Source organism: Delphinus delphis, chromosome 2 (assembly GCF_949987515.2).
Source record: "Delphinus delphis chromosome 2, mDelDel1.2, whole genome shotgun sequence".
Lineage (NCBI taxonomy): Eukaryota > Metazoa > Chordata > Mammalia > Artiodactyla > Delphinidae > Delphinus > Delphinus delphis.
Window position 1 is genome coordinate 29,330,404 of NC_082684.1, and position 71,267 is coordinate 29,401,670.

At 43.8% G+C, this 71,267-nt stretch overlaps 3 protein-coding genes across 5 annotated transcripts; 1 reads left to right on the forward strand and 2 right to left on the reverse strand.

Moving 5' to 3' along the window:
* Nucleotides 1-283: 283 nt before the first annotated feature.
* Nucleotides 284-9,505, reverse strand: LOC132420145 (acyl-coenzyme A thioesterase 1-like). Its single transcript, XM_060004268.1, has 3 exons — nt 8,512-9,505; nt 3,674-3,876; nt 284-1,197 (listed from the first exon to the last, which is right to left on the reverse strand). Exons 1-3 carry the CDS (start codon nt 9,095-9,097, stop codon nt 592-594), a joined length of 1,395 nt encoding a protein of 464 aa, XP_059860251.1. The 5' UTR covers nt 9,098-9,505; the 3' UTR covers nt 284-591.
* A 9,555-nt stretch (nt 9,506-19,060) lies between these two features.
* HEATR4 (HEAT repeat containing 4) lies at nt 19,061-54,204 on the forward strand. The gene is made up of 16 exons (XM_060004271.1): nt 19,061-20,013; nt 20,957-21,147; nt 22,172-22,312; nt 23,830-24,033; nt 25,382-25,525; nt 29,366-29,545; nt 30,421-30,581; nt 31,212-31,316; nt 33,384-33,502; nt 34,217-34,397; nt 34,963-35,032; nt 35,899-36,088; nt 36,770-36,848; nt 38,180-38,339; nt 39,754-39,812; nt 53,925-54,204. Exons 1-16 carry the CDS (start codon nt 19,133-19,135, stop codon nt 54,081-54,083), a joined length of 3,024 nt encoding a protein of 1,007 aa, XP_059860254.1. The 5' UTR covers nt 19,061-19,132; the 3' UTR covers nt 54,084-54,204.
* RIOX1 (ribosomal oxygenase 1) lies at nt 19,823-41,917 on the reverse strand. Of its 3 annotated transcripts, none has more exons than XM_060004250.1 (3): nt 39,529-41,917; nt 38,879-39,055; nt 19,823-19,915 (listed from the first exon to the last, which is right to left on the reverse strand). In XM_060004250.1, the coding sequence occupies exon 1, from the start codon at nt 41,902-41,904 to the stop codon at nt 39,931-39,933; it is 1,974 nt and encodes a 657-aa protein (XP_059860233.1). In that variant the 5' UTR covers nt 41,905-41,917; the 3' UTR covers nt 19,823-19,915; nt 38,879-39,055; nt 39,529-39,930. The 3 variants fall into 3 exon arrangements, with proteins under 3 accessions (XP_059860233.1, XP_059860234.1, XP_059860232.1); XM_060004251.1 differs by lacking the exon at nt 19,823-19,915 and adding an exon at nt 21,068-21,124; XM_060004249.1 differs by lacking the exon at nt 19,823-19,915 and adding an exon at nt 34,273-34,376.
* Nucleotides 54,205-71,267: the final 17,063 nt, after the last annotated feature.

The window sequence follows — 71,267 nt, forward strand, 5'->3', positions numbered from 1 at the left end:
TTCAAGGAGAAGATATCAAAGAACTAAAACCATACTTGCTTTGAAAATTTTTAGTAATTTTTTTCATCTAAGTAGTTCTATAACTAGTATAGTAACTTACAGCTAAGATGTTCACTTCCATTCTTAAATTAGAAACTCAGATCTGATAATATTTTTGATATTTTGTATGCTTTTCTTCCACAGTAGGTAATCATTTATTTATAAATTAATTATTAAACAAAATCAATAGTAAATTATTCAAATAATAACTAAGCACCAATTGTGTACCAGGTATTACTCTTTTCCTTTCAGAGCTAAAGTCTTGTCAGTTATGTGTTGTTAGACACTAAAGGGCATGCTTTCTCCACCTGTTGTGTTCTCTGTAGAATCACTCTCCTCCCAAACAACTGAAAAAGTATGTAATTTATAAATATCTTGAAAATTTCTTGGTACATTCACTTTAACACTGAAGTAATTATTAAAAAGAAAAAAACTACAAAAAAAAACTACAAAAAAACTACAAAAAAAACCTACAAAAAAACTACAAAAAAAACCTACAAAAAAAAAACCTACAAAAAACCTAATTGTGGCAGCTGTCCCCGGGATAAACGATTACAGCATTCCTGGGATTGGCCCCTTTTCCCCACCCAAGTGTTTGTGGAAGAAAGTCTGGAGCTGCTGCCAAGCATCCACCTGGGCCCTGGCATGAGCCCTGGGCTCCCCTCCCCAGAGGACAGGACTGCCCACCAAGGTGTGCAGGGAAGCCCGGCACATGGGGAAGTAAGGAGGCTCAATGTAGTGTCCCGCCCCTGGGTAACAGATGATCTGGGGCTTCGCCTTACTATGGGCCTGCAAGCGTTTAGAGGCCTCATTAGCATAGAATTCACTCTTCCAGTTGTGGTCATCCTGACCCACAAGGAACAGGAAGGCACACTCAGCCCTTTCCACAGGAATGAAGCTCTTCTGATCAGGTCCTTCCAAAGGGCTGTTCAGGACATCCAAAATGTCTGTTAGGCCATCTTTGGTCACCTTGAATCGACTTCGGCTGACCCCCACAGGCGGCAGTGTCTCACCCTTGTAGTGTAAGGTTCCGCCGACACTGGCCACAGAGCCATTGATGATGACAGCCGCGGTGATGCCCTTCAGGAACGAGGCCATGGAGAGGCAGAGTTCGCCTCCTTTGGAAATCCCAAGCAGCCCTACCCCTGGGCCCTTTACCTGAGAAAAGGCCAAAGGGAAAAGGAGAATGAGTGAGTCCGTGAACAGTGCAGTGTGGCGAGTAGCGCCTGGACTTGAGAGTCGGTTAGAACTGAGCGTGGATCTGGGCTCTCCCACTTATCAGGGTTTGCAGCCTTGGGATACTGACTTAGCCTTCCTCTCTACCTTGCTTTCCACAATTTCTCCATCACCATTCCTGGTGTCTTCAACCATGTGGACGACAACTAAATACTTTGGCCTCTCAGACGACAACTAAATACTTTGGCCTCTCAGTTCCTTGACCTCCAAACCTCCCATTATCTTTTTCTCTCCCCGACCTCAGACACACACTCCCATTGTCATAACCTAAGTCAAGTCATCAATAAGTACATCATCTCCAAAACATCAGCTTCAAGCATTCTACTGTCTAATCACCAATTTATTTACCTCCAGTTTAGCAATTCTAGTACTGCCCACTCCCACCTCTTTGAGACCTTGACTACCATTTTTTCCCTATCAGTACCTCTCATTTTCTCACTTCTCACCTCATCCGGCTTAGATTTCAAGCTTAGATTTCAAGCTTCATCATTATTATCGCTCCCCTGCAAACACTCCTAACTCCCTTAATACCGCTCTCCCTTTGGTCCTACTCGCCTAGAAAAGTGCTCACCTCGGTTAGCACCTGTTATTCACTTCCTCCTGGCCTGCATTTGTGCAAATGAACACTGCTGGAGGAAAAAATGCATGCTTGTTGGGCTTCCCTGGTGGTGTAGTGGTTAAGAATTCACCTGCCAATGCAGGGGGCACGGGTTCGAGCCCTGGTCCAGGAAGATCCCACATGCCGTAGAGCAGCTAAGCCCGTGCGCCACAACTACTGAACCTGTTCTCTAGAGCCCGCGAGCCACAACTACTGAGCCTGTGTGCCTAGAGCCCATGCACCTCAACAAGAGAAGCCACCGCAATGAGAAGCCTGCGCACCGCAACGGAGTAGCCCCACTTGCCACAACTAGAGAAAGCCTGCACGCAGCAACAAAGACCCAACGCAGCCAAAAATAAATTAATTAATTTAAAATATATATATATGCTCGTGCGGACAGATCTTACTTTCATGTCATGACCACAAATTTCAAATAAGCGTCCATATTGCCCCTCAATCCTGCTTCCCTGATGTTTGCTTTCCACTTCTCCAAAAGGCCATTCCACCTTGTCTCCTACCTCTGTAAGCCCCTTTAACCCCTATTCCCCTTCACTAAAAATAGAAGCTATCAGGTAGGAACTTGTCCTTAATTTTCCCTTCCAAGTCTACGTAGTTCTACATGAATCAAGCTCTCCTCCTTCCTTCCTGTTTCCAAGGTATCTCTAATTCAAGGCCGCCCTCTGCTTGTGCTTGGGATCCCATCTATTGTCATCCTCAGGGACTTTGCTCCTGCAATTACTTCCTCCTTCTCTCCTTCATAACTTTCCTCTCTACTGGCTCATCCCTGTCAGTGTACCCCAAGCTCTAGTACCTCTTACATTTTAATAACAATCCTTTGAGATTAAATCCACTCTGCCCCAGTTTTCTACTCCCTTTCACAGCAAAACTTGTGGGAAATTTTGTAGTTATTTTCTTTCTTCATTTTCTACTCAATCCCCTCCAGGGTAATTTGGGTTTGCCCTATTCCATAAGGACTCTTCTTGTCAATTACCAAACTCTTCTGTTACAAATGCCTTTTTATTGACCTCTCAACAGCACTTTTTGTTGTTGTTGTTGTTGTTATGGTTTCTACAAGAGCACTCTTAACTGTTTTCAGCCACTTATTTCTCATAAAGATACTCGGAATGGGATATTACTGTCATCCCAACTTTTGAGAGGAAGAAACAGAGGCCCCAAGGTCATGAAGCTAGTTAAGTGGCAAAATCAAACCTCAAATTTAACTTTTCTCTATCAAACATATTGTGCCGGTTCCACTACACCCCATCACATTTTCTAAGAGCTCCAGCACTTCCATCCCCCTTGAGCTCTGACTGAATTATAAAATAAGCAAGGTCTATCTTCTAATCCTCTGATATCCTGAGCCCTCCAAACGCTCCGTACTACCTAGGTTCTTTGTCACCAGGTTCTTTAAAACTGAATCCTCTGCTCTCAGAGGGGCACATGGAGGAGAGGTTTATTAAACACAAACATTTAAACTAGAGACACTGATCTCGTTCCCCTTTTCCTCTACTTCCTGTGTCAAACCCAGGGTTCTCAATGTGTTTGGGCTTGTAATGAAATAGTATAAAATACTGGAATTTAAAATTCCATAATTCCAACTAGGACATCTTTACTAGCAGGAAATCTATTACGGCTACATCTAATTGCATGGAAACTGTCTGGGAAAAGCGACTATGAAAGGTAGTGTGTGTTGGGGGCAGGAAAGGGCTGTCATGAATTTGTCAAGTTCTGTGAAAACCAAGAGCATTTAAGAGAAGGAGAACTGATAGGCAGAACATAAAAATTAGAGGAAGTTCCAACCTGAGGGTGATTAAGCAGGTAGTTCATAGCTTCTTCAAAGTACTCCAGGTGGAGGTTCTCTATGCTCTTGGGGAGGTCTTCATAGTTATAATAAGCCAGAGCCATCACAGCAAAACCCTTCCCAGCCAGCAGACTAGCTCGATATTCCGGAAGGCCACGTCCAGTTCCAGAAATGTCCACAATCCCAGGAAAGGGTGCAGGTCCTTGGGAAGAGACAAAACACAAGACTAAACTATACTTGAAACTCTTTGCAGTGGCGTCAAAAGCCATTTTTACCTATTTGGTGATGTCAGAGTTTTCTGTTGACAATCAGAAATGCTGAGTGGCTCTGGTCTTCAAAGATCCAGACTGTGGCATAGGCTAAACCCACATTCCCTGCTATACCTGGGGCCTCAAAGCCCCACAGATTTTTACAAAGAACATGTACTATTTTTGTGGTTAAAAATAATTTAAAGGGACTTCCCTGGTGGCGCAGTGGTTAAGAATCTACCTGCCAATGCAGGGGACATGGGTTCAAGCCCTGGTCCAGGAAGATCCCACGTGCCGCAGAGCAACTAAGCCCGTGCACCACAACTACTGAGCCTGTGCTCTAGAGCCTGCAATGAACACCCAGTGCAGCCAAAACAACAACAACAACAACAAAGACTCAATTGGCAGGACTTCCCTGGTGGCCCAGTGGGTAAGACTCTGTGTTCCCAATGCAGGGGGCCGGGATTCAATCCCTGGTCAGGGAACTAGATCCTGAATGCATGCCGCAGCTAACAGTCCACATGCTGCAACTAAGAAGTCTGCATGCCGCAACAAAGATCCCAAGTGCTGCAACTAAGATCCAACGCAGCCAATAAATAAATAATTTTTTTTAAAAAAAAGACTAAATTGGCAAAATTCATACAAACCCTCCAAATACCTTGGCCAAAAGCATTGCCGTTGGTCCTTCTAAATCTCAGATCCACCCCCTCTGGAACTCATAAGCTCTCACCCTTTGCGATAGTCACAGGACATCTAATGCACCTGGCCCCTGCCTCTTTTGATTCACAGCTGATAAAAGGAGGTATATTTCATACTGTAAAGACCTAGTTGCTTCCATTAAAAATAATCATGCTTTGGCAGAGCAATCTTGTCACAGAGCAATCCCAGGAGATGAAGACCTTAAGCATCATACCTTGTATCCTGGAGATTTCCTCTTGAAAAAGACACCTCCAGAAAGACTTTTTTTGACCCCACTGGGAAGGCCCCTTTCAATTACTTTCAATTACTGCTAAACAACCCTTGTGCTGCCAAACTCCAGGGAACAGACTCTTCACTTACATGACACATCTGAAAAAAAGCACCAGACCCTCACTGGACCTCACATCATAGGATGACCTGAAAGTAAAGATTTCCTAGAATTGAAGCGCACGACATCTGACCAGACAGCTTTGCTAAGACGTCAGGGCCAGTACTGTTAGAAAGTTCAGGATTCACATTCGTCTTTTCATCTGGACTGTTAACTGACTCTGGATTCTTATCCAGATTCAGGGTAACTGAACTTGCAACCTCACATGCTATGCCAGTAATTACACAATTGGTTACAAACAGTTCTTTTAAGGTAAGAATACTGTTTTAAAATGTCTTCGAAGTTTTGCTATCTTCATGAAGAGTTCATTAGCTGTTGCCTCATGTTTATTTATGCCTGCACTGTACCTTCCTGAATGCACTTGGTTAACTGTTTTAGATTGACGATGCCCTTGTTGTATTTGCTAGTCTATTTTGCTCTCCTGGCTGCTTTAAACGGGGACTTCCAGGAGGCATCCATGGCTCTGGATTCACCTCAGTAGGGAGAACTTTTCTCCCCGAAATCAGAGTAAGTGCCAATAAATATTTGTTCAGTTGGCTATCTTCAGGCCTAGGATCCTGGTTTAGAATCATCATACAATTTGGAATTGTCATGTTACTTTTGATTCTATACTTGTTTCCTGTCAAACCTCTGTAAAAATGATATATACCAAAAGAGATGATCTCTACTTCTTAGGGTCTTGAGAAATATGGACTATAGATGGAAAGTTCCTGAAAGTTCTCCCTCCTACCCCTCCTTGTTACTCAAATGTGACCTCACTAGGTTTCCACTCTGTGCAGTTTCCCTCTAACAAGGGACATGACACCCAGGAAAGGTTCTTCCTGACACAGAAGGACAAAAAGCCACTCCACTGACTCCTGATCATCGATGGTTTTGGAGAAAGATCGTGATTAAAAGGGAGAAATGTGAAAACTAATAAAGGGAAACCTCACTACAACGGAGTAAGGAGGACAGAATTGGGGAGCTTTGCTGCAGTACCACTCCATGTCAATTATAGGAAGAATTGTCAATTACATCAACAGGAAAGAATCATCAACTACAGGCCCCAACAGCAAAAGATGTAAATGGCCTCCCCTCCAAGAAACTGACTACCCCAACAACTCAACAGTAAAAAATCACCATTATCCCAAACTCTCTTTTTTCTGATGGACTTTTGTTCAAAACAACTCCTCCCAGCTTCCTCCTTTTTCTCTATAAAATAGCGTTCTTCTCCTTGCTTTGTTGCACTTACCTATGGTTTTAGCCGTAGCTTGCTTGTTCCAATTTGCAATTCTCTGCTATTCCCAAATTAACCCATTTTTGTTAGTCAAGTAACTAACTTTTATATTTAAGGGCAACAGTGGGGGTGCAAAATGATACAATCACTTTGGAAAACAGCTTACAATTTCTTATAAAGTTAAACATACACTTAGGTTATGACCCAGCAATCTCACTCCCTGGTATTTACCCAAGAAAAATGAAAACTTGTGTTCACACAAAAACTTGGATGCAAGTGTTTCCAGTGACTTTATTCTTAATCTCCAAAGACTTGAAACCCAAATGTCCTCCAACTGGAGAAAGAATAAACAAACTGTGCAGCATCCATCTAATGGGAAACTTCTAAGACACAAGAAGAAGGAACTACCAATATATGGAGCAACAGGAATGAATCTCAAATACATTATGCTAGACTCAGACAGCTACCTATGGGCTTCCCTAGTGGCGCAGTGGTTGAGAGTCCGCCTGCCGATGCAGGGGACATGGGTTCGTGCCCCGGTCCGGGAGGATCCCACATGCCGCGGAGCGGCTTGGCCTGTGAGCCATGGCCGCTGAGCCTGTGCGTCCGGAGCCTGTGCTCCGCAACAGGAGAGGCCACAACAGTGAGAGGCCCGTGTACCGCAAAAAAAAAAAAAAAAAAAAGCTACCTACTGTGTATAAGTTTAGTTATGTCACATTTTCACTATTTACATTAGAAGTTTGTATTTAATGTGCAAATTTTAAGGACAATTTATAAGGCAAGTACTTTATACTCAGAACTTTAATAATTCAGTACTAACCATCAAAGCCCTGTCAGTACCTGTTCCCCTTCCCTCATTTTTCCACTATTCTGAATTTTATCAATCTCTTGATTTTCTTTACAGTCTTACTACTTGTAAGTATTCCTTAAATGGCATTTTGTTTATTTCGCCTAATTTTTGAATTTTATCTGAATGTAATGATACTGAATGTGTTCTTTGGGGACTTGATGTTTCCATCAACACTGTTTTTGAGGTTCATCCATTTTGATTCTTGGTTTTTAAAAAATATTTATTTTGGGCTGTGTGGGGTCTTAGTTGCTGTGGCACGCAGGCTTAGTTGCCCTGCGGCATGTGGGATCTTAGTTCCCTCACCAGGGATCGAACCCGTGTCCCCTGCATTGGAAGGTGGATTCTTGACCACTGGACCATCAGGGAAGTCCCTTGATTCTTGTGACTATATTTCAATCACTTTTGTGCTATAAATATACCTCAATTTATTCATCAGTTTTATTGCTGATGGACATTTAGGCTGTTTCCAGTTGTTTTTGCTCTTACAAACATAAATACCTATTGGTGCACCAGGAGTAGAATGACAGTCAACTTTCTAAGTAAAAGCAATTTTTTCCAGAGTAGATGAATAATTGTGTTCCTTTTTTAAAAACAATTATTTATTTTATTTTTGGCTGCGTTGGGTCTTTGTTGCTGCTGGCAGGCTTTCTCTAGTTGCGGTGAGCAGGGGCTACTCTTCACAGTGGGCTTCTCAATGTGGTGGCTTCTCTTGTTGTGGAGCGCGGGCTTCAGTAGTTGTGGCTCACGGGCTCTAGAGCGCAGGCTCAGTAGTTGTGGTGCACTGGGTTAGTTGCTCTGCGGCATGTGGGATCTTCCCGGACCAGGGCTTGAACCCGTGTCCCCTGAATTGGCAGGAAGATTCTGTGTTCCTTTTAGCAGTGTATGGGAGTTCCTTTTCCTCCACATACTGGTCAAAAACTGGTAATGTTAGACTTCTAAATTTTGAGGGTGTTGAGTGTAGTGTTTAGTTTTACTTTGCATTTCCCTGATCCTAATCAGGACAAGCATCTTTTAACTTTTTCATTGGCCTGTTGCTTTTTATGTAATGGTAAAATTAACCAATAATTCAGAAGATTTCCAGTGGATAGCAAGAGGCCTTCTTCCTTCATGGTAATTTTCTTAAATCTTAATATACTCTGGGAGTTAGAAGCAAAGTTGTAAAACTGAGAAACTTTAGAAAGAAAACTTTAAAAACTGCAAACTCCTTATACTTTTTTTTTTTTTTAATTACAACTGTCTTTACCCTTTCCTTGCGATGTCTTCGTTCTGACCTCTGTCTTGGAGCAGCAGAGCCACCTCCCCAGCCAGCCTTACGTTCCATTCTTGTCTACTCGAAATTTTCAGGCCCCACAGACCTTCGGAATGTTGGGAGCTACCTACTTACTACCTTTCTCTCTCACAGACAAGATAAACAGTTAGGGAAGCAGGGGGCTTACCCGGCGGCAAGAAGAGCGTGGCGCGCACCCGGCCCACGCGCACGGGCTCGCGCCGCACCCCCGGCGCCAGGAAGTCGCGCTCGTGCACCGCCCGGCCCAGGAGCCCTCCGGCCTCCGGGTCGTGGCCATCGAGCACCTCCAGCTCCACGGCGAAGGGCGTCTGTACGTCCCGCTTCACCAGCCGCAGCAAGGGCTTCTCGGGCTCCAGAGCCCAGAGGAGCCCCATGGGCTCGAGGCCCGTGAAGCTGCCGCCCAGCGCGGGCGCGCGCTCGAGGTCCAGCTGGCCGTGGGCGTCGGCGCAGTAGCGCGCGTGGGCTCGGAAGAGCTCGTCCTTCTCGTCGCGCAGGGACGCGCGCAGCGTGACCGGCTGTCCCGGGGCCAGGCCGCGCACGGCGATGCGCACGGGCTCGTCCCAGCGGCAGCGGCCCGCGGGCTCCAGCGTCACTGTCACCGCCATCCTGGCAGGGGCCCAAGAGTTTGGGTCACCGGTCCTGAGCTTTGTAGGCCCTGCCAACCGCGCCCAGGGTGTCGGGTCCCATCGACAGAGTCGGAAGGGTCGCAGGAGAGCCGGAAATGAGACCACCATTTTGCGCCTTTTTCAGATCTCAGGTCAACTTCAGAGGGCTGTGAAGAAGGTTAGAAACGAGAGTCCCTCTAGCGACAGGCTGCCTACCTGCAGCCTAAGGCCTCATGGGGCCGAGCAGCCTGCTCTAACTCTTTGGAGGGCCGCGAAGTCCTGCCGATCAGTGGCCGACCTTTAAAAGCAAGAGCGAAAGCAGACACACAGGAACTTTATGTTGGGAAGAATTTTCCTAGTTTTGCCTCTCAGAAGTTCTTTGGTTCGTGCAGCGTGGGCTGGACCGGGCTGCCCCTGAAGGAACCTGGCACTTAACAAAGTGTCCGGTCTCCAAAATTAATGTAATAGGGTAGGGCGCGCCGGCCGGACCCCGGGCCTCTATGATGTAGGAGCGTGCGGCCGCCGCTGCCTCCTGCAGCCATCCGCCCGATTGGCTCCGACGCGGGCCTCGGGCCGACCGGGGCGACCCCGGTCTCTGGCCCCGCCCCCAGCCCAGCTGATAAGGCCGACGGCAGCTGAGGCAGCGCCGGCCCCTCGGCGGGACCGAGCCCCTGAGCCTGCCCGAGATCCTGTGGTGGAGCGGGGCAGCGAGCAGCCCTTGGCGCGCAGCATTTGCTGCACGCAGTTACTCTGGGCGACCGGTTACCGTGAGAACCCGAAAGCGGGAAGGTTAGAGAGGCGATTAGCGGTCCTTCTCCGCCAACTGTCCGACCGGCGGTGGTCCTCCAGCGGAGAGTGAGGTAAGAGGTGGATCAGACCACGGCCTTCTCCCTGGGGCCCTCCAGGCCCTCCGCAGCCTCCTGCCAGCAGGTGCGCTGGGGAGCCCCAGGACATGCTGGGGGCTGTGTCCTGTAGGGCTTCAGAGCCCTTGCCAAGGCTGCCCACTGGCGGGGCCCAGGCCTTGAGAAAGTGGTGAACCTCTCCCCCATGCCCGTCTCTGCGACCTAATGGCAGCGGTAGTCTGCCTGGGTCGCAGTCTGTGGGACCTGACCTCCGCCTTTTGGGCGGCCTGAAGAGCCTGAGGGCCAGTTGGGTTCTGGACGCCTTGCTCTCTCAGTGATGACGGCTGGGCAGGGTGTGGGGACCCGGCCCTGAGGGTGAAAGTTGTGCCTTGGGACCTTGCCCTTTCAGGCCGGAACAGAGAATAACATTTGTTTGGTGGAGATTTATGAGAATATCGTTACCTGACCTTGACCTGACCTGACCTCAAGAACAAAGGATCTGGGACATCCCTGGTGGTCCAGTGGGTAAGACTCCCCGCTCCCAATGCAGGGGGTCGGGGAACTAGATCCTGCAAGCATGCTGCAACTAGGACCTGGTGCCGACTAAATAAATACATAATTTTTTTTTTTAAAAAAGGATCTAACATCAAGAAGTTTGCAACAACTAACTACGCCCCCTCCACCTTTCCTATAAAAGGGCTTTGCTGAAAGCTTTAGGGGAGTTTGGGGTTTTTAAGGCATGAGCCACCAATCTCTTTGCATGGCCCTGCAATAAACCTTTCTCTGTTCCAAACTCCAACGTTTTGGTATTGTTTGGCCTCACTGTGCGTCAGGCACATGGACTTATGTTCGGTAACATTAATTGCCAGAGGAGTGGACTGGAATTGAGTTTTGTCACTTTGTTGAGTAATTCACACCAGCTAATAATCATGTCTTTTCTTTTAAAATGTGCACCATAAAAAAAAAAAAAAAAAAAGAAAGACCTCCCTGGCGGTCCAGTGGCTAAGACACTGCCCTTCCAATACAGGGAGCATGAGTTCGATCCCTGTTAGGGGAAGTTCTCCATGCTGTGCGGCACGGCCAAAAAAAAAAAGAAAATAAAAATAAAATGTGCACCATGGTGTTTTGCTTGTATGTTATTTGTCTATTATGATTATTTTTCCACACCATTCCACAACTAAGGGGCCTGGCGTCTTACTAGCTGTGTGACCTCACTTTCATTCCTTATGGGTGTAAAAACAGCCAAATGAGGTAAAAGTTGTTATTTTGTTATCTGGACTCTTATATTGCTCCATTTAGGCAAATGTTATCTCTCTCTCGCCCTGGACTGCTCACCTTTTCCCACTATTTCATAAGCTATGGGTTCCATCCAGTGGTGAATTTTTCATCAAACTTAACTGCAGGCCCCTTCCAAGGCCTTGTACTTGATTTTACATTCGTGAATTCATATCCTTTCTATTAGAGAAACCTGCAAATTGTATAAGCTTCAAACCCACAAAACCTGTGTTTGCCTCTGCTCCTAATAAGGCCACCCCCATGAGCTTCCCAGACAAGACTTTTTACCTAGTTTCAAATGTTCTCCTGTCCTGCTGGTCATTAATCATGCAACTCCCTTTAGCTCTAATTACTTTTGTACTGGTTCTGTGGGATACTTCACAGTGTATTTTGTGCATGAGACTCAAACTAAAGATGGTAAATAATAATAGCTAACTCTTAATCCTTACAAGAACCTTATGAGAAAATTAAGGCCCAGAGAGGTGAATTGATTTGCAGAAGATCACACAGCTAGAAAGTGGAAATGCTGGGATTTATACCTTTGCAATCCAATTCCAGAGCCTGTGCTCTGAACCATTATGCTTTGTTTCTCACATGATGATGTCCTAGTTGAGAAGATTTGGGAAACAGACATTCATATACTGTTGGTGGATATACACACTGGTATGACCTTTTCAGAGCAACCTGGTTAAAAATATTTAAAAGATGCATTCTCTTTGACTCACAATTCCACTCTAGAAACTTTGCCTAAATAAACATTCATAAATGTGTGTAAATATTTGGCTATAACAATGTTTACCATATCGTTGTTTTAACAGAGGAAAAAGAAACTAGCAAGATAAATTTGGTTTAGTCAATTTGATTGTAATGCAGTAATACAACAGAAGAGATGTAGCCATTAAAAATGATATAGCAGAATATGATGAGGAAATTTTCATGACATTGAAAGCAGGTAGAGAACAGTTTGTAGAACTTTATATATATATGTGTATATATATATATATATAAACATTAAAAAAAAAAAAAGACTAGTAGAAAGCTACCCTAAACTGTTGTCTCTTAGGCTTTGGGGTATCATGAGTAGTTTTAATTTTCTTCTTTGTGCAGAATTTCTATCACCAAAAAACACATGGCTTTTATAATTAAACAGGGTTGGTTTTTTTAAACTGTGGTAATATACAAAGATAAAATTTACCATTTTAAAATGCATAGTTACTTAAGTACATTCACATTGTTGTGCAACCTTTAACCCTATCTCCTTTTTCATCACCCAAACTGAAATTCTGTACCTATTAAACAACTCCTCATTCCTCCCTCTCCACCAGAGCCCCTTGGACATCATAATTCCACTTTCTGTAGCTATTATTTGACTATTCTAAGTACCTTAGATCAGTGGAATCATACAGTATATGTCCTTTTGCGTCTGGCTTATTTCACTTTGCATAATATCTTCCAGGTTCACCCATATATGTAGCATGTACCGGCATTTTATTCCTTTTTAAAGCTGAATAATATTCTATTGTATGTATATACCACATTCTGTTTATCCATTCATCCATCGATGGACATTTAGGTTGCTTCCACCTTTTGGCTGTTGTGAATATGCTATGAGCATGGGCGTACAAACATCTGTATGAGCCTCTGCTTTCAATTCTTTGGGTATATACCCAGAAATGGAATTGCTGGATCACATGTTAATTTTAATTTCTTGAGGAACCTTAACCAGTGTTTTTGTTTTTGTTTTTTTTGCGTTACGCGGGCCTCTCGCTGCTGTGGCCTCTCCCATTGCGGAGCACAGGCTCCGGACGCGCAGGCTCAGCGGCCATGGCTCACCGGCCCAGCCGCTCCGCGGCATGTGGGATCCTCCCGTACCGGGGCACGAACCCCTGTCCCCTACATCGGCAGGCGGACTCCCAACCACTGCGCCACCAGGGAAGCCCTTAACCAGTGTTTTAATATTTAATTTTTTAATTCTTTCATTCATTTCATCTCAGAGAACATGTCCTTTCACTCTTTTGTGAGGGACCCAGAGTCTGAGCACAAACTGAGCCCTGGTACTAAAGTTAGTGTTCAGGTTGGTCAGCAAGAGATGGTAACCACCTGAATAGCACAGCCCCAGATCAACGAGACAGACAGAACATTATGGCCAGAGATCTTCTTTACTGTCAGGACAAATTAGTTCTCTTCACAAGGGGAAGCCTGAAGACCAGTATTCTGTAGGCCTGGAATTTTATTATTAAAAATATAGGACTTGAAGAGTCCCCTTGTGAAAAAAATAGTGTTATTGGCTGACAACCTAGCCAGAATTTGGGAAGCAGGGGAGATGGAACTGAACTGTGTGAAGGAAGGAGATTAAGCAGGGGCAGAGATGAAAGGGGAATGGGAAAGGTCCCAAAGACACTCATTCTGCTTTACCGTTTGTTCTATCAACCTGGTGGTCTGAAGCATGCCAGAGCTGGGTGTTCATGTGTTCCCTTGCTCTGTCTCTTTCTCAGTAGGACTTATGAACAAATGGTGGGGCGGGGACATTGAGCTGCATAGACCTAGAGGTTTATTTTTCAAAGGATGACCAAGAAATCCATTTTGCCACCAATCAGTAAATACAATGCAACTTCCCAAAGTTCAATTTACAAAGAAGGAAATTTAATAAATAGCTGAAGATACCCCTGATTGAACCCATAGGGTTCTGTGAGTAGACTCATGGAATTCTAAAGAGGTGGTTGCCTAGTAACCAATATAAGCAACTTTGGAACCTAAAACTAAGGAAGGTTTAAGATGGAAGAAACTTGCTTCCCTTTGAAGACTGTGTGTGGGAAGCCACTTTGAAGGTAATTTCAAAACACTGCTGCTTCATCAGTATGTGAAAGGAGCTTATTAGCATCAGATGAATGATAAGAGACAGACAGAAGTAGTTGAAAATATTTTGGATTAAGTGTCAAAGTATCAGTGTGTTGCTTCAGGTACTAAGCAGTACTGTGATCTTAGTCACGTCTGCTCTCCAGACCTTGGTTTTGAAACCTAATATAAAAGAGTTTTAACAGATTATCTTTATGGCAGCATTTCCAGAGTAATCTCATGAGACAGCAGTGTACCTGTATGAGTGCATGGCAAATAATGGGAATTAGAAAGTAGAGGGGAGGGAATTCCCTGGCAGTCCAGTGGTTAGGACTTTCACTGCTCTGGCCCAGGTTCAGTCCCTGGTAGGGGAACTAAAATCCCCCAAGCCACTCGGCATGCCAAAAAAAAAAAAAAAAAAAAAGAAAGAAAGAAAAAAGAAAGTAGAGGGGGAAAAAATGAAGGGAACTTTCTGTTAAGAAAGAGGCAGCAGGGAATGGATAAAGAAGATGTGGCACATATATACAATGGAATATTACTCAGCCATAAAAAGAAATGCAATTGAGCTATTTGTAATGAGGTGGATAGACCTAGAGTCTGTCATACAGAGTGAAGTAAGTCAGAAAGACAAAGACAAATACCGTATGCTAACACATATATATGAAATTTAAGGAAAAAAAATGTCATGAAGAACCTAGGGGTAAGACAGGAATAAAGACGCAGACCTACTGGAGAACGGACTTGAGGATATGGGGAGGGGGAAGGGTGAGCTGTGACAGGGCGAGAGAGAGTCATGGACATATACACACTAACAAACGTAAGGTAGATAGCTAGTGGGAAGCAGCCTCATGGCACAGGGATATTGGCTCGGTGCTTTGTGACAGCCTGGAGGGGTGGGATAGGGAGGATGGGAGGGAGGGAGACGCAAGAGGGAAGACATACGGGAACATATGTATATGTATAACTGATTCACTTTGTTATAAAGCAGAAACTAACACACCATTGTAAAGCAATTATACCCCAATAAAGATGTTAAAAAAAAAAAAAAAAAGAAAGAGGAGCAGGGACCTCCCTGGTGGCACACTGGTTAAGAATCCACCTGCCAATGCAGGGCACATGGGTTCGAGCCCTGGTCTGGGAGGATCCCACATGCCGCAGAGCAACTAAGCCCACGCACCACAACTACTGAAGTAGCCTTTGAGCCTGCGCTCTAGAGCCCATGAGTCACAAATACTGAGCCTGCGCACTACAACTACTGAAGCCCACATGCCACAACTACTGAAGACTGCGCACCTAGAGCTCATGCTCCGCAACAAGAGAAGCCACCGCAACGAGAAGCCTGTACACCGCAACGAAGAGTGGCCCCTGCTTGCCGCAACTAGAGAAAGCCCATGGGCAGCAACGAAGACCCAACACAGCCAAAAAATAAATTAATTAATTTTAAAAATACTTAACTTAAAAAAAAAAAGGCAGCAGAGAGAGGGTATTTGAAATAAGCCAGGTTAAAAGGCTATGTTCCCTGATCCCACTCTCCCCACTAACCAAACTTCCTTCACAAATCTGACAGATACATTTTGGAGCTATGGTTTCTCTAAATTTAATGTGTATAAAAACCTCTGAGAGCTTGTTAAAATGCAGATCTCTAGGCTTCACTTGCAGCCCACTGAATCAATATTCTAGAGTGTGGGACACAAGAATCTGCATTTTAACAAACTGCTCAGGTGATCTTGATGCAGAAGGTCCTTTAACTGTATCTAACAAGCACTGTCACAGAAGCTGACTGTCCCCTCTTGGGCCCTTCCTCAGAACTTCAGAATCTGTGGGTGTAGATCAGAGTGTATTACTTGTCTAAAACTCTCAGAAGATGGGACTTCCCTGGTGGTCCAGTGGATAAGACTCCACACTCCCAATGCAGGGGGCCCGGGTTCCATCCCTGGTCAGGGAACTAGATCCCGCATGCCGCAACTAAGAAGTCCATGTGCCGCAACTAAAACCCCGAGTGCTGCAACTAAAAAGATCCCACATGCTGTGATGAAGACCCTGCGTGGCGCAACTAAGACCCGGCGCAGCCCAAATAAATTAAATAAATAAATAATTTTTTTTTTTTTTTTAAAAACCACCTCTCAAGATACTGTGCTAAGGTTTATAGCCTTTCCTTCTGTGGCAGTTTCCACTACTTTAGTAACAGAAGGAAAGAAACAAGATATTTCTCCTTTCAGCATGCATTATTTAGCCCACTTCAACTATTTCTGCAGAATAAAGGCAACAGACCAGGGGGTGAGGGTCGGGGACTGGGAAGTGAACAGAAGAGTGGAACTAAATTTGGAACCTCTGAGATAGCATCCATTTTGAGTCTGGATTTTTATATCAGGTGTTAACTGGACACATGTGGCATAAACCTTCAAGCCCCACTCCTGCCTGTCTAGCCAAGTTCCTAGAAATGCAAGAGATAATCTGGTGGTTGCTGCTTACCAGATTACAGGGCCTGATCTGCAGTTATGCCAGCTTTGAATAACTGTAGGATGCAATTTATTCAATTTCTTATGCTGTCAGTGCACAAAAGCACCCGGAGCCTGCCACTCTGCTTTTGGTTCTTAAGGGCTATTTGTTGGGAGGGAACCCTGCCTCGATGTTAGTCCAAGTAATACTTAAGTTTGGATAATATGGAGCTTCCAAACTCTGTTTGTAGGTCTTTTCTTCCCTCTCTTAATTGCCTAGGGCCCCAGTATTCCTAAACTTTTCCCTAAGTGCCCAGTGCATCTACCTGTGGGGCCCCAGAGACTTGCCTTCTAAGGACAATACTCCAGGCTCTAAATCAATAACAATTCCTCACAGTTATGTAATACTTTGCAGCTTGCAGAGAACTTTCATACATGTTCCCTAATTTTGAGCTTCATATCAACACTAAATTAGAACAGGTATCAGACTCTATTTTCAGATTGGCAAACTAAGGCAAACCAGGGATATTAAATCGTTTAAACATGGCTGGGAAGTGCAGAACCTGGCCTGACACTTGTCTTCTGACTCTAAGTCCGTCCAGGACAGACCTCTTTTGACCAAACCTTAGAACATTTTGTCCTGTCCCAATTCCTTTACAAAAACATATCTATCATGTGTTCATCCTTTTTCAACAAGCCATTATCTTAGATGATGATAACTATTCCTTGAGAATTTATAATAACTGATAATGATAACATGGTATTCTTTCTGTGATGACAGCATTGTAACCAAAGATTCTGTATGTCACAGGCCAAAGGGCATATATCTGGGGACATCCCAAATCATTCCATATAGGTAGTCATCTTAGGGTGAAACCAGTCCTCATTCTGTTTTTCAAGTGTTTAGGCTCAAAATGCCCCCTGACTTAGGAGCAAGATACTGACACACTGATATGTTAAGAATAAGATGTTCTATTAGGCAATGCACAAGGCAGGAGAACACTAATATTGTGTTCATCTCGCAGTTCATTTTCAACCAGTGAGAGTAGACACTGTTTAAAGAAAAACAGCACCTTGTGACCACCCTCTAGCCTTGCCCTAATTTTTTTAGGCTGACTTTTAAAATACTCAGTGCCCGGTGGCCATGTTGCCTTCGTGACTGTGAAGAGATGGAACGACTAAATTTAACCTTATGTGCAAAAATTCCTGGAGGGACATCACATTAATCATGTGTGACTTAATGTGAGTTAGGTCATTAATTCTGGCCTAGTGACATCTAGGTAAAAGCTGACCCTTAACAAAAAGACACACCAAGAGGACAGATTTAATACACAGAAGACAATGGAATAAATCAAGCCCTAAAAAGAGAAGGTACTGTGCTGGGTGTTGTGAAAGAGAGAGAGAAGAGTCAGATCCAGGCTAAGGGGTACCCTGTGCACAGGGCAGGAAAGGCAGGAGTTGGCACTAAGCATAACAGAATAATGGTCTCACCTTCATGCTTGGGGCAGAGGTTGGGGGGCAGTGTCACCTGCCCCTGGGAATGGCAAGGCCAACAAAATGAGTGGTATGGAGCCAAAGCCAGTGTGGCACAGAAGTTAAGTGCTCTGGGGTGGAATCTGGCAGCTGACTTTGAAGCCTGACTCTGCTACTTATGGCCTATGTGATCTGAAGTAATTTACCTACCTCTCTGAGCCTCAGCTTCTTCCCACAGGCAATAAAGACCATAATATCACCCCAGTGTAAAGCCCTTAGCAAAGTACCCATAATTGTCAATTATTATTATTAGGCCAAGGAAGTGCTTCAGAAGGAAAAATTTTTAAAAAGCACTAACTCTGGGCAATTGTTCTCTACAGTGTTTTCCATGCTAGCTAAAACCTGGAAACAACTTGCCTGATAATTAAGAGCTAAGGTGATTTACCTATTTGATAAAATATTCTGTAGCTGTAAAACATTTTAACAATGAAGACTATGTAACAATATGGAAAAGTACTGGGTGACTCTGAAGGACAACAGACTGGAGACGTGGTCCTTACGGTGCAGTTAAGGAGCCAAATATTTAACGATGTGAGGTGTCACAGGGTTAAAAGTTAAAATAACTGGAATGGACTAGGAGTGATTTGTAAATCTGTGTATGACAGGGAGGCCTGGATAGGTCAAGAAAGAGTTACGGAGTAGGCAGGAATTGAGCTGGGCCTGGAAGAATGGACAGAATTTGTGTCAAGTATGGAAGAAAGGCTTCACATGGCACAGAAGGAAGAGCTACTTGTGGAGGGAAGAACACTCGGAGAAGAGCTAGGAGAGTCGAGAGGAGAGGTTACATGTCAGGACAAGGTCATAAACTGGGGTCATACTCAGGGAGAACCCTGAATGCCAGGCTGAGTTGTCTGAACTTTACGCTGTAAGTTCTTTGAACAGGGAGGAAGCAACTTTTGGGGAAAAACTGGAAACCTGGGATACTGCTGAAAAGCAGTAATCCCTCATAAGGAGATGAGGGTCTGAGCTTTGGGACAAACGTGAGAACTGGAAGCAAAGGTCTGAACAAGGACCATTTCAAATGTTGCAGCATTTCTTTCTTTTGTCTTTCTAATTCCCATGGCTTCCCCCCTCCCCTACCTGTTCTCCAAGTTCTTTTCTTACTGACTGCTATGGGCTACCAATTTCTACTGACCTAGAGCTCTCACCAGTTCTTCCCATCCCCTTAACAGGTGCCTGGTCATGCCTCCAGGTCCTCCTCTGGACCAGGCAGTGTGGAAGGAAGCATTTGCTGGGAAACAATGACTAAGACCGAGAAGGGAAAGACCTTTCTCTCCCAGCATTTCCGTCAGTCACTCCCCCCACGGCTGGGATGGGGCATGATTTTCTCCTACTTAAAACCAAGAAACAAGAAGGAGTGCGCCTCCGTTTCCAGTGTGCCTCCAGTCTTCCACTCCAGCCCGCAGCACTGTGCAAACCTCAAGAACCAATATTTGAAACAGGCAGCTGCAAACCTCACCTTTTCTCGGGAGGTGGTGCAGCAGCGAGGGCTGGCCAGCATTCCTTACAGCCAAAACAGCTTTGACCATCTCTACGATGCAGACGGCATCATCCAGCCTCCCCAAGTCAGGAAGCCCCGAGCTGAGAAGCCCGTCAGCTTCAAGTTCCTGGATTTTTCAGGTCCCTCAGCAAGGGTCACCTCCCAGGCTATGAAGACGGAAAGCTCTGCCAATCTTAAGAAGCTGAAGAAATCAAAGCCAGCAAGCGCAGTCCAGGAAGCATCTGGTCCTCTCAATCTTCATCCAAGCAGGGAGCTAGACGTGCTGGATCTGTCACTTTCTCCAGATGTCTACCTGGAGGAGAGGGAAACCTGGCTTCCCCCTTCTGAGAAGGAGGCCAGAGCATGGCAGGCTGTCGTGCTGGAAAAGCTTAACAAGCGCACTGCCCGATGGATCCAGAACAAGAGTCCTCTGAGGCCTGGGGTGTCCCCCAGTAAGTGGCAGAGCTTCTTGCACCAGCAATACGACTGGAGCCACATCCGGGATGAGCTCACTTCCTCCAGCGACCTGGAGCTCTTGAAACAGCTGGAGGAAGAAGAGACAGCAGAATTTGAGGATCGAAGTGTCGTTCTGCCCACCCAGGAGGAAAAGAAGCCAGAGCTGCTGCTTCCTGTCTATTATAGGTAGACTGGCTGGGGCCTCGGGCGCGCCTTTGAGAATCCCTGGCTCCCCTTCAAGGACTCCTGGGTGGCCTCACACTCCTTATTTCAGAACACACTGTCACATTAACCTCTTGTGTTTTCCACCACCAACCTGCTAAGATTTCCACAAAGTAAGGTTTCGCAACCTCGGCACTCCTGAGGTTGGATAATTCTTTGTTGTGGGGCTGGTCCTGTGCACTGTAGGATGTTTAGCAGCAGCCTACTGCATGCCAGTAGCACTCTCCAGGTGTGACAACCAAAGATGTCTCCAGACACTGACGCATGTCCCTTTGAGGGACAAAGCTGCTCCCAGCTGAGAACCACTGCCTTTAAAGGAATGGGTTCTCAGCCTTTCCCAGCAGACTGAGCCATTCTGCTGTTCCAGGTACTATCCAGGTGCTCCTAGAAACAAATCCATGGTGGGAGTGAGGAAGGCAGAGACCTCATGAGGTTTGGTCCTGCCTCAGTCTGAATAAGGAGCCAGTGTGTCAACTGACTCGAAAACTGACTGGCGCAGGATGGAGAACTAAACAAGCTTAGAGAAGAGGATAACTGCACGTTTCTCACATTGCTTCCTTTTCATTTATAACTCTAAGGAAGACTGGAGCTATAACATCCCTGATTCCTAAAAGTGAACTAAAGATAAGTGGAAACATTTATTTATTCATCTATTGGACAAATATAAATTGCATTGCCACCACTTTCCAGGCACTCTGCAAAGTGCTGGGAATACAATGTAAATGAAACCGACACGGACCTATCCTTTAAAGAGCTTACAGTCTGTCCACTAAACAACCACACACATAATAGGTAAAGTGAGGTAATGTAGGAGGTGGGTTCCCTTCCCCAAGTCCATGCACCCTCTAAGGGCACCAGTTTTAAAGCTACCCGTCCCCCCTTTTCTCCCCATGTCACTCATTCCAAGATTGCCCAATTACTTGCCGCAAGTGCAGACAGTTGAAATCACACCTGGCATCAGTAAGACTGCTGAGGACATCGATGGAAAGGGGAGCATCTACCAGCCCCCAAGGCAGAGCCACTTCCGACAGGTGAATCCCCGAGCTGGAAAGTTTGCTTACTCCACAGACAACACCTTTGAACAGGAGATTTACTTTGGTAATGGAGCTTGGGCCCTGTAGTGGGGGCCTAGGGGGACATGGAGCAGGGAGGTGGAAGGTAGCTGGGGGATAACACAGTCATGGGTGTGGATGAGAGGCCCTGGATGAACCAAGTGTTCATGTTGACACTTCCTGGTTACTAGCACATGAGGTTTTTTTTGGGTTTGTGGGGTGGAGGCCGGGGACAGGGGGTAGGTATCTGATAGGAAGGAAACTCTTGTTCCTCTTTCCCCTCTCTCTATCGCTTTATGTTTACTAAAGAGGTAGTGGAGGTAGGATTGCAAAGTAAGCAAGGTTCAGCTTTGGGAACAACCTACCTCTTCTCTGTTCTCCCTTCTCTCACTGAGATAATTCCCCCAATGAGGTGCTATGTTGGAAAAAACAACCACAGGCTCTGGAGATCTGAGCTTAAATCCTGGCTTAGCCCCTTCCTACTAACCTTCAGCAAATTATATAAGCTGTCCAAGCCTTACATACCTTATTTGTAAAACAATATTAACAAAAATGCACTTTAAGTAGACAAGAAATATAGTGCTTCTTGCCCAATACCCATGAATGTCTACTACCTTCCCCTTCCATCCTGCTACCCTTTAGATGCCTGGGCTTCCAGGATACACAATCTAGGATTGCACGTTCCAAGCTGTTTATTCTTCCCTACCCTCATCTTGTTCCGAAACTGCTTTCAACTGAAAGTCTTCTTAAAATGTTTAACAAAATTATTCAGACAAAGGTATTTATGACTGATAAGAGATGAATTAGGTAACCCTTCATTAGTATCTAGCTTTTCATAGCGGACAATGCCTGTAAGTTAGGTTCTGACTTGGCTTCCAGGCTTTTATGAGGCCACCAGGTCATACTTCCAAGCAACAGTCACCTTCAAGGGATGCCCCCAGAGCATGGTAGTCATGAGTCCTAGAGGCTTAGAGTAGGGCAAAAGGAAACTCGGTTGATCCTGGTGACCAAAAACCCAGGAAGAGAGGAAGGAGGCGGGTTCTAGGGACTCATTATTTATCTGTTCACAGATAAAGTCCAGATCATCCACCAGATTGGTGCAAAGAGAGACCAAATTTTCCTGGAAAACCTCAATCGATACAGCAAGCAGCTATCTAAGGTCTTCCCTGAAACCCCAGAAAGGTGGACTTCCCAGCCAGTTCCTGAATCATGTAAGCACGAAGCTGATAATGGGGGTAAAGGTGGATGTAGGGTTAGTTCTTTAAGGTCCCTGTTTCATAGGCTGGGACACCACCAGCATCTAGGTGAGTCCCTTCCTACTAACTAAAAATCATCTCATAAAATTATAAAATACTAATTGTAACAGGAAAAGCCTTTGTGGCCCATACAGCTGAAATGAGATGGAACTTAGTTGTAACCAAGTGGTTTAGGGCCAGTAATTCCTAATAAGACAGATCTCACCTTAATGCTTCCAAATGAAGTACATCAAACCCCTGATCTAGCACTCTGCCCTTTTTCCTTGGGCTGGCTCTACCCTCCCACTCCATTCTCAGGCCCATACCTGCTTCAGGCCCTAGAATCAACCTGTGTTTCAAATTTCTGTTTCATGAGTACATCATCCTTCATTCTGTAAGTTAGGTAACGTAGAGGGAAAGGAGTTAACCAAGAAATAAACTTATGAAACAAAAAGTGCCCATCCTCGGGCTTCCCTGGTGGCACAGTGGTTGAGAGTCCGCCTGCCGATGCAGAGGACACGGGTTCGTGCCCCGGTCCGGGAAGATCCCACATGCTGCGGAGCGGCTGGGCCCGTGAGCCATGGCCGCTGAGCCTGCGCGTCCGGAGCCTGTGCTCTGCAACAGGAGAGGCCACAACAGTGAGAGGCCCGCGTACCGCAAAAAAAAAAAAGTGCCCATCCTCCAGAGACTACGTCTCCATTCCCCATGACTCTTTTTTTTGCAGTGTCACCGTTCAGATGGGCCCACTGGTGTGCAGAAACTAGCAGCAGTAGTGAACCATTCTTTTTCCTACCAGCCCCAAACCTGTCTCTAGTGCTGCCTGGCTCTAGAGGCAATAGCCACTAGAGCAGAGGAGGTGCTAATGATGGCAGATGTGGGCAGCTTCCACCAAACTCACACAGCCTCCTCCTTTGTTGAGGGCTACGATTATAAAGCAGTGAAGAAAGCATGTAGCAAAGCCTTGGGTTGGGTCTTAGCAAGTCACCTCCCAGGGCTTCAGCTGCCTCATTAAAACTGAGACACTAATCATTCCTATAGCAAGGCACTCGTAAACACTTAGCAGCTTATAGCACCATTCCTCCTCCCAAATTAAAAACATTAAAAAGAAAACAATAAATTAGGAATTAATGGCCAATTACATTCTACTTTAAATGGCAATATATCAAGTATTGAATTTTATGAGCAAACGTTGTTACATATAAACATATTTATATTCCTAAAGATTTATTAAACTTATAAAAAGGCTTATATGTATCTCAACTTTTCTTCCCCAAATTTCTCTGCTCCATCATCATGGCTTTATCATGTTTGTAGTCAGGACTTGTCATAACTCCCTATGGGACTTGTACTCAGTTTCCTACATAATCACAGGAAAGTTGGCTCTTGACAGTTTTGTTTTGCCTTAGTGCTAGCCAGGAATAGGAATGTGATGCTGGCTGGGAACACACGCTTAGGGCAGTGGGCAGAATACCTCATACTGCTGCCCCGCACAGCTTGCAGGCCTGTGAAAGGAGCCAGGCGCTGGACAGCTCTGCCCATACCGGCCAAGGATCTGCTGCTGCAGGTGGGTGAGGAGGACATGCCCACGAAGACCAGGAGACTGAAGAAGCAGGCAGAGTCACTGAAGGAGAATGTGACTTGGGAACTGGTGGTCCTGCGGAGGATGCTGCAGGAATGGAAGATGGCCTGGGCTCTAAGTGAGTGAAGGGGGTGGGGCGGGCGGGGGTCCTGACATATCAGCATGTTATTTGTGAAGGAGGAGGTTCTCACCTTGGACTAGTGTTTCTCAGTCTTTGAAAATCCATCCCTCTCTTGTGAGACATAAAAATCTGGTTGCCTCATCAAGGTTAGACTAGAAAAGAGCTTTTCACACAATGACAGCTGCATTTATCTAGATACTTTTTGCACGGGCAGGTTTTACATCAGTAATTTGTGGAAACTCACTATGCTGAGAACTCTTCACAGGCCGAGACCCTATCTTACTGACCTCTGAAACTTTACACTCAATAAGTGATGCGTGAAAGAAAGGGTGAAATGTGCTGCCCAAGCAATGGAAATGCAGTGATCAAAAGAAACTTCAGTTGGCCGTGGTATATACAACCCTTTTCCAAAATTCATTTGTAAATTTGGGATTATCATATATTTACTTTGCCTTCAGCGATATGGGAATAGAACGCTGAGTGCCTGGGACAGAGGAAGGGCCCAGCAAGGAGTGTTGAAAGCTGCAAGATTTGAGGACTCAAGGGCTGCTGGCTTTCAGAACATGAAAAACTAGTTTAGTTAGTGCAGGAAAAAGAGAGGTGATTCATCACATAAACTGGTTCAGGTAAACAAAAAGAGAGTTGAAAAAGAGATTCTGAGTAAAAGCTACCAGTGGGGAGCACCTACAGGTGGTGGGAGCACTGAAATAAAAGCTCCAAAGCTATAAAGAGAGCAGTTAGCAATAAAAGGAAGAAGCCCTTGAAAGCCAGATGGAAGAGCCCTAGAAGTCAAGGAAACCTAATGATAACCACAACCATTAACATGTGAGCCCTTATTATCTTGCAGGCATTTTGCTAAACACTTTGTCCAGTTAACTCATTTAACACTCAACGTAACTCAATACAATGGGTTCCAGCATTATTCTCATCTTACAAATGAGAAATCTCAAGCCCAGTGAGGTTAAGTAATTTGTCCAAGGTCACATAGCTAGTAATTGCGATTCCAAACCAGGTATGTCTGATGACTAAGTCTCCTTAACCGCTATGTTTTATTGTACCTAACTATTTACCAGGTGATAACAATAAAGAGTTATTTAAGCCAAAAAAAAAAAAAAAAGAATATAGGATGGGATTAGGAGTTTTGTTTGGGAACTACCTAAGAGGGTACATGGATCATCAGAGAAATAACTTCCCTCAGGACAGGACTCCATCTCTGGAGCCCTTTATTCTTCTGAACTGTTTTGCTTGAATTGTCCTAGGGGAAGGGGACTTCTTGTCACCTGCCTGCAGCACAATATCTAGCCCTAACCAGGTGGTTCTCTTCTAATTTTCCTCCTCATGGTAGTCATCGAGTGGCACCATAAGACAATAGAGGGCCTGCTGCAGAGCTTGGTGGACATCCATGATGACGTCCGCATCCAAGCCATCATCACTTGTGCCACAGCTGCTTTAGAACGGCCCCGTACTGCCATCAGCCAGGGGGACTCAGGTGAGAGCCAGAACTGGACTGCTTGAGAATATAAGCAATTCGCAGAGCCATAGAAATTTTGAACTGGCGGAGACCCTGAAGCTTATCTGAGATCATTTCACAAAATGGAAACCAAGACCCAGAGACTGGCCTGAAAAACCAAGACCCATCTCTTATCAGCAATAGAGATGAATTTAAAATTCCTGACTCCTAGTCTAGTGCTTTTTGCATGAATTTCATCACCCTTTGATGATCAGTAGCTTACAAGTAAGTTCACATTGTTCTACCTTGAGAGATCCCATTCATAATACCCAAAAAGTATGTGTATGTGTGTGTGAATGCACACACTTTTCTCCCGACTCCACTTTAGCGCTTCTTTTGACAGCACATCTCAAACTCAACATGTCCCATACTGAACTCATCACCCTCTCCACAGACCCCTCCCCACATTCCACATCGCAATCGGCATCCCCACAATCCATGCAGTTTCTGAGCTAGGACCCTGGGAGTCATCCTGGATAAAATCTTTCCTCTTCCCACAACCGATCGACGAATAAATTCTACAGATTCTGCTTCCTAAACATTTTTTTTATTATGAAAGCAATATAAAGTGTCATTATCAGTCAACACAGAGGAGTATAAAAAGAGGTGGGACTTCCCTGGTGGCTCAGTGGTTAAGAATCTGCCTGCCAATGCAGGAGACACGGGTTAGATCCGTGGTCCAGGAAGATCCCACATGCCACAGAGGAACTAAGCCCCTGCACCAAAAATACTGAGCCTGCGTGCTAGAGTCCACAAGCCACAATTACCGAGCCCACGCAACTACGGAAGCCCGTGTGCCTAGAGCCCCTGCTCCACAACAAGAGAAGCCACCGCAATGAGAAGCCCGCGCACTGCAACAAAGAGTAGCCCCCGCTCACCACAACTAGAGAAAGCCCGCACGCAGCAAAGACCCAGTGCAGACAAAAAAATTTTTAAAAAAAGAGGTGATTACCTTCCCCCAACTCACTTCCCAGTCCCAATCCCACCCCCATGCCATTCCGCAGGGTAACCAATGTTTAGTTTGGCATTCCACCATTTTCCCTATGCTTTTACAAACATATGCCAACATACATGTGAGCTTTTCTATTTATTACAAAAATGAGTGTTGAATTTTACCAGCCATTTTCTAGTTTCTTCTCCTTTAATTTGTGGATATAATGAATTCTGTTGTTAAACTCTTGGAAAAAATCCTAATGGATCTTTCTTTCACTCCACTGGGTTTGATTTGTTAATATTTTAGAATATTTTACTACATTTATAAGTGAAATCGGTAGTTTTGTGTTTATTTATACTATCTTTATCAAGTTTTAGTTTTTACTAGCCTTTTAAAATGAATTAAGGACTTGGCCATTTTCCCCAATGGTCTGTAATCTTTTGAAAAAGAAATGTCAATAGTTTTTTCTTTGCTAGCAATAAGCAGTTTAAAAGGAAAATTTCCCATCTACAAGAGCCAGAACTGTAATCTACCAAGGAGCTGGCTTAACAAGACACAGGACCCAGATGACAGAAACTATAAAATGCTGCTGAAAGGACATAAAACCAACTGACTTACTAACCCCCAAGTACCCTCTCAGATACCACCTTTTGTGAGAAGCCTGGGCTGATACTTCTTCCTTCTCTGCTGATGGTAGCATCTTTTTAAATTTTTTATTTATTTTTAATTTTTGGCTGCGCTGGGTCTTCGTTGCTGCGTGAGGTCTTTCTCTAGATGCAGCAAGCGGGGGCTACTCTTTGTTGCGGTGTGCAGGCTTCTCATTGCGGTGGCTCCTCTTGTGGAGCATGGGCTCTAGACACATGGGCTTCAGTAGTTGCAGCACACAGGCTTCAGTAGTTGCAGCACGTGGGCTCAGTAGTTGTGGCACAGGGGCTTAGTTGCTCCATGGCATGTGGGATCTTCCCGAACAAGGGATTGAACCTGTGTCTCCTGCACTGGCAGGCAGATTCTTAACCACTGCGCCACCAGGGAAGTCTGGTAGCATCCTGATATTATTCTGCCCTAACATTTATCATTCTGTCATAATTGTCTGTTTACTTTTCTGCCATCTCTACCAAACAAGGAACTTCTTAGAGGTGGGAACTAATTTTATCTCTACAAAGTTGTCAGGTTTTTAAAGTTTCATTTCACTTATTTCCTGTCTTCTGAGTTCCAGATATGGGCATTTTAACTCCAGGTTTTCAAATTTGCTGCTCCCTCTGCTGGGAAACTCTACCTCTCCCTCTTTACCTGATTAACTTCTATACATGCCCTTCAATTTTCAGCTAAGGTATCACTTCCTCTGAGGAGTCTTCCCTGCCCCACCACCCAGACTTGGTTTGATGTCCCTGCTAATATGCTTCCACATGTACACATCCTTTATTTTAAACGCTTATTTCCTTGGGTATTAAATGGGATGATGTATGTTAGTGCCTGGCACATAGAGAAAACCTTCAATAGGTGGCAAGAGATATTATCTTATCCCCAAATCTTCCACATACATTAGAGAATACCTTTGTCTTTCCCTTTCATGTGATCCCTTTCCTGGGTGTCTAGATTTTGATTTGTCTTGTTTCCTCCCCACAACTTCCCAAAGAAAATTATCTTACTCATTATTTCTTGAAATAATTGACTTCTGTCTGTTCCCCTGAAATGCACATATTTCCACCTAGCCCATTCTTAACAGATGGCACAGTGGCCCACAGTAGTAGCAAAAAGGACAGATCAGAAATTCTAAAACCTTAGCTATAGAACTAGCTCTGCCACATCTTGGGAGGTCAGTTAACCTCTCTGAACTTCAAATTCCTTATCTATAAAATGAAACTAGTTGTGGACAAAAGGTTAACAAAACACTTTCCCCTCTTACTTGAGAAATGAGCTTTAGTTAAATGCCTACCTGTTGTCCCGATAACCTGATAAGGATAGGAACTATCTTTGCAGGCAACATTGCTTATGATAAAAATGAACCGTGACTGATAAATTACATCTGGACTGGGAAGAACTGTAAGTGAAATATACACGCCTGAAGGAGGCACCATCCTTTGGGCTCCCATGAATGCTGTAACTTGTCAAAGCATGCCCTTTGAGGACCTTGGAATTATATCTATGGAGTTGTTCTATAAAAGAGATAATAACTCTGGTGGAACATAAGACACATACCCGGGGATCGATTCCATGCTCCTGAACTGTCCCCAGAAGGCTCCATGGAATGCTAGACAAACCACCTCAAGAACTCTTGCCAAAAGGAACGCCTGATGCTGTCCTGTTGGCAAACTATGCTTCCATCCTATTTCCTTCCAAAGATTAGTGCCATGCGTGGCCTATGATAGTCTTGTGAGACTGTGTAGTTAAACCTGAAAGGACTCCTGCAATACACATATTTCAGGTGAGCTCTGCAGTCATACCTGCCTTGCCTACTTCAATGAGGGTTAGAAGACTGAATGAGATAATGAATATGAAACACCATATAAGCAGCAAAGCACTACCTAAATATATTTGCTATTATTATTAAAAATACAAAAATATTTAAATAGGTTGATTTTCATCACTAAAACTAATGGTGATGGTCACCATAGCCTAGCTGGAAACATTCTCCTTTGGCTTGAATATAGCTCTTTAGAGGCCAGATGATAAAGGATTCGGAACAGGAATACCCAGCACAAAAGTCAGCCTTAAAATCCTGCCCATTGTAGGGGCTCAGCTAAACTCTAATTATATTAAGAAGCAGTAAGCATGTGCAACTGAGACTGAGGTTGGCCACCATGTGACTACAGGAAAAAGTTCTGTTTCAGAGGAAAGCAAAGGGGCTAGCTAGCACCCTCTTACTGGCTTTCTTTTGATTACAGACAAGGAAACCGTCAAAGCTCCACCTATCCAGGACTTGCCAGAGGTTCTACAGGCCCCCCTAAAGGCTGCTCTTTGTGACAAGAACGCCAGTGTGCGGATGGCAGCAGCAGTATGCCAATATGCCATGCAGTCAGATAATCTTCTTGCCCGGGAAATCATGCAGACTGCCCTTTTGAAGGGTGAGTAACTCCTTGTTACTTTTGACCTGGAAATATGGGGTAAAGAGAGGACACCTCACCATCAGCTTTTCCTAATCCTTTCCTCTCCACCATCATGCTCTATGATGTCTACTGTATTGGGTCTGGGCTTCCATTTAGATACTCAGAGATTTGTTCTTCCCAGGTACTTTACAAAATAGGTACACTGCCACCTAGTGGTACCTGGGCTAAACGTTTCATAAGTGCATTTGAACAGAAACCATGTCCCCTTTCATAAACCAGATTTTCAATTGAAAAGATAATGTAATATTAAAGAATACGTTCTAAAAATTTTTTAAATCACTACTTGAACACATCTTGCTTCCAGGCATCTTGAACTTACAGGCATTGTCCACAAGCATTGCTGGAGTAATACAAGCAGAAAGGTTCTGTCAGATGATAGGCCCAAGGTGCCCAAATGCTCTGTCTGAAAGATGTACCTGCTCCTTGCGTGGCGGCAGGGGTGGAGGACAACTGGCTGACCAGTTTGGCCTTCGGCACGGAGATACTCAACGATTTAATTCATCTGTCTTAAGAAAGCCTCCACTCCAGACTTCCCAATCTCTAGTGAGAGGGACAACTGTATCTCTCACCCAGGCCGGAAGTGCCTTCCTGCTGTTACCTAACAAAAACATATTAGGATTTGACTTTGCAGGTTAAGATTTTCAGTCTATATTTAGAACCTTGATACAATCCATTTAAATATGATTTAAATAAGGGATTGAATTTTGAGACAGGGGGCAGAGGGAAGTGAGATATCAGGCAGGTAGCAGCCTTGTGTACCAACCCAAAGGCTGCTCTCTCTATGGGGAGAAGAGATCGCCATTCTGGACTCCTTTTTCACCCCACTGTGGCAGGTAATAGCGTGGACAGCTGGGCTGCAGCTCAGTGCCTGGCTCTGGAAGGTGCTGCCACTTACCCCGTGATTACGAGGATCCTCCATCAGCTGTTTAACAAGAAGAATGAGGACACTGAGCAACAGTCTTGTATGCTCTTGAGCCATCTAAGTGCAAAGACAGTATGTGTCCATTACGGGGTCAGAGAAAGAAACCGAGTTTGGGGGGAACAATTGGGTCTTTGAGGTCGGTGCATGTAAGGAACTGAAAATGCAGGTGGTTGGATAGGGATCATCTCAAGCACAGGTAAAACCGGACTAAGTGTGGGTGAACCGGCGTGTATACAAGGAAGAGTGACAACAGCTAGCTGAGAAAGGTGAGAAAAGTAGGCTGCAGATGGCTTCTAACTGTGTAGGCAAGGAAAGTTGTGATATGCAGAATTTGCTTCTGCTAGAAGTTTACCACTGAAAACTACACAGACCTACAATTCTGTTTACTTCCAGTAGAAATGTGAAACTCACAGATTGAGGCATATACAAATCATTTTAGGGGGAAAGATAGTTAAATTAAGAAGAGAAGGTCCTAGGAATTTTCTGTTCAGATTACTAAATCTGTATATTGTTCCCCAGAAATCAGTTGGCTTGGATGGAAGAGTGCCCCATTGTAAACCCACTCTCCTTTGCTAGCAACGGGCATCTCATGTGTTTGTGACATTAACTATGCTGGATGCCAGGTTAGGATATAACTTCTTCAAGGCCCCATCATCTCTAAAAGTGATCTTGGATATCCATACACGTCTTCCATTTCCTCAGACCCTGATACATACCATGCTTGCCGTGGAGCTGAATAGCCATCAATGGAAAGACCGGATTGTAGCCTGCCGAGCTCTCTCCCAGATTGGTGGAAATGTCAATGTGGTAAGCCTTCTCTTCCTGTGTTTCCAGGACAGAAAGTCTAAGCAAAACTGAGCTAGGGAGCTCTTCCACTTTTTGCTGCTATCTAGTATCCCATTCTTGCCACACAGATCTCTGTTCCCATACTGCTACCTCTTACTCCTAACCCAGAATTCTCTTCAAATGCCAGCATATCGTTCTATTACTTAAGACACTGCTTCTCAGCCTTGTGGCAGTCCACAAACTGTTTGTAACCTACCTACAATGAAGTAAGCAAGAAAAAAAAAAGTGAAAAGTTTAGAAACTTTTATAGTAATTTGACATTGCCTCCACATCAAGGTACTTTTATAAGTATCAGTCAATACTGTCCCTACTTTCAAAAACCTGACATTAGAGTTAGAGTAACAAGACTAACATACACAAATGATTCAAGAACAAGTGATAAATGTAATGTACTCAAAACTTTTCAGAGAGAGATTAGTGTGGGCTGAACCTGTCAGTTAAAGTTCTGTGAAGGAAGGAGTGTGGGTCAGCTGAGCAAGACTTGGGACAGAACTGAAAAAAAGACTTCCAGGCACGGGAAACCCTGACCATCATTTAGGCTTTCACCTGACCTCCTTCTTGCCATTATTTTAAAATCAACGTCAGCTGTCCAAATGGGATTTTTCCCTTCTTCCTATGTGCCACTATCTTTTCCTTATAACACTAAGTAACTCCAAAATGGCCCAGAACACTGCCATTCCCACGAGAAGAGAGCACCCTCCATCTTGACCCTCACATTTTGATGTGGGAAGCACAAAACCTGGCCATTCAGTGTAATCAGTATAATTCTAGTCTGGGTTAATTCTGCCTCGACTGCCATAGTAGTACCCTGCTGCTAAAGTCTTGGACCAGCAGCATAGGTATCACCCGGGAGTTTGCTGGAAGTGAAAAATCTCACCTCTGGTCAATTCAATCAGAACCTGAATTTAACAACACCATTTTAACAACATCTGATTAATTTGCACATTCACCTCCTCAGCACTTGTTACTCAGGATGGCCAACTGAAAGTAAAAAGCCATGCAGAGCAAGCAGGGGACGGGGTAAAGATGAGAACTTCACATCAGACTGCTGGGGTTAAGCAATATGTCCATCAGTCCTTTCACTCATTCAGTAAGCAAGCAGTTTCTGACCACATCCTACATGCTGGGCAGCATGCTACCACTGGGGATGCAAAGATAACAGAAGTAGCTGTAAAGTATTATGGGGATTTCCTATTGCTTACAGAAGGCAGAGGAGAGTTCACTGAGGAGATGCTTTTTGAGTTCAATCCTAAAAGAACAGGAAAACATCAGGTATCAGATAGGGGTGGAAAAGCGAGATGTTTCAGGCAGGGAGAATAGCTTTGGGCACATTACATAATCACCAACTAGTAATCTTCGTCCCTTTCCCTTTGAGAGATGTACTAACACATAGGGTGGCCAACTGTCCTAGCTTGTCCAGTACATAGGACTTTCAGTACTAAACCCAGGAAAAGTCCCAGGCAAATTGGAATGAGTTGGTCACCCTACTAATGTATCACTTTCAAATTTTAAGAGTCTCAAATACAGATATAATACAGTAGTTTAAAGCGTGAGCTTCGGGCTTCCCTGGTGGCGCAGTGGGTAAGAATCCACCTGCCAATGCAGGGGACATGGGTTCGAGTTCCTGGTCTGGGAATATCGCACATGCTGCGGAGCAACTAAGCCTGTGCACCACAACTACTGAGCCTGCACTCTAGAGCCCATGAGCCACAACTACTGAAGCCCGCATGCAGCTACGAAGACCCAGCACAGCCATAAATAAACAAATAAATAAATAAAATAAATTTATGAATAAATAAAGCATAAGCTTCAAAAACAGGCCTGGGTCTGAGTCCTGGCTCCAGCACTCAGCAGGTTAACCTTGGGCAAGAAATCTAAGCCTCCATTCTGTCACCTATAAATGGTAATATCTGCCTTATGGGATTGTTTGGGAGGATTACGCGACAGGTAGAAATACTTATTAGCACAGTGCCAAGTACAAAATGGACTTGGTAATAAATGGTAGCTAATTATTACACCTCTGTGTAGGATGTGAAACATAAGTTGATCCAGCTGATGTTGGGTGACTGGAATAAGAAAGTGAGACAAGCAGCTGCCCAAGCTCTGGGGCAAATGAGCCTTGGGAAAGAGGTGCATGACACAATCAGGTAAGACCTTGTCAACATGGAGAAAGAAGCTTTTTTATTCTTAAAAGTGTCCAGGGAGCCTGGGCTCCAGCCAGCCAGCATTTGTTAAGCTGCTCTGTCTGCTCAGCACTGTATAGATCCCATTGCAGAATTTTTTTGTTTTTAATAAAATAAAACATTAACAGCCCCTACAGACACTAACAATGTAGCTAAGGGAAGAATCATTAACTGAATGCCCACTAGGTGTTAGGCACTGTTTTAGATGTTTGAGAGTTCAGATGTATGCCATGATTCTGATTATACAGGCAAGATACACAAATGCCTAGCAAAGTCAAGTTTCATGAAGGATGGGTAAGACTACGTAGGCAGAGAGAAGGTAAGACCTTCCACACTGGGAGCCAAATACAGAAATGAACATGGCACATGTGAGGGCAGTGGGGAAGAGAACTTGACTGTAGCAAGAGATCCATGTTTAAAGTTTCCTTTATTCAGTCATTCAACATAGTTTAGCGCCTAGCATACTCTAGGTAATAGGGATTCAAGTAAATAAAACAGTTGAGGTCTCTCTACCTGGTGAAACTTAAATTAATGTGCATAAGGCTAAGTAGGAAAGGGTGGGAATGGATAATGGAGAGCCTACAGAAGCTGGATTTTATCCTGAGGGCACTGGGGGTGGGCGTAGGGAGAGGGACCAAAAGTTTAAGGAGGGAAAATAAAAGCACCTGTGCCTTACAGAGTCAAGCTGGGCCAAGGAAACTCCCAGGAGCGTGTGGAAGCCCTCTCCCTGATTCGTGGGCTCAAGCTCATGACCGCCAAGCTTCTCCCAAGCTTTCTGAACTGCTTCTCTGATGACTTCACGGCAGTTCGGCAGGCAGCTTGTTTGGCTGCTGGTGCCCTGCAGATCCACGATAATATGGTGAGTCAAGGAGACATGTACCCATCTTACCTGATCAACCCAAGAGGGCATTACCCTGTGCTTCATTCGTACATAGCATACTCACCATTCTGTGGGGACACAGAATGAGAGATCAGAACCAGGAAGGTGAGGAGATATATAGGCCACACCAACAGTTTGGACCACACTTAGCTCCAAGCCAGCCTAGACTTCACTTTAGAGCACACCCCTGAATCCTGTTCTCACCTCAGTTAACTAGCTTCTCATTACATGGGTGCTGATAGGCTTAGGGATCGACTCCAGTGAATCGAGTTATAATCCCTAGTTATTAGTGGAAAACCTGATGGAGGTATTCAAAAGAAGCCTATATGGCCATAGATCTGTGAGCTGGGAAAATCAATCTACAGACAGGAGATAAGAGCACTCTGCGCCTAAGCCAGTACTTCTGGCTCCAGCTCATTTTTTCACTAGATTTGATAGAGGGCCACTTTTCCAGTTAAAGCACATTTAGACAAGAGGGGTCCCTGTCTCTGGTTCATTCTTGCTCTGATTCTCTCCACTCAGCACTGCCTTTTATCCATCCCAGGTCCTTGAATGCCTTCTGAATCTCACACAGAGAGATCCCTGCTGGAAAATCAAGGCCTTTGCCATTCGAGGTATTACAGGAGTGGCCCCAGCTCCTCAACCTTCCCGTATTTTAGTATAGATGATCCCCAGAACCTCTTTAGGAAGAGAGTAGAGCGTAAGGGAGGGGATAATCACAGCTTCTCAGAAGTTCCTTGCCTGAGAAATTAAAGATTATTTTCTTGTTCTTTTTAATTTTTAGTTAAGGCGTCTAGGTCTATGTCAAACGCTTTAAGGCAAAGGGCTGAAAGGACAATCCCTGCCAACAGAGTTAGGTATGAGTTCCAAGTAGGTATCCACTGTTGGATATACTTGCTTTCTCTGGAGGTTTCAACCATAGGACTCTGTAAAAGTCAGACCAGATTCAAGACTGCTACAAACCTAAAATCCTGCCCTCAAACTTCCTAGAGTTTCTTTTTAGGGATTTTTGGCATTGTTTCTCTCTGACAGTCTGGCAGGTCCCTTTAAGAATCTGCCCTGGGTTAAGCTGTGAAGTAATTGTGCCTTCTTTCCCCATTACCCTGCCTTGACTAGGTTGGTCTTCTGAGTTATCTATCCCATATCTCATTCCTAGATAAATAGGTAAATTAGTATATTCTCACATCCTAATGGACAAGGATGGCATGGAATTCCCCCCCACCTTTCTGGGAATTCTCTGGGGATAATGTCCTATTCTAACCCATTCCTAAAATTCTAATGGTAATTGTCATCTAAAAGGGAAGGTAAAGACAAAATACTTAGTTTAGTATTTGCAATATTTAATTGCAAATTAAATAATTGCAAGTGGTTGCCTATACCTTATTATTATTATTTATTAATAAGGCCATTTCTGGATGCTAGGATATAGCAAGCTCAATCTTAAGTGACAGTGGAACACGCTGCGCTCTAATCTCTGCAGCTTTGGGACAAATTGGCCACGTGAATCCCCAACTGATAGACTCCCTGCTCTGGGCTATACACTATGAAGAATCACCAGGTGTACGACTAGAGGCTTGCCGTAGCATCCTAGCCCTCAAACTTCAAGGAGACCGAGTCAGGGACACCTTCCTAGACATGCTGCTCCTAGAGAACCATGATGCTGTTCTAAAGTAAGCACTAACCCTCTGGTTCCTGCCGTGACCTCTTTTACTGCCAACTCTCCCAACCTTGTTAACAGAGTATGTGCCTGCCTTTCCAGGCTGCTTAATGGCTGTAAAAAGCACAGGCTCACCTGGGCCATTCATCTACTGAGCAAGTGGGTAACAGAAAAACTGGCCTGAATTAGATTAAAAGTCAAGCTCATGTAGTTTACATACTTGTTCATCATCCCAGGTGGGTTTTTTTATTCAACTAACATTTATCAAGTGCCTACTTAGTGACGATAGGCTTTAGCGTCAAAAAGACCAGGATTTGAACCCCAGCTCAGACATGTGCTAGCTCTGTGAGTCTGGGTAAGTTACTTAAATTCTCTGAGCCCATTTTTTCATGTATCAAACGCAGACGGCACTCTGCCTTATGGGTCTGTGGTGATGAGTAATGAGATAACATGTTAGTACCTGTCATAAAGGTGTTCAATAAATAATATCTACTAGTACCTTCAAGTATATCATCTCAAAAACTACAGAACACCCCTACAAGCTAAGCATCATACAATTTTTGCAAATAAAGCTCAGCAAAACTGCAGTTAGGATTGGAACTTAGGATTCTTGTCTGATTCCAAGTCCTGTATTTTCCACCTCCATGCTTTAAGGATAGGAAGAACAGCCTAAGAAGTCCTTCTTACCTTTCAGAGAAATTCACCATGCAATGAAGATACTCAACTTAGAAAATGAAGGAAACCAAGAAATGCTTCAGAAGATCAAGAACAGGGTAGATAAGTACAAGCTATGTTTTCAAGAAAAAATTCAGGGCTCTCAAGGGTTCCTCAGACCCCTTTTTCCCCCTAAGCATGTACGTACCCTCTTCCCCAACACAGAAATACTTTCTACAGCCCCAGATACAATATCTCACTTGAAGATACAAAATACATCTGTGCAAGATAGGATTATAAAATCCTACTAGTAAAAAGTAAAACAAAGCAAAAATCCCCTTAGGCCTGTCAAGTAGCCCTCAAAATCAGCTGTTTCTGAAATATTGTTTCCTTTCCTTCCCTTTTTTCCCCCACCATCCTCTAAACTCAAGTTCTTTCTTTTTTGCAGATAGGCATAAAGAAGGAATGAGGGACTGGAATAGGCCCCCTAGATTTTTTTTTTAAATTAATTAATTTTTTGGGGCTGTGTTAGTTCTTCGTTGCTGCGCAAGGCTTTCTGTAGTTGCTGCAAGTGGGGGCTACTCTTCGTTGCGGCGCACGGGCTTCTCACTGCGGTGGCTTCTCTTGTTGAGGAGCATGGGCTCTAGGCACACGGGCTTCCGTAGTTGCGGCTCGCCGGCTCTAGAGCACAGGCTCAGTAGTTGTGGCGCACGGGCTTAGTTGCTCCGTGGCATGTGGGATCTTCCCGGACCAGGTCTCAAACCCATGTCCCCTGCATTGGCAGGTGGATTCTTAACCACTGCGCCACCAGGGAGGTCCCTAGATTTTCTTTTTCCTTCTAAACTTTCCTTAATTTCTAATCTGGGCTCTTTCACCAAAGGAACTCTAGCTGAACAGGTGGTTCTAATTTTTCAAAGCTGTTAGAGGAGATGAAAAATCGAGGGAAAAGGACTTTAAAAAGGCAAAAGAGGGCTTCCCTGGTGGCGCAGTAGTTGGGGGTCCGCCTGCCGATGCAGGGGACACGGGTTCGTGCCCCGGTCTGGGGGGGGTCCCACATGCCGCGGAGCGGCTGCGCCCGTGCGCCATGGCCGCTGAGCCTGCACGTCCGGAGCCTGTTGCTCTGCAGCGGGAGGGGCCACGGTGGTGAGAGGCCCGCGTACCGCAAAAAAAAAAAAAAAAAGGCAAAAGATTCTTCATATGATTCACAAAACCAATTTCACGTCAAGCAAGCATTTCTTAGCAGATTCCTTTCATCATGTCCAAAAAGCTAAAGTAAATTTTTCAATAACAGATGTGAAAAATGTCCAACCAATATCACCAGAGAACAATGTTCTCAGGCATTTACATACCACCTAATACTAATAAGCATGATGCAATGCTACTTTATTAACGCTTTTTGATGATTTACAGCCTAGTATAGTTGTTTTTTTCAACATTTGTTCTGATTCAGATTCAAACACTAAGCCAAAAGGAACTGTTGATACAGAAAATATTCAAGATTGAGACAGTCATAGGAAAAGTGAAGGAGGAAGCAAAACGTGTTTACATGCAACCCAAACAAGGGCAAAAACCACTGAAATTCCATACTTTTCTCCAAGAAACTTTTCAGGGTAAGTTTTCTAGGGGTGAGTCCTATGCCTTGACTCCTTTAACAAGCCTTTTTCATGACTGGATGTTTGGGGACTTAGTTGTGAGCCCTGTAGGATGAGAGCCAGGAAAGGACACTTTCTTTTCTTCTTGGCCACCATCCTCTCAGTCCTTCTGTTATCGTTTCCTTGTCCCCCTCCCCCAGGCTCTGATTTGCTATCTGCCCCTTAAAAAAAGAATGATGTAATTCTATCTGAACCAATTTGAAAGTTAGGTCAAAAAACGGACGCCTTAGAAAAACAAAACAAAAAACTGCCGTGTGTACGTCTGGTTAAGCACTCAGAAAAATCCTTGAAGCTTAACCTTGAATAGTAATATTACCTCTGGAAAGTGAGATTATACGTACATCTACGCTTTTGCCAACTTTAAAAAAAAAACGATTTCATAAAGTTCTCAGCTTTACATAACTCAACCTATCAGTTACGGTGAAAGGATCTTAAAAGTTCCAGATACAACCTAAATGATGAGGTGTAGACATCAAGCTGTACCAAAACATACTTACAAAATCAGTGTGCCCAGGCGCAGCAGCAGCCTCAGGTCATTCAGCCAGCTGCCCACCAGCCACCACCCCAAACCCAGGTCTTCTGCTTCCAAGTCCAGTGCTCTCTCTGGTACACCAGGCTCTTTTCCACCAACCATGAGAATATTCACTTGCCAGATTTGGGGAAGTTTCTTCCAACTGCCAGAAAAAAATGAGAGTGGAAAGTAACTTGAACACCAGCCTTCCCTCATGGCCAGCTTGCTACAAGTTGGCTGACTGAGGCCTATGACAGCACAACTAGGTGACATTCTGTCTCTTTGGGAGCAGTGCCAGCCACTGATGCAAGCAAGCACTGAGCAAAACCCTAATACACTTTTAAAAACATAATATACTCAAAACTTTTCTAATAGGATTGTGCTGTTTGGGGTTCGAGTAACATGATTAAAATGAATCAATTACCCCCAAAGTTGCAGAATTGGCCCCAATCCTACAACCGTCCCAAGTTACCTTTCACCTCAGCTGTTGATTTTCCCTATCAACCTCCCTCCTCCCACGTTTCTTCAGACCATGCCACATAAGAATCTAGCCCTAGAAAAAGGAAAACATTCTCTGGCATTTTAATAACTTTTCTAACTTTCACACAGACTCACAGTAACAAACAGGATACTGACCCCAACCCTCCCCCCAAACTGATGAAAGAGAACTCAAACGAAGGATGCAAATTCCAAATAAAAACTTCTAATGTCTCAAGCAGAGTAACACAGCAAATGCCACACAGTACACGGAAGCCTGAGGGTGATGATGAAGTTGGTACTCTCAAACGATCAGGAATCAGGGTTACTTCAGAACAAGCTCCTTCTTCCACCTCCAACTTCTGCTTTTACTTTTGTGCCTAGATGAGGTGGTGTTTCCTAGAAGACCGTCTGAGTTGTGTGACATTGAAGCAGTCATAAAGGTAAATGTAAGCACAGTCATGGTTATTAAGGTAAGAACGAATTTTCCCCCCAAAAAAAGTGGTGGTGGTAGGAGAGAATCACTACTGTCTTGTTTCTGGCAATCAAGGAGTAACTAGTTCAGGTTAGAGGCATCTTGGTGAGCAGCAGCCCCTTGTCATATAACATGGTCGCCAGGGAAAGCTGGTCCTCCACACTGTCGCACGGCAAGTCCGCTACCCTCACAAACTCTGGGTAGGAGCGGAGCAGGAGTTCCATGGCATCAGCTTGCTGGGGGTATATCTCCAAGCACTTGGGCTCTTCCAGATGATAAACTCGGGAGTTTTCCACTGTATAATAGAGAAACAAATGGCCTCCCTCACCCACCAGCCGAGCTATACCATCCTGAAGCATGTGCACTTCTGTTTCTGTTGTCAATTGGGCCCCCACGTTTACGGGTTCCCCAGCCTCCCACCGAATTGGGAGCCCATAAACGCTTAGTGCCCTCTCCCTCTCAGTCAACACTGGGGGCAGAGAATCGTGGATGAAGTCTTTGGCTCTCTGGTCAGCCACAGCATCGACAGGGGCAAAGTGTCCCAAGCGGGCAACCAAGACCCGCACTTTCTCCATGAAAGCAGTTCTTCGCGGATCCTTAGACTCCGAATGCTGGGCCCCCATGTAATCCATAAAGTCTCGGGGCAGTCCCCTACGAAACTCCACATTTTCCTCCATTGCAGCCTGCACTGCCAGAGGCAGTACGGCCTCCAGGAAGTCGCCCCAGGTATTGCGCTGGTATGTGGACAAGGTCAGGTGCAGAGAGTGCACTCCATCCTGGCATTCGGCTTGGTGAATGAAGCCTCTGGGAAAATAGAGCAAATCTCCAGGTTCCAGCACCGTCTGCAGCACCGGCTCTCCTAGGTCGTCCTGACTGAAGTTGGGGCTGGATGTCAGGGCTAGTTCCTCGGTCGGAACCCGCGGTCGGTAGACCCGCCAGAGTTTCCTACCTTCCAGCTGCAGCACAAAAGCCTCGATATCGTCGTAGTGGGGGGCAAAGCCCTGCGAGTTGGGGGGCGTGAGGTAAACGTTGGAGCCTGCCATGCTTCCAAACTGCTCCTGGAGCACAGCCAAAAACTGCCACACGGTGGTGGAGAAAGCCTGCGGACAGAGGAGGCGCAGGGAGCAGCCGGCCCTGTACAGGGACCACGCGGCGGCGGGCAGGGCGCGGCCAGGTGGGTTCAGGGTCTCGCGCCGCCCACTGATGTAGCGCGCGGCGTCCAGGTGCTGCCCAAACTGCACCTCCTCGTCGCGCAGCATTGAGTCCAGATCGGCGGTAGAGAAAAGACCCTGGTAGTAGGTGTGGTCCTGCCGCCGCACCAGCACAGCCTCGCGCTCCCATAGGCGCCGGTAGAAATGGTCGGGCGGCATGGGCGCGATGAGCCACTCGAAGAGGCGCGCCGCCCGCCGCCGGCTGCTGGGGATGCGGTTCAGCTCAGCCAAGACGCGCTGCAGCGGGGAGTCCCAGGGCAGCTCCCCACCCGCGCTTTCCCCCTGCGGCCCCGACAGCGTCGCTGGAGCCACGGACGGCGGGGCGGCCGCCAAGTGCTGGGCAGAGCACAGCACGGCCGAGGTCTCCACCAAGCGCGGCGGGGGGCCCGAGGCCTGCACCAGGCGTGCCGGCAGGGCGGATGCCTCCACCAGGCGCGCCGGCGGGGTCTGCGCCTCCACCAAGCGCGCCGATGGGGTCTGCGCCTCCACCAGGGCGCGGGGAGTCTGCAGGGATCGGGACGCGGGCGAGGCCTCTAACAGCTCCGCGGGCCCGAGGTGGCCGTACGGCTCCCGCCGGGTCACATCCGAGAGGGCCGCCGCCCCTCCAGCCAGCGGGTCCCTGCGATCGTCGACCATCGACTCCACCCTCGAGTCCTCCGAATCCTCGCTCGGCAGCGCCTGGGCCCTCAGCGCGGCCATCCGGGAGGCGACACTTCTCCTCAGCTGCCTTCGGATCTTCCTGGGCCTCAGGGGCAGGGCCAGGACCGACCCGCTATGTGGCTGTGGCTGGCGCCGGCGCCTCAACCGCCCGCGCCTCGGCAGCCCAGCGCTAGCCCGGAGCCCGTCCATGGCCCTACCCTCTCCCGAGCCCAGCGGGAGATGGCGAGAAACCGGCTCAGGCAGTCGGCTTCCGCAGTGTACTCTGGGAAAGGGGTGGGCCTCCAGCCGCCTCTGGGTTGTCCCCGCCCACCATTTTTCCGCCGGCGCCTCCGGCTGGCCCCTTTAGAAAATGTTAATTCAATGCATGGCTTCCCGCTAGAGCGGCGGAGTCCCTGCCAAATTAACACGAATTCCATATTTAGGGGGCAGTTTACAAATCAAGTTGCCAAGGACTCCAGGAGAAAGAAAGTTAGCTACTGAACTTTTTCCTTCTAGTGTCTGCAAATTGCAGTGTTCCTCGGGAGGTCCCCGTTTCTGAAAAACACGTTCCCCAGCAGCTTTGCATGAGAAAGCGCACAATTCTTGGTTTCAAGGAATGCCCTCAGGCAAAGTTCTAGGTTCAAATTTCGATCCACCTGGGTCTCTTTACAGACTGATTGAAGCCCTAAATTCCTCCGCCTAACTTCCCTTCCTCCCCTCTCCATTACAAATTTTCAGTCATTGCTCTCTCTCTGAAAATGAAGCTACAGACTTTTCTACTTTTATTCTTTTTTTTTATTTTATTTTTTTAATTTAACAAATGTTTACTGACTAGTAGGTGACAGACATTGCGATGGCATCGGAGTAACAATCATAGACAAGACAACGAAACAGACTATCACCTGCCTTCATGGGACACGTTTCAGAGGACACGATCAACCTGCAAGGAAATGCACACTTTCCTTTTTCTTCCCTTCATCTTTGCTAGTTTAATCCAGCTCAAACTTGAAGTTCATCTCCAAGGCTACTTCTTAATTAAACTGGAAAGGAATATTTTCTGACTTAATAATTCCATATTCAGTGAACATATGCTGACTCTACCTGCCCAGCATGCATCCCGGCCATCCACCCCCGCCCCCGCGACGAAAGACACTGAATTTCCTTTGAAGAACTTCCTCATCCTGTGCTGGGACTTCACTTGGTCTCCGGAAGTGCTGCAGAACACAGTGAATGCTCCCAGACTGTGGAAGGCCTGGCCACAATGATTGGCTTGTGCTTAACCAAGTGACCCAAGTTTCTCCAGTCAAAGTGACTCAGAGGAGCGTCACTATATATACAGGCTGCCTACGATTCTTTTTAGAGTCCACGTCTAGTGTTATCCTACTTCAGAAGGTCTTGAGAGGTGACCATATGCCAGGCGCTCTTCTAGACACCGGAGATGCAGAGGTGAGCGATATCCTCACTGTTTTTGGTGGCAGTTGAGCGTCCATCCAAAAAATGTTCTGTGTCCCCGAGCTGCTGCGGGAGACCAACTCTGAGTCCCACGTGTTCTCTCCAAGCTGCCCATGCTGTTTAGGAAGAGCTGCGCGCAGCGTCTTGGTCCAGGGGAACTTTGGTCCCTCGTCAATCCAGTTCACTCGGGCGGCAGGGGTGGGGAGGGGGCCGACCTGCGCCTCCTCAGGGGAATCGGGGCCATTCTTTTTTTTTTTTTTTTTTTTTTTGCGGTAAGAGGGCCTCTCACTGTTGTGGCCCCTTCCGTTGCGGAGCACAGGCTCCGGACGCGCAGGCTCAGCGGCCATGGCTCACGGGCCCAGCCACTCCGCGGAACGTGGGATCCTCCTGGACAGGGGCACGAACCCGTGTCCCCTGCAACAGCAGGCGGACTCTCAACCACTGCGCCACCAGGTAAGCCCCCGGGGCCATTCTGTATTCTTGATAACTGCCCTTCACACCCACCCTGGGATTTTGTTTTATTAGCTACAACTTCTCTCTCCAGAATCTTCAAACTCACCTCCTCTGAACCTTAAATCGACTTCTTAAATCTGGGCCTCTCATTAACAGGCACTGTGGTAGGCATGAGGGTGCAATTGTTGAGAACATGGTCACTGTCCCCATGTAACTATTGTTGCTTTATACATAAAGATTACTTGTCTTCATTTGAAACATTTATGATAGATTACCAGGAATGGAATTGCTGGGTCAATTTAATTTTTGTGATTATTATAGGGCAAGATAATTTTTGTGATTATTATAGGTTTTACCAAACTTCCTCCCAAAGAGTTTACAACCTTGCAAGCAATTATGAGCAGGTTAGACTACATGGCCTCTAGGGCCTTTTCTGTGTTTCTGTTTGATCTCTCAATCTTCTTCCTCACATTCCTATCCAAACCCTTGAGAAAGCATTTCGATTTTACCCCTACCCAGGTGTCACATCTACACTTTTAATTTCTCACATGGTCTATTACAGTGGTCCTCAAGTGGGGGCAATTTTGCCTTCCCAGGGAACACTCAAATATCGTATATTAACACATATATGTGGAATCTGAAAAAATTGGTATAGACGATCTTGTTTACAAAGCAGAAATAGAGACACAGGCATAGAGAACAAACCTATGGATACCAAGGGGGCAATGGGGGGGGTTGGGATGAACTGGGAGATTGGGATTGACATATATACACTATTGATACTATGTATAAATTAGGTAACTAATGAGAACCTACTGTATAGCACAGGGAACTCTACTCAATGCTCTGTGGTGACCTAAAGTGGAAGGAAATCCAAAAAAGAGGGGATATATGTATACATATAGGTGATTCACTTTGCTGTGCAGTAAAAACTAACACAACACTGTAAAGCAACTATACTCTAATAATGATTAAGAGAAAAAAAAAAAAGAAATTGCAGACTCTACAGGCAGCTCAACATGTGGGTTTATACTGGGCCTTGATGAGAAACAATGTTGCTGGTTTCCCCTGCCATATTCTCTGGAACTCAGAACAAGAGACTTGATCAAGAATAGGAGAGAAACTTCAGTTCAAGAAAGAAGCCTTTTGACCTCATCAAACGTATAAGCTTTTGCACAGCAAAGGAGACCATAAACAAAACAAAAAGACAACCTACGTAATGAGAGAAAATATTTGTAATGTGACCAACAAGGGCTTAATTTCCAAAATATACAAACAGCTTATACAGCTAAATATTAGAAAAACAAAAAACCCAATCAAAAAATGGGCAGAGGGACTTCCTTAGTCATCCAGTGGGTAAGACTCAGCACTCCAATGCAGGGGGCCTGGGTTCGATCTCTGGTCGGGGAACTAGATCCCACATGCATGCCACAACTAAGAAGTCCACATGCTGCAACTAAAAGATCCTACATGCTGCAACGAAGATCCCGTGTGCTGCAGCTAAGACCCAGCGCAGCCAAAATAAATAAATAAAAATAAATAAATCTTTAAAAAAAAATGGGCAGAATACCTAAATAGATATTTCTCCAAAGAAGACATACAGATGGCCAAAAGGCACATGAACAGGTGTTCAACATCACTAATTATTAGAGAAATGCAAATCAAAACTGCAATGAGGTATCACCTCACACCAGTCAGAATGGCCATCATCAAAAAGTCTACGAATAATAAATGCTGGAGAGGGTGTGGAGAAAAGGGAACCCTCCTACACTGTAGGAGGGACTATAAGTTGGTGCAGCCACTATGGAGAACAGTATGGAGGGTCCTTAAAAAACTAAAAATGGAGCTACCATATGATCCAGGAATCCCACTCCTGGGCATATGTCCAGAAAAGACAAAAACTCTATTTCGAAAAGACACATTCACCCCAATGTTCATAGCAGCACTATTTACAATAGCCAAGACATGGAAGCAACCTAAGTGTCCAAAAACGAATGGATAAAGAATATGTGGTGTATATATATATATATACCATAAAAAAGAATGAAATTATGCCATTTGGAGCAACATGGATGGACCTAGAGATTATCATACTAAGTGAAGTAAGTCAGACAAAGATCATATATCACTTTTATGTGGAATCTAAAAAAAATGATACAAAGGAACTTATTTACAAAACAGAAATAGACTCACAGACATAGAAAACAAACATGGTTACCAAAGGGGAAAGGGGAGAAGAGGGATAAATTAGGATCTTGAGATTAAGATTAAGATTAATATACAGGGGCTTCCCTGGTGGCGTAGTGGTTGGGGGTCTGCCTGCCGGTGCGGGGGACGTGGGTTCATGCCCCGGTCTGGGAGGATCCCACATGCCGTGGAGCGGCTGGGCCCGTGAGCCATGGCCGCTGAGCCTGGGCGTCTGGAGCCTGTGCTCCGCAACGGGAGAGGCTACAACGGTGAGAGGCCTGCATACTGCAAAAAAAAAAAAAAAAAAAAGATTAATATACACATTACTGTATATAAAATAGATAAACACCAAAGTCCTACTGTTTAGCACAGGGAATTATATTCAATACCTGTGATAACCTATAATGGAAAAGAATCTGAAAAAGAATATGTATATATCAGAATCACTTTGCTGTACGCCAGAAACTAGCACAACCTTTTAAATCAACTATATTTCAAAAAAAAAAAGGAAAGAAAGAAGCCTTTTAATTCTACCTAGTGGGCCTTCTACATTGCCTCCCAAATGTTTTTCAAACTGCTTTGGGGAAAGTAATAAATGTTTGTGATTAAAAAAAAAAAATGGGGCTTCCCTGGTGGCGCAGTGCTTGAGAGTCCGCCTGCCGATGCAGGGGACACGGGTTCGTGCCCCAGTCCGGGAAGATCCCACATGCCGCAGAGCGGCTGGGCCCATGAGCCATGGCCGCTGAGCCTGTGCGTCCAGAGCCTGTGCTCTGCAACGGGAGAGGCCACAACAGTGAGAGGCCCGCGTACGGAGGAAAAAAAAAAAAAAAAAGGTCCACATCAAAAAAATCTTAAATAAAAATAAGTACCCTTATTAAAGCCCATTTCACATTCCATCTCCTCCCCAAAGGCTCTCCCATCTCCCTAGTCACAGGAGAACTTTGGCCCTTTCACATTGCTTTAGCACATTGTGCATGTATTGGTGTATCATATATCAGATTCCTTCTTAAACTTCCTAAACTGTAAACTCCTTCGAGCAAAGGACTTCCTTATGCCTCTTTCTCTTGCTTTTAGCACACTGCTCTTCACAGAGAAGATGCACAGGAAATGTTTGTGGGAAGCAGACCAACCAGAATTGAGTCCCTGCTACTCATTATCTGTGGCATTAGCTCAGTCAAGTTACTCTCTCAGATCTCGGTACTCTCATCTGTAAAGTAGGAGTAGTCATTGAACATACTTCTTCATAGATGTATGGAGAAAATAATGTTTTATTGTGAGCATAAAATAATGCATGCAAGGCACTTAGCACAGGATCTGGTACAGATCTAAACACTTAAAAAATTGTAGCTATAATTTATTATTATGGAGCAAGGACCTGTATGATGGCTTTTGTGCCTCTGGCCTAGTTCAGAGAAACTAGGAGTGGGGGAGTCAGAGAAGTTCTTGAATTGGCCAGGATGACAGCATGGGATGGGAAGATTAAGACTATTTTTGCCTGTGCCCTGTGGAAGTTTAAATGGGTGAGTGGGACCGTTTCAGACAAGGCCATCGTGTGAGGTATCGCTCTGCGCAAAGTTACCTGGCCAAGGGCCAGAGTAGGGTCTGAAACCAACCGATGTTATCCTCGAAAGTCCTGTGCCCTACTCTAGGGCTGCAGTGTCTGGAGGAAGGGCCAGCAGAGGGGGAGCCCTCTTCCTAATTGACATACAGGCTGTGTATGCTGGCCAGACCCTGATATCAGATTCCCCAGGGAAATATTGCAGAGGGCAGGTCAAGGATGGCACTGGGAGGTTTCATTGCTTTTTCAAAGGGAGCGGTTTTCAATAGACAGTGGACACATCCTGTAGTGAACTGGGGGGATGAGCTATGCTTCTCTGCTGGCAAAGCTGGGAAACACTGGGCTTAGCTAGACGAGAGCTGTAAATTTGTCTTTTCCACATCCTGTACAATATCTCCTCCTCTTAGTCTTTCCTGTGACCTCATCCTTTTCTTTCTTCAACATTTTGTGATTTCCTCAAGTAAAGAATGTTGTTGCTATCTGTCTTCTAGTTTCCCTTGTGACTGGGAGACACCTTTTGGAGACTGACTTACTTTTAATTTCATCATTTTCCTGTGGCTCTACTTAGTTCAACAAAAGCAGCTATTAATAACCATTTTCAGAAATATATTTACTGGGACTTCCCTGGCAGCGCAGTGGTTAAGAATCCGCCTGCCAATGCAGGGGACACAGGTTCGATCCCTTATCCAGGAAGATCCCACATGCCACAGGGCAACTAAGCCCGAGCGCCACAACTACTGAGCCAGCGCACCTAGAGCCCGTGCTCCACAACAAGAGAAGCCACCGCAAGGAGAAGCCTGCGCACCGCATCGAAGAGTAGCCCCTGCTCCTCACTGCAACTAGAGAAAGCCCGTGCACAGCAACGAAGACCCAACACAGCCAAAAAAAAGAAAGAAAAAGAAAAAGAAATATATTTACTGACATGGAATAATGTTCTCAATATATCATTGAATAAGAAAAAAAGCAGACAAAATAAGTATTATGGTAGGATCCCATTTGGGAGATATATATGTGTGTGTCGATATGTATGTGTATTTCTATCTATCTATACATCCATCCATATATACGTACTACTGAAAAAAGTTTGGGAGTCTTTATGCCACAATATTTAACAGTGATCGTCTTTGGATGGTGGGATTCCAGGTGATTTTTATTTTCTTCTTCTTTGCATATTTGCCTGGTCTGGGTTTTCTCCATTGTACATATCATTTGTGCAATTAAAAATATAGTGTTTTTTTTGGAATTCCCTAGCAGTCCAGTGGTTAGGACTCTGTGCTTCCACTGCAGGGGCAAGGGTTCCATCCCTGGTTGGGGAACTCAGAACCCGCAAGCTGTGGGGCACGGCCAAAAAGAAAAACATATATAGTGTTTTTTTAAACAACAAACTTCACTCTCCCTAATTCATTTCATTTCTTCTGATCTCTAATCATTGCTTGCCTTGCTCTTATTTTTTTGAATTGATATTATCTTTGTTTAATGAAAGAAATTTGACATTGAGATTACAGAAGTTACTAATTGTTCATCAGAGAAGCTGCTGTAGAAAAGAGGTTGAATAGAGCCAATCCCATGTTTAAATCTACATAGAATGATCTGAATCCTCTCAGAAAAGTTATCTCCCCCACCAAATCCCATTGTTAGATAGTTATACCTTTGGATAAGTCATTGCCTTTTTCATTCATTCTTTATTTAAAATTCAAATACAATGGGAAGGTGTAATAATTTGCCAGGGCTGCCATAACAAAGTACCACAGACTGGCTGACTTTAACAACAGAAGTTTATTTTCAGAAAACAATTTCTGGAGGCTAGAAGTCCAAGATCAAGGTGTTGGCAGGGCTGTTTTCTGGGGCCTCTCTCCTTAGCTTGTGGATGACTGCCTTCTCCCAATCTTTATATGGTCTTCCCTCTGTACAATTCTGTGTTAAAATTTCTCCTTTTTATAAGAACATCAGTCATATTAGATTAGGGTCCATTTTTACAATCTCATTTTAACTTAATAACCTCTTTAAAGACCCTATCTTCAAATACAGTCACATTCTGAGGTACTGGGGGTTAGAACTTCAACACATGAATTTTGGGAGACACAATTTATCCCATAACAGAGGGGTGATATACGCTAAGTCACAAATTCCTTTAAGCACTTTTCCTTTTTAAAGGAAGGATAACATGATAAGTTGTTGAAAGGGGGATAGGGAGAAAAAGAAATTAAAGAAAAAAGAAAAACAAGTGTCCAGGGTAGTGGTTCTCAGCCCAAGATGATTTTGCCCCCCCTCCCTTCCAGGGGACATTTGGCAATATCGAGAGACAGTTTTGATTGTCACAACAGGGGAGATGCTACTGGCATCTAATGCGTAGAGGCCAGAGATGCTGCTAAACATCCTGCAATGTGCAGTACAGCCCCACAACAAAGAATTATCCGGCCCTAAATGTACCAAGGTTGAGAAACCCTAGGATAAACTTTTGGATGACCCCATCAACATAAAAATGTGGATATCTTTGATCCAGTAATACTGCTTCTAGGAATCTATCCTACAGAAATATTCATCCATGTGTACAAACATATATAGATATAGAGATAGAGAGAGAGATAGAGACAGAGATATATACAGATGCTCATTGCTTATCATTTCAAAATTGGAAATGACTCAAATGTCGACTAAGTTTCAAGAATTCTTGTTAAAAATAATGACTAGGAAAGATGTTGAAAATATATTGTAAACTGAAAAATCAAATTGCAGCACAACATATATGTTGTCCCTTTTTTAAAAAATCCATATACATTTATATATAGTTTCTTTAAAACCACATATGTTGTATTTGTGTGTGTGACTGCACAGTTGAATATTTGAAGTCAGAGGTTGCCTCTGGGGAATGGCATTATTGGCAATAGAAGAACTTTCATGTTTAACTTTATACATTTGTGAATAATTTTGCTTAAGACCTCAAGGATATAGGACTTTGCTTTGGCAAATGTGAGACAGATTACAGTCTAACTTTGAGACTACTGACTCACTAATTTGTAAAACTATTTTACCAAATTACTGTAAATTAGGGATCAACAAATTATAACTCTCAGGTCAAATCTGGCCTGACTTCTGTTTTTACACACCCTGTGGACTAAGAATGATTTTCATATTTTTAAATGGTTGAAAAAAATCAAAAGAAGAATAATATTTTCTGAAATAAAATGTGTACAAAACTCAAATTTCAGTGCCCACAGATAAATTTTATTGGAATACAACCACACTCATTCATTACAAACTGTCTGTGGCTACTCTCATACTACAATAGCAGAGCTGAGCAGTTTTGACACAGGCCATCAGGCCCACAAAGCCTAAAATATATACTATTAATATTTGGCCCTTCACAGAAGTCTGCCAAGTCCTGCAGAACATCATGTAAGATGCTGTCTAGGATGTTGAACTTCCAACTCTTTTGCTCATGGACCCTCTAAAAGAATTGTGAAAAGCTACGTCACCTCTTCACCTTTTTTCATTGGCATCAAACATTTTTTTTAAGTTTAAATAGACACAAAGCATCTAATTTCTAACATCTACATAGTCCAGCATTTATATATATTGATATTTTAAATTAAAACTGTTACATCAGGCTTCCCTTGTGGCGCAGTGGTTGAGAGTCCGCCTGCCGATGCAGGGGACACGGGTTCATGCCCCGGTCCGGGAAGATCCCACATGCCGCAGAGCGGCTGGACCCATGAGCCATGGCCGCTGAGCCTGCGCGTCCGGAGCCTGTGCTCCGCGACGGGAGAAGCCACAGCAGTGAGAGGCCTGCATACCGCAAAAAAACCCCACAAAAAACTGTCACATCACTTTAAACATCCAACTAAATCTATAACAGTTCGATACCTACCATCATCCATTTAAAAAAATTATAAAATAAACAAGCTCTTCTTTGAAGTTGAAAATTTAATGTCTTTTTTTAAGCTTACATTTCCATTTTGAAATAACTTCCAGACAGAATTTTATTCTAATATACTATATGTTTATGCTTGAAAATATTTTTCATCATCATAACACTGTCTGTAACAAAAATATGTATTTAAATTGAGGTTATGGTTATATTCTCTTGTCATAGTCTGGGTTTTTCCTGGGATTCCCTGACCTCCTAAATGATTTTCTTTTTAATTTGTATTCATTAAGTTTCATTCTTGTGCTGTATAGTTCTACGGGTTTTCACAAATGCATAATGCCATGTATCCACCATTTCAGTATCATGCAGAATAGTTTAACCCCACTATAAATCTTCTGTGCTTCCTCTTTTCCATCCTCTCTTCCTCCCCGCAAACAACTGACAATCAGTGATCTTCTTATTATCTCTGTAGTTCTGCCTTTTCTAGAATGTCATATAATTAAAATCATACATATGTAGCCTTTTCAGGCTAACTTGTTTCACTTAGCGATACATGTTCAAGGAGGTTCACCCAAGTCTTGTGGCTTGAGAGCTTATTTCTTGTCTGTGAACAATATTTCATTGTATGGATATACCACACTTTGTTTTTCATTTCACCTACTGAAGGTTGATTCTGGTTTTTAATGATTATGAATAAAGTTGCTACAAACATTCATGTGCAGGTGAGACTTACAAATTAAAAGTTAAAATGATATGACCCGTCACAATTGATTTATTCAATTTTTTAAGTAATGAAAAACAAGATAATAAATAATGTGTTGGTTCTTTTTCCTTAAATAGCAAAAATACAATATAATATGTAGCTAAAATTGTAAGTTATTTGTGAAATAAGAAATATTATACAAGGCATGGTGTTCTCTCTGCATATATGTAAGTGGGCATATATCAAACTTTGGGGTTAGGCTTTTGAGATTAATTAAAGAATAGTCAAGTATGGGTTGGCCAAAAAGTTCGTTCGGGTTTTTGTACCATCTTATGGGAAAAACCCGAATGAACTTTTTGGCCGACCCAATATAAAAAATCAGAAATAATCCCATTAAATTCTTTAGACATCATAATAAAATTTTTCCTATTTATTTAATGAAGGAGGAAGATATATACATACACAAGGGACTTCCCTGGCGGTCCAGGGGTTAAGACTCCATGCTTCCACTGCAGGAGGCACAGGTTTCATCCCTTGTTGGGGAACTAAGATCCTGCATGCTTCACAGCATGGCCAAAAAATAAATTAATTAAATTAAAATTTAAAAAGATTTACCATTTGTAGTACCACTAGAGGTTTGCTCCCTGCAAATACACAATTCTGATGTATTCTATTTTGCTTGATCCTATCACAAAAGAAAAACATGGTGCATTTATTTATAATGCAGTTTTCCTGCACCACCACATTCTGGTAAGGAGCTCCAAAGACTGCAAAAATTCCAAATTCAAACCTGGTCTTTTTGTCAATGTAGGTGATAGTATGTATTTTAGTTGACAGTTTGGGGACTTCCCTGGTGGTCCAGTGGTTACGACTCCGTGCTCCCAATGCAGGAAGCCCGGGTTCGATCCCTGGTCAGGGAAATAGATCCCGCATGCCACAACTAAGACGCGGTGCGGCCAAGTCAATAAATATATATATATATTTTTAAAAAGTTTGGGGCTTCCCTGGTGGTGCAGTGGTTGAGAGTCCGCCTGCGATGCAGGGGACACGGGTTCAGTGCCTTGGTCCGGGAAGATCCCACATGCCGCGGAGCGGCTAGGCCCGTGAGCCATGGCCGCTGGGCCTGCGAGTCCGGAGCCTATGCTCCGCAACGGGAGAGGCCACGACAGTGAGAGGCCCGCGTACCACAAAAAAAAACAAAACAAAACCGTTTGTTAGCTTGATTTTTAAAAAATATTTATTTATTTATTTGGCCGCGCCCAGTCTTAGAAGATCCTGCGGCACGCGGGATCTTTTAGTTGCAGCATGCGGGATCTAGTTCCCTGACCAGGGATCAAACCGGGAGCCCTGCAGTGGGTGGGAGTCTTAGCCACTGGACCACCAGGGAAATCCCTACTAGCTTGATTTATAACATTTAAATATTTAGACGTTTAGTAAATGGAATTCCATTTGTACTTTGGCCCTAAGCTAAGAATACATTTGGGAATGAGATAGATAACTCTCTTACTATTTCATAGAGTAATACAGAAACCTAGATTAACATTAGAACAGCCTAGATTCCTGGGAATGCTTTAACCTAGGTACAAACTCAACTACGGCCATCACTACTTTGGTTTATAAGGTGAAAATATCCCCAGGGGCTGTTCACCCTGAGTGAATCCACCTTAGCACACATGAAGAATAAAGCTCTTTAGTCATTGCTACTACAATTCCCATAGCTGCTGCTATGACTACATATTAATAAAGACATAGAAAACACAGGCTAACCCCAAAGATCACCGTGTGGAGGTCCAAGCCTTGGGTGGGAAATTCAGGCATATTCTCCACATTAGGCTGCTGACTGCAATCAAAACAGGCAGGTCTTGGACTCATAGATTCTATTCTTTCATTTATTATGGTAGTTCACAGAGCTATTCTGATAAAACCATGGCTGAAGAGGCTTTCTCTTTGGATCTGTCACATGAGACCACATTTTGCACATGCGCTCACATGTTAATATCTCTCTGCAGCCTGTGAGGCCCCGCACACCAAATCCCTGGTCACAGAGTCCAGTCCCGGGCCTAAGCACAAGAAGCAGAGGTCATTCATCACTTGTCAAAGATCTACGCACTGCCCGGGAAAAAAGAATTGCGATGGGACCATTTGGATCTGACAACCAAGATCTCTAGCTAAGTAAAAACTCAAGTTTTTTCCAGGGTCGTGTCCTCTTCCCCTAGAAGGAAAGGTAATTATTTCTGGGATGAGCCCTTCTCTTTCTCCAAGACACAGGCAGCAGTGGACCTAGTCACATTCTTCTCTTTAACTGATGTTGTGTATCTCTTTGTCATTATGTTTATAAAGAAAAATCTGTTTAACAGTAAACCTGGCTCTTTAATGTGCACCATTTACAGAGGGTTAAAGAAAATTGACAACACATTAGGTGACAGTCCATATTTTTCCATAACCCAGAAAAGTCCTATATTAAATATAGGTCAGAACTCCAAATTTTACTAGAATAGAAATATTCAAAGACCCAGAATCTTTTGTAAGCTATACAAAGAGCCCTTTGAAACCCAAACTAGAATCCCATTAATCTAGGAAAGAAAATCTTAAGTGATGTTTTCTATCTACAAGTCTAGTCTTGTTTTAGAGCAAGTTCTTTAACTGCAGCCCAGAAGGCAATAAGGAAGCCATGTCACTGGACTGTTACAAGAAAACAGAGCTAGTACAATATTTTCCACCTTGTACTGTGTGGGTGGGTGTGAACACTTTTAGATCCCTAGGAAGCATTGCTGCAGTTTCACAAGGCTGATTAGCAATTCTCATGAGCCTCCTTAATGTACTTGATGCTTAAAAGATTAAGGCATCATGGGAGAGTTACAAACGGTATCTGTATCCTAAGCTGGGATCCCGTAAGAGCACACAATATCCAAAAAATTGCCGTGGAAGAGGCAAGATTCAGAACTCATAGTAGCAGAACTCATCCAGCTTTCTTTCCTAAATATTGATTGCTGTTTACACCCTAAATAGCTTTGGGACATTCAGTGATTAAAATAAAGCCAATATTAATTTCTCTCTCCATTTTTCTCCCCCTAATCAGATCCTCTCTTCTGGTTGCACTGTTACGATCAGAAATATAAAAAGCAATAATTTCCACTATGAACACCTAGCAGCTATTGAACATGGGGGAAAAAAGAACTTTGGGGGGATATCAGTTAAGTATGTAAAAGAAAATCTTCCCTTTTCCTGACTCATGTAACCCATGTTTTTATTTATTAATTTACACACTTCAAGTTAAATACTAATCCAAAAAGCACCATCACATACATCAAAATTATTTCCACATCTATCAAGTCTGAAGATTCTGAGATCTGGCTGCCATGAGACATTTGAGACAATAAATAATTCTGTGTGAGTACTTTCTCAGCCCTTCTATCTTTGACTTTGTCATTTCATAATGAAAGGACTTTATTGTGCTCTCTGCATCACTGGCAGGAACAAGAAGCCTGAACGGAACCCTTCAGTCAGTCAGCAAGGCCAAACAGAGGGTCTATTAGGCCTTCGGTACTCTGGGAGATGTAGCAGAAGCAGCAGAAATGGCCCTTGTCTTTGAGGAGTGTACAAAGGGTTCTATAAAACACACATATAAGAACCTTTGAAAGACAGTATGCTTAATCTAGTAGGAATTGTGGGGTACACAGAAGATGTGTTGTAGGAGTCCAGGGGAGAAGGGCGCTGGAGTAGTCATGGGTCTCAGGGATAGCACGAGCCTTAGATAGAGTGAGGGGAGGAGGGAAGATCTTCCAGGTGGGGGGAAGGACACGAGAAAAGCTGGAGGATGGAACTCGGCAGGGCTCCACGACATCTCCATTTTCCTCCTGTGTTTCCAAATCGGTTCACTTGTTGCTTCACAATAAAGAAGCAGGTCATCCATTCTCCTTGCCCTTGTGCTTTCTAGCTGTATCTATTCATATTAATAAACTGTTATAATGACAAAATATTCCAGAGATCCTTGCCTGTCCTTCCAGACTGAGGCAGTTGTAGGAGAGTTTTCCCACACAGAATGTTTTGGCTGTCTCCTTTCCATTGCTCTTTCCATTTTTCGTCTCCTTTCTTCTGCCACAGACATTCGCTAACTCCACAGGTTTATTAGACAAGGGATTGCTGCCTATCCTACTTTAAAAGGAAGCTTCTGTTTGGCCCAATTTGTGGGAGAAACACTATGCTGACCTTCTCTTTGTCGAGATCTAGAGAAATTTTCCATTTTTCAGCTAAGATTCATGTCCTTATTAGTTTACATATTCCATCTAAGTTAGCATCCCTTAGTGAACTACATCAACAGAAATCTTCCGGACCAGACTAACAGCAAAGGGAGGGCGGTGGGTCGAAGGAAAACACCTGCGTTAGAATTTGTTCTTTAGAATTTGTTCTCTCCCATCCCACAACCTCCCATTGGTTATCACTTAATCCTCCCACTCCATCGTATCCTTTCTGGAAGAGCTATACTGTCAACAAATAGTTACCAAAGGCATGTATTATACTTAGGCATCATGGCTGTGCCAGGAAGTGTAAGACAGTTTTTCTGACTCTGAGGAGTTTGTTTTCTTACTGGATAAAAGGGGCTCATTTGTTGGAGGCAGCAGCATCAGTGCCTCTCAGAGGTCAAGAGTGAGCTGGATACTCTGACTTTTTTGAGACTTCAGCTATATTTTTAAAAATGAAGTGCCAAAATGAAATTTCTAAAAATACAGTAGGTTTTTAATGTATCCACTTAAATTATTGCTTTTAACACAAAAAATTACAATGACTAACTTTTGAAACAATGTCAAAAATCTAAATTAACATGAATGTTCATAGCAATATTATTCATAATAGCCAAGAAGTGGAAACAACCCAAATGTCCATCAACTGATGGATGGATAAATAAACTTTGGTGTATCCATACAATAAAATATTATTTGTCAATAAAAAGTAATGAAGTACTAGTCCATCGACAGATGAAAGGATAAAGAAAATGTGATTTTATATATATATATATATATATATATATACACATATACACACATATAAATGTATACCCACATATACAATGGAAATACTACTCAGCCATAAAAAAGAATGAAATAATGCCATTTGCAGCAACATGGGTGGACCTAGAGATTATCATACTAAGTGAAGTAAGTCAGACAGAGAAAGACAAATATTATATGATATCACTTATATGTGGAATCTAAAAAAATGATACAAATAAACTTATTTACAAAATAGAAAGAGACTCACAGACATTGAAAACAAACTTATGGTAACCAAAGGGGAAAAGGGGTAGGGAGGAATAAATTAGGAGTTTGGGATTAGCAGATACACACTACCATATACAAAATAGATAAACAACAAAGACCTACTGTATAGCACAGGGAACTATATTCAATATCTTGTAATAACCTATAATGGAAAAGAATCTGAAAAAGAATGTATAACTGAATCACTTTGCTGTATACATGAAACTAACACATTATAAATCAATATACTGAAGTACTGATAAATGCTACAGCGTGGCTGAACCTTGTAAACACTATGCTAAGTGAAGGAAGCCAGTTACCAAAGATCACATATTGTATGATTTCATTTATATGAAATTTCCAGACTGGACAAATTTTTTAATTTGTCTATTCCTTCTTAAACCAATCGTCTGTTGATGCGCACTTGGGTTATTTTCATGTCTCGGCTATTGTAAATAGTGCTGCTATGAACATTGGAGTGCATGTGTCTTTTCAAATTGGAGTTTTCAACTTTTCCAGACATATGCCCAGGAGTGGAATTGCTGGATATATGGTAGCTCTATTTTTAGTTTTTTGAGGAACCTGCATACTGTTCTCCATAGTGGCTTCACCAATTTACACTCCCATCAATAGTGTAGGAGGGTTCCTTTTCTCCACAGCCTCTCCAGCATTTTTTTATAGACTTTTTTCTTTTTTTAACATCTTTATATAGACTTTTGGACGATAGCCATTCTGATCGGTATGAGGTAGTGCCCAATTGTGGTTTTGATTTGCATTTCTCTAATAATTAGTGGTGTGGAGCATTTTTTCATGTGCCTGTGGCCATCTGAATGTCTTCTTTGGAGAAATGTCTGTTTAGGTCTTCTGCCCATTTTTTGACTGGGTTGGGTTTTTTTTTTTTTTGATATTGAGTTGCATAAGCTGTTTGTACATTTTGGATATTAACCTCTTGTCAATTGCATCATGTGCAAATATTTTCTCCCAGTCCATAGGTTGTCTTTTAATTTTGTTGATAGTTTCCTTTGCTATGCAAAAGCTTATAAGTTTGATTAGGTCCCATTTGTTTATTTTTGCTTTTGTTTCCTTTGCCTTAAGAGACAGGTCCAAAAAAATATTGCTACGATTTAGGTCAAAGAATGTTTTGCCTATGTTCTCTTCTAGGAGTTTATGGTGTTATGTCTTATATTTAGGTATTTTAACCATTTTATTTTTGTATATGGTGTGAGGGAGTGTTCTAATTTCATTCTTTTACATGTAGCTGTCCAGCTTTTCCAACACCATTTGCTAAAGAGACTCTCTTTTCTCCTTGTATATTCTTGCCTCCTTTGCAGAAGATTACAGAATATCAAATTTATATAAACAGAAAGTAGATTAGTGATTGCTTAGGGCTGGGAGAGGTGGGAATGGGGGAGGGAGAGTTGGAGAGGGGAATAGGAATTGACTGTTAATGGGGTTTCTTTTGGGGGAACAGATATGTTCTAAAATTAGACTGTGGTGATGATTGTTCAACCTTGTGAATAAAATGAAAAAACATTGCATCATACACTTTAAATGGGTGAATTGTATAGTATGTTAATTGTACCTCAATTCGGCTGTTTTTAAAAAATCTAAATCGAAAGGCTTTTGTGACTGTGAAAGGCCCACAAGTGTAGGATGCTGTGCAGTGTGGAGTAGTGAACAGAACACTGGCTTTGGAAGTCAACATGCCTGAGTCCAAATATTTTGCTGCTTATTAATTATGTGACCTTTGGTGAGTGACTTAAATTCTCTGAGATTTATTATTTTTTAAAATAAATTTATTTTATTTATTTATTTTTGGCTGCATTGGGTATTCGTTGTTGCATGCTGGCTTTCTCTAGTTGCGGCAAGTGAGGGCTACTCTTCGTTGTGGTGCGTGGGCTTCTCATTGTAGTATCTTCTCTTGTTGTGGAGCACGGGCTCTAGGTGCACGGGCTTCAGTAGTTGTAGCACATGGGCTCAGTAGTTGTGGCTTGCAGGCTCTAGAGTGCAGGCTCAGTAGTTGTGGCACACGGGCTTAGTTACTCCACGGCATGTGGGATCTTCCTGGACCAGGGCTCGAACCCTTGTCCCCTGAATTGGCAGGCGGATTATTAACCACTCTGCCACCAGGGAAGCCCTGAGATTTCTTTCATTCACTGTAAAATGGTGACAATAATTCCTACTTCATAGGACTGGGTTTTGTTTTTTTTAAAAAAACATTGATTCAAAAAATATTTATTAAAGAGTTATTACATTCCAGGAACTGTTCTAGGTTCTGGGATATAGCAGTGACCAGGATAGTCAAGGTTTTCTACATTATAACTCATGCAAAAAAATCTAGATTTTTACATGAAACTTGTCCACTGTAAAACATTGGCAATTACTTTAAAAATATTAAAAACACTGAAAACTAACACTGTGCAAAACACATCTGGGAGCCAGATTTTGCCCTTGGGCTGAGAGTTTGTGACCCCTGATGTAGGCTTTTCAGAGGGTGAGTTTCTAGGCTATTGCTCACCTGGCTGAACCTCAGCACCCTCAGCCTGTTCCCATGTGCTGCCCAGCACCAACCAAAGAAAAATTCCTCAAAAATTCGGAGGAATCGTCCTAGCAAGTAATTGAGCTAGGCAGTGGCCTGGATCTCACCCATCTGTATAAGATGCTGCAGGCTTCCTCAGTGACCCAGTGAGGCCCCATTCATTTTCCATGCCTGGGCTGAGCTGGCACTTCCTACAGGGTAGGTTTGGAAGGCGCTTGTGCTTCCCATACCTTTCAAGATCATCTGTCCTCTGAGAATCTCTTTGGGAGGCCAGTTTAGGACACAGTCTCAGATGTTAGGATTTAGCCCTTTCATTCTTCTTTATCTGCTGATACCTGTCACCTCAACTGTTTTTGGACAAACATATAAGTGCGCACTGGTTGTATGGGAGGCTGTTTCCTGGAACTCAGTAATGGATAATTAATCTGTTTTAGTTCTCTAACATATCCCAGATCTCAGAAAAGAAAAAAAAAAAGCTCTAAATATATCTTGTAACTATTCAATTCAGAGTCAAACAAATTTAAATTGCTCATTTGTCCATCAACAGAGCAGTAGAGTTTAAAGCTCTGGCAAGAGGGATTCTATAGAGAGAATTCAGGAAGTCAGTGCCTTCATTAGGCCATTTTACCCTCTCAACACCAAAATGCTGTTTGGGGTACTTCACCCCATAGGGTCATGGAATTTTCCAGTGCCTCTGAGTTTGAGACTTTCACAGGCAGAAGCTAAGTGTAGCACATCAGACTTCCAAAAGCCTCTACCAAGACAGCGTGGTACCATACCTTTGATAAAGGGGGCAAGAATATACAGTGGAGAAAAGACAGCCTCGTCAATAAGTGGTGCTGGGAAAACTGGACTGCTACATGTAAAAGAATGAAATTAGAACACTCCCTGACACCACACACAAGAATAAACTCAAAATGGATTCGAGATCTAAATGTAAGACCGGGCACTATAAAACTCTTAGAGGAAAACATAGGCAGAACATGCTATGACATAAATCACAGCGAGATCCTTTTTGACCCACCTCCTAGAGAAATGGAAATAAAAACAAAAATAAACAAATGGGACCTAATGAAACTTCAAAGCTTTTGCACAGTAAAGGAAACCATAAACAAGACGAAAAGACAACCCTCAGAATGGGAAAAAATATTTGCAAATGAAGCAACTGACAAAGGAATTATCTCCAAAATTTACAAGCAGCTCATGCAGCTCAATAACAAAAAAACAAACAACCCAATCCAAAAATGGGCAGAAGACCTAAAATGACATTTCTCCAAAGAAGATATACAGATTGCCAACAAACACATGAAAGAATGCTCAACATCATTCATCATTAGAGAAATGCAAATCAAAACTACAATGCGATATCATCTCACACCGGTCAGAATGGCCATCATCAAAAAATCTAGAAACAATAAATGCTGGAGAGGGTGTGGAGAAAAGGGAACACTCTTGCACTGTTGGTGGGAATGTAAATTGATACAGCCACTATGGAGAACAGTATGGACGTTCCTTAAAAAACTAAAAATAGAACTACCATATGACCCAGCAATCCCACTACTGGGCATATACCCTGAGAAAACCATAATTCAAAAAGAGTCATGTACCACAATGTTCACTGCAGCTCTATTTACAATGGCCAGGACATGGAAGCAACCTAAGTGTCCATCAACAGATGAATGGATAAAGAAGATGTGGAACATATGTACAATGGAATATTACTCAGCCATAAAAAGAAACGAAATTGAGTTATCTGTAGTGAGGTGGATGGACCTAGAGTCTGTCACGCACAGTGAAGTAAGTCAGAAAGAGAAAAACAAATACTGTATGCTGACACATATACATGGAATCTAAAAAACGAAACAAAAAAATGGTCATGAAGAACCTAGGGGCAAGTCGGGAATAAAGACGCAGACCTACTAGAGAATAGACTTGAGGACACGGGGAGGGGGAAGGGTAAGCTGGGACAAAGTGGGAGAGTGGCACGGACATATATACACTACCAAACGTAAAATAGATAGCTAGTGGGAAGCAGCCACATAGCACAGGGAGATCAGCTTGCTGCTTTGTGACCACCTAGAGGGGTGGGATAGGGAGGGTGGGAGGGAGACGCAAGAGGGAGGGGATATGGGGATATATGTATACGTATAGTTGATTCACTTTGTTTTAAAGCAGAAGCTACACACCATTGTAAAGCAATTATACTCCAATAAAGATGTTAAAAAAAAAAAGAAAATGTGATATAGAGAAAAATGGTAGAGTCGTGTTCGAACTCCCTTCTGCTACGAATAACTATGTGACTCTGTGAAAAGTACTTTATCATTCTGAGTTTTACTTTCATCATTTGTAAAATGGGAAGAATGATAATTATCTCACGGGTCTTTTGCAGTGGTTCTCAACCTGGTTGCACATTAACATTGCTTTTAAAAATGTGGCAGCCTGGGACTTCCCTGGTGGTCCAGTGGTTGAGATTTCACCTTCCAATGCAGAGGGTGCAGGTTTGATCCATGGTTGGGGATCTAAGATCTCACATGCCTCACAGCCAAAAAAAAACCCCAAAACATAAGACAGAAGTGGGCTTCTCTGGTGGCGCAGTGGTTAAGAATCCACCTGCCAATGCAGGGGACATGGGTTCGAGCCCTGGTCTGGGAAGATTCCACATGCCATGGAGCAACTAAGCCCGTGCACCACAACTACTGAGCCTGAGCTCTAGAGCCCGCAAGCCACAGCTACTGAACCCACATGCCACAACTACTGAAGCCTGCACGCCCAGAGCCCGTGCTCCACAACAAGAGAAGCCACGACAATGAGAAACCCGCGCACCACAACTAGAGAAAGCCCACGCACAGCAACGAAGACCTAACACAGCCAAAAAAAAAAAAAAAGAGAGAGAGAAACAAATTCAATAAAGATTTTTAAAATGGTCCACATCAAAATAAATTTTTTTAATTAAAAAAAAATGTGGCAGCCTGTTCTACAAATTAAGTCAAAATCTCTGAGGGTGAGATCCAGATAGCAGTAGATTATAAAAGCTCTGTAGATTATTCTAATATACAGTCAGGATTGAAAATCACTGGTGAGGATTAAATAATATTACTTGTGTAAAAAAAAAAAATTGTTACTTGGGTAAAGCCCATCTTACTAGTTCCTAGTTACTCCCTAACTTAAATTTCAATCCAGCAATTGACTATACTTTTGGCATAGGTTCTAAGATTGCACCACCAGGTGTCAGTCTGACCATGCAAGTTGGTTCCTGGAAGCTTCTGTTTACCTGTTCTCACAGTAACAGCCATGTACCATCCCTACAACCATTTGTTGAGTACCTGCCTGCCTTATGCCAGCTATAGTGCTAGTGACCATGTGATTTCTAATCGTACGACAAGTAGGCAAGATAGTTATTGCCTCTATCGTGAGGAAGCAGAGGGTCAGAAAGATTCCGTGACTTGTACAGGATGCACAGTAAGCAGCAGAACTTAGATTCAAGCCTCATTCATTCATTCACTCATTCAAAAACACTGAACCTTACTATGCACAAGGTACTCTACATGGAATTGCGGATCCAAAGGTGAACAAAGTGTAGTTCTTATCCTCTGGAAGCTCATTTTATCCTTTACTTGTAGGTACATTTGGGGGAAAAAAAGGGGGGGGCATCTCATTTTACAGTTGTTCTTGGCCTCAGGCGAGCTACATCTAGAACTCAAATGCTATGTCCCTAAGAGGGTAGAATGGCCCTCATAGAATTTCCTGGGATGGCAGTTCCACGGTACCCAGCCATTATAAAAAAACAAAAAGAATTTGAGAGCCTATTAGTTACTTATGAGGCTAGGGACCACATCTGTTTTACCACTGTCTTATTTGCTTATTTACACCCTCAGCAGCAAACTATTAGCATAGAGTATGTGTCTAATTTTTAGTCAATGGATATTTACTGAATGAGTGAATGCCTAGTATTCTAAGCACTGCACATGAAGAGTCACAAGGGAAATGTTTAAAGAAGTCTGCACTGTATTCTGGTAAGCAGATTTGAATATTTCCTTCCAAAGGTTGTTCTAAAAAGCTCCAGTTGATTCATCCCTGAGGTGGGAAAGTCTCACAGATCTTGCAGAAGGTTCTAAATGAGCCAGGGGCCGGAGAATTATATTACTACATTTGATCACTGGATCCAGGGTGTAATGGCTACTCTGGAGTTTGGTCCGTATCACAAAGATACCAGCTGTTATGTCTCTGAGTTGGCATTCACTAACCAAGCAGTTTGACAGTTAGGACCATAAGGATTACCAGGTTGAGACAGACCTATAGTCCATTTAATATTCTCTTACCTTGGACGAAAGGTTATTCAAGTAGTGGTTCTTAAACCTGGTTATGAATCAGAATCACTTGGTGGAGCTTTGCAAAAATGAAGTACAGATCTCTGGACCCTACTCCAACCTAATGAAGTGGAACCCCTGGAACTAGGAAAGGGATCTGGGACTCTGCAGTAGGACTGGGGTTGAAAAATGACTGGTTCATTCATGTATGACTCTGCAGTTCATAAATTTGCTCTAATCATTTCTGTATTCTGACTATATTCCCTCCCTGGATAATGAGCTCCATGCATTTATTACCTACACCTTAAAGTATTCTTTTTTTTTTTTACCAGTCCTCTTCTTAACTCTACTGGAAGTTTGTCAATGATGTTATAATCCTAGGATTCGGGGATTTGAGAGCAGAGTTCCTGCTGATCTTCCCCATGCTGTTTGCGATACTATAGAGTTAGCTCCGCTCTCCCCCTAAAGCATGCCTAGCAGTCACGTGCCCATTCTTGAGCTTTTTCTTGGTTTACAAGCAGCTCTGGCTTTATTAGGTGATCCATTCTGCATCAGTTCGACAACCTTTGTCCACTTTGTGCAACAGCAGAAAAATAATATCTGTTCCTGTGATGATTGTGACCTGAGATTGTTACTGCTTAGGTCATTCAGGACAGGTAAGTACTTGTTACAGGCTCAGGTTAAAGTCCTGTTATGAGTCTAGTCAGCCTGTTAGCTTTGGAGACGCCAAGAAGGGGAATGTACTTTCACTTAAGAACTCAATGACTAACATATCACTTTGGAATGACAATCTGGTTGGTCTGTGGAACAGAGACCAGGAGGGGTAGTGGGGCAGGAGCATTTATAACAAAGTATACAAGGGAGTGAATAGAGAAGTAGAATACCAGGGTCACATACCTGCCAAATAGAATGAAAAAGGGTCTGGTTTAACCACTTCCTTAAAAATAAAAGGGCTAAGTGGTGGGAGATGGAGAGCCACAATTGGGGTGATCATTTTGGAGTCTCCAAATATCCTTTGATAAGTCAAAGTTCCTAAGTAGCCTTACACACATGTAAAAAAGAGGATAGGAGGGAGGGCTTAGGAGAGAGAGAGAGAGGGAGAAGTGTTACCAGGTCACAGCCTATACATCCCTCCACACAAATTAGGCCTGGCCAGGATCTGTTGCACAGAAAACTTACTGGTGCTTGGTTGGAAATTTGTAATACTCCAATGATGGGGATTTTTGGTTGTATTCCTTACAGACATCGGCAATGAACATGTTCTCAACTGAGGTTATTAGAAAACAGATCTCCAGGGACTGGTCCACCCAAGATGAAAATACTGTGGCCTCTGATTCCAATACAGGAGCTCAAAGATGCTCCGGGTCCTTTATGAATCAACAATCAAAATAATAACAGCTTTTCCTGGCATGTCTTTTCATCTAGAGATTTCAAAGCATTTCACAAACATCTGCCCATTCCTTGGGTAGCTGATTAAGCCACATCTCTGACAATCATCTTTTGCATGGGGTCCTTCCATCAACTGATGGCTGAGCAGGAAATAGAGTGTGGGCCTCCTGATCCAAGACCTCACACTCAACGCTCACTCCCTCTCTTTACCACCCAATCTGCAGCAATTTGTGCTCCCATGGGGCATAGTTCTTAGTAGGGCCTGTGTGTCAGATCTGCCTGCTTCTTTGCTGTCATCACTTCCCACTGACTGCATTTCTGATTCCCTGTGTCCTGGCAAGTGGGCTGTGCCTTGGTTGTTTGAAGGATCCTGTTGAAGGATCCCTAGGGATTCTTCATGTCTTGTCATCCTTCATCCCAATTCACAACTCCCCCACCATCTCAGGGCCATCAGAGTGCTGTGTCCTGTGGTGTATCCTTCCTCCTTCTCTATGTCCATCCTCACTTCCCCTCTGCAGAAGAAGAGGAAACCACAGACCAAGAGCTTTTGAGCTAGGAAGGAATGGGAAGGAAGAGTTTTGTCTTTTCTCTCAGTTTATCCTCTTGTTCCCAAGGAGGAGGCCAAGGCCATGAACAATGACCCCCAACGGGAGGATTAGCAGGTTGAGTCTTTGCTTGCATCACTCATCCTGAGGGAGTTGAATTTTTTTGTTTCTTATCTGGAGCAGGAATGACTCAGTGCAGACCCTTGATGGGGAAATCCATCCCAGAGCCTGAGAGGGAAGTAGCAGAGGGCCACCACCAGCCCAGCATTTTAATTTAATTTTCAGACCAGAACAGTTTCACTGAGTCGGAGGAAACCGAATTCTCCCTCTCCCCACTTTTGGCGACTGAAGGAATGACCCTGTCTCTCTATGGGAGTCCAACAGAGACAGGCAATGAGATTTCCAATTCATAATGCAGGGAAGGCCCTATGCACACTGGTAGAAGGCTTTATTTAGTCATATCCCCCCACTGTGCTTTTACCAACTAATTAATGTAACCACTAGTGATCATTATATGATAATTAGCACATGCCTTTTTCATAACTCCCATAGCACCACCCCAAAATAAATGATGGTGTAGAGTGGGAAGGCTGCCCCTAGAGACAACTCCTGACTCATTCATTCACTAAACATTTAGTGAGCTAGTTTGGGTCAGGCCTTGTGCTAGGAGCTGTGAGCAGGATGGATGAGTTTCCTGGTATCACAATGCTGCAGGGGAGATAGGCACTACGCAAGTTTACACATGGGGTGTGTGTATTCCACACGGAAGTGCAGTGTGTATAAGAGGGGCATCCAACCCAGTGGTGGCTGGGAGAGGAGGTGTCAGCAGGCCCCACTGTAGTAGTGACTTTGAAGGTGAGATCTGTAAGATGAGAAGCAGCTAGTAAATGGAATCTAACTTAGGGTAACCCTATACTATTGGTATAATTTCCCCAGAACATAGAGTTAAACCCAAAGCTGCCTCCTTATATCAACCCTCCAAAGTAACTCCCAGGCTCCTTCAAATACAGTGCCTTGGAGTCTGCTTCTGTACAGTGTGACGAGACCTTGGGAAAGTGTGAAATTCTGCACAAGTGGAAGATGTAATTATTGTATCCCACTAGAGAGACTATTTCAGGGAGGAAGATGGCACGAGGGAAATAGGTGTGAAAATCAGGTTCTTCTATTTCCACACCCAGGCTCAGTTCTCCGTGCCCTTGGGATGTGCTGGGTCTGCCTCAGGAAATATGTTTGTCTGCCTTCACTTGAGCAACAAAATCCTTCTTATCAGCTGCTGCTCTGAGAAGACACTGGTGTCCTTTTGCAGGAAACTTAACAGGAAAAGAAAGAAAGCCTACCACTAAATACACTTCCTGAGGACAAAATGAAATGGCTGTTGCTCTGGCTGCCTGTAGGAAAAGGCTGAATAAATAAACACACCATCTCTATTGTGTAGGCAGACTTCCTGGGGGCAAGTCCTCATCTCCTCAGCCCCTTTCCCTTCTAAAATTGGCCATCCTGCAAAAAAGCAGACAGAGATCTTCTCTGGCTGCTGAGTGGTACTGAGCCTTATTTATTATTCTCCCCTTTCTCAAACACAGAGGAAACATAGAGTTAGAAGAAGAAGAGACAAGAGTAACAGGAAGAGGAACTTGATGTTGCTATACACCTCTCCTTTAACCTCACGGAACTTTCCCAGCAACTTCTGCTTTGAGCCTTTCTGTGCACAAACCTGGAAACACCTTGGAACACGCCCAGAGGAGAAGGGACCAGAGCTGGTGCATCTCAGAAAATCAAGGGGCCTGTTTAAATCACAGCTGCACAGGTGATTTGGAGGCAGAGGTGTAACTGTTATTACCTGTTATTTATTGAGCTCTAATGGTCTAGCACCACAGAAGAAACTGTTGGAGACGGAGGCTCTGGATCAGGAAACAGCTCCAGTTGAAAAGATCCTAGGGCATTTCCTTGTGAGGATAGTTTCTTCTTCTGCCTGGAACACAGACAAAAGGAAAGAACATGTACAAATATAAAGAGAGGGAGGGAGGGAGGGAGGGAGAGAATATTTGAGTACCTACTCCTAGCCTGAAAAGATAAGATGAGGTGAGCTATGCACTTGGACCTTTGTTCTTCTACAGTGTTTTCGGTTTAAAAATCATTTATACTTCAGGGGTATTTCTCTGCCATTTTTCTATATAATAATCATGGGTGAGCCCTGAGAAATGACTCAAAGCCAAAATAACGGGGTTTCCTTGATTATAGTTCCTCATTTTCTCTGGCCACTAGCCAGACCTTAATATCCTCCTCCCTTACAAGGAATCCACTCAACGCAGCCCTGCTGGGTCACTCTAACCTTGTAGTGATCTTTCGTTCATGTTGCAAACTGGACTCTCTTCTTCCAACTTTCTAATTGCAAAATTTCTCTTTCTTCAGTCTCTTGATTCTGACTTCTCCCAATCCAGGTGTGCAATCCACCTCTTGGGTGTCCTTACTCCATCCACGGAGCCTGGGTAGAATCCCCCTTTCTCTCATCCTCAGTTAACGACTGACAGCAGACTACACAGTGACCAGCTTCTTTTGAAAGGGACAAAAGTCACACAGCCAAGTCCTTGCTCATTCTGGGCACACTCCCCTCTCTCTGGAACTTTAATGGATCCAGGCTCAGATTTCTGCATACTGGAAGGCGCTGCCATACTTAGCCCACCTTGCTTGTTTTGAGCATGCCTTTCTTAGTATAGCGCAGGCAGGAAATTAGACTGGATCATGGCTTTGTTGGGCATATTTTATGAGCCCCAAATCTAGAATTGTGTTCTGGCAAGTATAGGGTACACATGGATAAATGAGGCAAAACATTTGAAAATTAGACCACTCTGGAAGTTACCGTAATCATAGCATATCTTTCCAGTAGCTTGGAGGGGCAACCAGATAGCATACACTCATATAACATTAATAATAATTAATGGTTACTGAGCGCTTACTATGCGTCAGGTCCTTCCTGAATTATGTAGATTATCTCATTTATTGCTCATAAAAGTTTCCTCCTAGTAGCTAGAAGGGAGAGAAAACCAATCATTATATACTCAATAATAACATTAATAGTAATAATAGTTATTGTATACACCAGGTACATAATATATGCCAGGCCCTGAATTGAACATATTCTCTCCCTTAATGTTTAAACAAAACCTACAAGTAGGTATTATTATTATTATTATTATTATACTAAGGTAGTCTGCTTCTAAAGTGACTCCAATGATCCCTCTTCTGGTATGTACATCCTTGTGTAATCCCCTTTCCTTGAGTGTGGGCTGGACCTAATGACTTGCTTTTAACTAATAGAATGTGGCAAGAATTTTGGGATGTCACTTCTGTGATTAGATTACAAAAGACTATGACTTGCGTCTCTTTAGCAGTCTCATTCTTACTGGCCCTCTCTCTTGCCCTCTTGCTGGCTTGCTCTGATGAAGTAAGCTGCCATGTTTTGAGGTGCTCTATGGAGAGATCCACAAGGCAAGGCACTGAGGGAAGTCCTGAGCTAACAGCTCATGAGGACCTAAGGCCTTAGCCTAAAGCCTGTGAGCTAAGGAACCCTGCCAACAATGATATGACTGAGCTAGGATGCAGATTCATCCTAATTGAGCCTTTTTTTAAAAAAAATTAATTTATATATTTGGCTGTGCCGGGTCTTAGTTGCAGCACTCAGGATCTTCGTTGCCACGTGGGGGATCTTCGTTGTGACATGCAGGATCTTTAGTTGCGGCGTGAGGGATCTAGTTCCCAGACCAGGGATTGAACCCGGGCCTCCTGCATTCAGAGCCTGGAGTCTTAACCACTGGACCACAAGGGAAGTCCCCCAATTGAGCCTTGAGATGACTGCAGCCTTGTGAGACCCCCAGAGCCAGAGAACCCAGTTAAGCTGCATCAGGATTTCTGAACCACAGAAACAGAGATAATAATTGCAGTTTTAAGCTACTAAGTTTTTGCGTAATTTGTTGTGCAGCAAGAGATAACTAATACATATCCCATTTTGTGGATGAAGGAACTGAAATTTAGGTAGATGAATCAACTTTCCCAAAGTCACACAGCTACGAATGGCAGAGCCAGGATCTGAACACGTTTAGGTTCAAGAGTCTGAGGTCAAGTCTACTTTCTTATGAGATTCCAAGTGATTAGGAAACTGGAGCTCTAGAAGGTATTCTACTCTCTGAAATCCTTGGAGTGTAGCCATGTTTCCAGGAAACTCTTTGTGTGTGTGTAAAACTGGGATGGACAAAAGTTTAAAAGTTCTTTGAGTGGCCCACTCCCTGCTGCAGAAGAATGGCTGGTCCACCCATAGATCTGGTGATAGTAACCAGGGGTTCCATTCAATAGCACAATGGCAGAGCTAAGAGCTGCAGCCCATCCATTTTACAAGCACTCAAGCCATCTTACCTATGCTATGCAAGGTGGGTAGAGGGGTACACACACTTTTCTTGAGGATGAAAATTCATGCATTGAGTTATGAGAAGGTATGGTGTGCTATTTAAAAATCACATGAGCCCTGGAATTGGAAAGCAAATGGTTCTGCCTGAGGGAACACCCTCTTCCACTGACTTTTTTTTTTTTCTTCTTCCCTCCATGGAACAGAGCCTTGAACTTTGAAACCACAGTGCTTTGTTCGAGCATGGAAAGCAGCTTGGCACGTCCTTTTGTTGGAAGCTCCCCAGTTTGGGATGGCAAAAACATCTTCTTCCAGAAAATTTCCCTTTGTTTATCCAGAGCTTCATGCCACTGGTCACCTTTATGAAATCAAATGAAGATGCACTTGATAGCTGGCTGCAGGGATCTATCCTTCCTTGTCAGCTTTGCCCTGGTGCCGAAGCAGCACCTGGCGATTTCCAGGTGGCAGGAGAACGATGATCCCATAGGGTAGCCTTCTGGCCCCATTCTCCTTTCAACCAGTGGCAGAGGCTGCGCTTGGTTGGTGCAATTGTGCAACCTGGTGTAAAGTCCATAGCTGCGGAGGTGGGGGTAGGACTCTAAGCTGGCTCAGCACTCTGATTGTGGCCTCTTGACTCTTTCTCGATTTCATTACCCTCTTCTCTATGGGCCCTCTCTCTCTTTTTCTTTCTCTTTCTCAGTTCTCATTTCCTCTGTCTCTGTCTCTCTTTCTCTCTCTTTCCTCCCTTCTCTCCGATGCCTTCATCCCTGTCAACCTCCACCTTCAGGGGTCCCAAACTCAGGGAACCATCGCTTATCAAATATCATGGCTTTGCCCCTAACTTCTAGCAGCAGGCAGCTCTGGCCCTTGTCCGCTTATCTGAGTGATTTTCTTCTCCACCAGTTGTTTGTTTCTCTA

Bases quoted from the DNA above. Each gene is read 5' to 3' on its own strand.
- HEATR4 (XM_060004271.1), top strand. From the start codon at position 19,133: ATGACTAAGACCGAGAAGGGAAAGACCTTTCTCTCCCAGCATTTCCGT. The intron at 22,313-23,829 runs GTAAGCACGAAG...TGCCCCGCACAG, and splicing joins CCAGCCAGTTCCTGAATCAT to CTTGCAGGCCTGTGAAAGGA. The intron at 35,033-35,898 runs GTATTACAGGAG...TAATCTCTGCAG, and splicing joins CAAGGCCTTTGCCATTCGAG to CTTTGGGACAAATTGGCCAC.
- RIOX1 (XM_060004250.1), bottom strand. From the start codon at position 41,904: ATGGACGGGCTCCGGGCTAGCGCTGGGCTGCCGAGGCGCGGGCGGTTG.
- LOC132420145 (XM_060004268.1), bottom strand. From the start codon at position 9,097: ATGGTGGTCTCATTTCCGGCTCTCCTGCGACCCTTCCGACTCTGTCGA. The intron at 3,877-8,511 runs GTAAGCCCCCTG...TCTCTTCCCAAG, and splicing joins CACGCTCTTCTTGCCGCCGG to GACCTGCACCCTTTCCTGGG. The intron at 1,198-3,673 runs GTTGGAACTTCC...GCCTTTTCTCAG, and splicing joins ACCTGCTTAATCACCCTCAG to GTAAAGGGCCCAGGGGTAGG.